Source organism: Dromiciops gliroides, chromosome 6, assembly GCF_019393635.1.
Source record: "Dromiciops gliroides isolate mDroGli1 chromosome 6, mDroGli1.pri, whole genome shotgun sequence".
NCBI lineage: Eukaryota > Metazoa > Chordata > Mammalia > Microbiotheria > Microbiotheriidae > Dromiciops > Dromiciops gliroides.
In genome coordinates this window covers 93,183,378-93,255,466 of record NC_057866.1, presented here as the reverse complement: position 1 = coordinate 93,255,466, position 72,089 = coordinate 93,183,378, and positions in this window count along the sequence as shown.

Sequence of the window (72,089 nt, the reverse complement as noted above, 5' to 3'; positions counted from 1 at the left end):
TTTCCTGTTTTGCTTCTAATCTTGGCTGCCTTGGTTTTGTTGTACAAACCCTTTTAAATTTAATGATGAAAATAATCCATTTTACATACTGTAATGCTATCTCTTATTTGGTCATAAATTCTTCCCTTCTCCATAGATTTGACAGGTAAACTATTCCTTGTTCCCCTAATTTGCTTATGATAGCCTTTATATCTAAATCATATACCCATCTTGACCTTATCTCTGCATATAGAATGAGATGTCTATCTATACCTAGTTTCTTCCAAACTGTTTTCCAGTTTTCCATATTTTTTTTTGTTAAATAGTGCTTTCGTGTCCCCAAATCTTGGATCTTTGGGTTTGTCAAATAGGAGGTTACTATGGTCATTTACTATTAATGTGTAACTAATCTATTCCACTCTATTTCTTAGCCAGTACTAGATTGTTTCGATGATTACAACTTTGTATTGTTTTGATGATTACAACTTTGTAATACAGTTTGATTCCCTTGATATTCTTGACCTCTAAATTGTTGATTTTCTAGGATTTCTTTTGTACCTGAATGTTTAATTAATGGTTTTAAAAACTTATATCTTTTGTTCATATGAGTGGCTAGAGAAAAATTACCTTTAAGGAAATGTTGGTATGGTATCTAATTGTATCATTTTCTTTAATATATTTATCATTTCTATTATATGTTCTTTGACCTTGTTAGTTTCCATTTAAGTCTGTATCATTTGTCATAAATACCACATTGATTAGAATTTTTTGGTATTATGGCTAACAAAGCTCTCAGATGTCCAATATTTCTGGCTTTCTTCATTTATTCATGAGTTCTTTATGGCTTAGTATTTGATGAATTTTTGTAATGGGGTCATATAATATTGAAAAATAAGTATTCTCTTTAAGATGACTATTATCCATTTCTTGTGATTCATCTGTACCCAAATGATAATGCCATAGGGAACACAGAAAGTATTATTATTAGAGGTATAAAATCTAGGCCAAAAATGGAATTTAGCTTTGGGAACAGGTGTTATCTTCATCATGCCCAACATTATTCTGAGGAAAAAAAGAATTGGGAGTGAACAATTGGTTAAGAAGATTGTATCTGAGAATAAGATTTTTATTTCTCAATGTAACTTAAAATATAGGAATGACAAACAGGAAAGGGATTGAGTTCAACTAACAATGGACTAATAAAAATGTATTTGCTATCTTGTAAATCTAATTAAAGTGAAAATGAAGGGAGAGAGACAAAATTGCCACCTCCTCACTCATGCATGTATATGTACACAATCTGTATATGTGTATTAATATACAAACACAATTTATAGGCATACATATATTCCTATAATACACATACATACTTCTATGCATACACATGCATATTCACACACATATATACTTATACATATACAAAACATACACATGTGCATATACTTATATAAGCAACACATATGTGTATATGTATCTGCATATCTACAGAAAAATGGATGCATGAATATACGTATACGTGTGTATGCACACATATTTAGGGTGTCTCAATAATCTTAGGGTAGTTTTAATCTTGTGAAATATTTGTATACCCACCATGCTACACCACATAGAAGTAGCTATCATGTAGGAAGATGAATAGCTTAAATCTTTAGAACGTCACAGTAAACAAAGATCCAAGAAAGGGACCGGTAAAATAAAACAAGAGAAATAAAACAACAACAACCACCACCATCACACTCTTGGCCTCATACTTCTAAATAGGTTGCTATGGTGGCAAGAGTGCTGAACCTGGAATTAGGAAAAAATCTAGCTTTTCCTCTCTCCCAACTACTCTGATGGTTATGGTAGCCATTTTATCTCCTTTCTACTTGTTGCAGAACTATTCTCATTTTGAGTTTTCTCTCGACATTTTCTCTCCATGTACCATTTAGTTGTTGTTCTTGTTGGATTAGGAGTTTTTCTTTACTTGGTTGATTCCTAAATTGCTATACTGGTTTTTCTGTAGAGTTTTTATTTTATTTTTTATTTGCAGGGCAATGAGGATTAAGTGACTTGCCCAGGGTCACACAGCTAGTAAGTGTCAAGTGTCTGAGGCTGGATTTGAACTCAGGTCCTCTTGAATCCAGGGCTAGTGCTTTATCCACTGTGCCACCTTGCTGCCCCCTCTGTAGAGTTTTAACATTTTTTCCTCTTATTTAAATGACTGTTATTTTAGTTTATTTGGAACATTTCTGTTTTGGTGTGATGAGGGAGTACAGATCTTATATATAATTCATTAATAACATCTTGATTGAAGCCACCTTAACTCTGGTTTTCTTAAAATGAATGCTTAGAAGCCACTAATTTTGTTAAAAATATTTTTTTCCTTGTAAGATCTCCTCTGCCCTGACCCCATAATGTTTTCCAGGGAGTGAAAGTCATTTTATTTTCCTTTTTGGTATATCATATTTTAGCCTTTTCTTTCATTTTTTTGTTGATGAGGCACCTGTACTAGATGCTGGAGATTGAGGTGAAAATTATGTCTGATGTCCAAGGAGCTTCTATTCTTTAGTATTTTGCAGTTTACAAAAGGCACACAGCTATCATCACAATCCTGCAATTAGGCAGGGCAGGTATTATATTCCTCTTTCTATAGAGGAAGAAACTGAGTTTGGGCAATTTGTGTTGGTGTCCCTTTGTAAGCAAAACGCTCCTACTCACTTGTGAGATTTTTTTTCTTTGATTTTTTAAGCTTGGGGGGGGGGGGGGGCTTTGTTACTACATATCTAGGTAAGTTAATCCTAGGGTTTCTCTCTCTTGATCTCATATGGTTTCTATGTAATCTGTATTTTGCCTTCTAATCCCAATATTGCTGTACAACATTCTTATATGATTTCTTGAAATGTGATATTCAGGATTTTTAATCTCATTTTGTTTTTGGGCAGAGGCCTTGATTCTTAGATGTTCATGTTGTGGCTTGTACTCAAGGTTAATTACTTTCATTTATAGTGAACCCTCAAGCACTCTAGGAGTTCTTTTCATCATTACCTTCTTATTTTTTGAGATCTAGTCATAATTACTTTAGTATTTTTTTTTATTTTTCTGGATATTTCTTCTTACATGTCCACATCTTATTGTATAAAGGGATCTTCTTCATTGGTTTCTTTAGTGTCTCTGATGATTTTTATGTGAGATTTTCCTTGTGAGCTCTACCCAACCCCCTTTTGGTTGACGTTTTTTATTTTATTTCTTGCATTTATTTTCCTTTGAGACAATAAAAAGGAATTAGACCTCTCATTTAGCCATATTTCTGTAAGTTCTATTTTTGTTTTTCCATAAATTCTTCATTGATTACTTATGAAAATATACAGCAACAACTATTTATAAAGCACTTGCTATGTACCAGCCACTGCACAAAGTATTGAGAATATAAATATTAGGAAAATAGAAATATGCCTTAAATAAGCATACATTCTAATGGAGGAAGATAATACATACAAGGGAACCGAAAAGTGGAAGGTGAGGTAGGTGAGTCAGAAGAAGAGTTACTTAAGTGGGAGTATGGTGGTAAAGTCCAGAAAAATTTAAAATAAATGGCTCATCTGGGCTACTTCTCAAATTGGAGGTTCTGAGAGGAATGCATCAGTGGAGAAGGATCTGCATATATAAAGGAAAAAAAGTAAATTGAATCATAGTGGTAAAGTTTGGAGAGTTAAGTATGACTGTTCTGGGCTCTTCTTCAAAATTGAGGTTCTGAAAGGATTCCATCAATGGGAAAAGGGGGACTTTTGCCTTATTCTTTTAATATTTTCAATATTTTGTAGTAAAAGCTACATTTGAGCTGTCCATCAGTTATTATTCACCTTTAATATATAACTAAGCCACCTCTTTTCTAGTCCTAATAGAGGGATATGGAAAGCATTTTACAGAAAGGGACATGATTCTCAGAGAGGTAAAATTATTTATGTCCTAGGCCAGATGTGTCAAACTCATGGCCATTGATTGCAAGGGGGCAGTAAAATTCCCAAGTTCAGTCTGAATCAATTTAAAATATAATTGGGAAATGTTTAATAAAATAAATAAAAATATAATACAACATAATGTTGATTTGTGGCTTTCTAAGTCAATATGTTCCTTTAGAGATCCAGTTCTCTATGAGTTTGACACCACTATGCCCTTAATAGGTTTGCCATTAAATTAGATAGAGAAACTCCAGCAAAGATAGAAGTTACAAGACTACAAAAGATAATTAATATTCTGGATAAGTGAATTAGCATTAAAATATATACCAACTGGATGAGAGATTGGGCTCATACAGTAACAGAAAATTTATTGCTAAGAAACATAACCTAACATTTCTATAGCACTTTAAGAATTTCTAAAATGTTTTTATAATAGCAATTTTGTAAGTCAAAATCATTACTATCCCTTTTTTATAGATGAGGTAGTTAATCATGAGAGGAATTTAAATGACTTGAGCAAGTGATCCCACCACTAGTATCAGAGCTGAAATATAAACTCAGATTTCTTGACTCTGTATCATCTATCTTTTCTTTACCCATTTAAGCTAAAAAATTCATATCTCAGGCTAAATGAGACTTAGAGTCCTTCCAGAGAACAGATTTGTAGGATAAGAAAAGAGGAACAGGACACCCCCAGAGACCTAAAGGGGTTACAGATGGGGTGCAACTAGGTGAAAAAGACCATGAAATGAAGAATATAGGAAAGGCAATTACTCTTGAATGATTTTGCAATTTTGTGGTCCATGAGCCAGCCATGATAAAAATCAGACCTTGATAGATGCTAGTGGTTTTGTGAAAAGGTAGGATTTGAATTGCAGTAGCCTCATATCAGAAAGAAGAATGGAGACAATTAAATCCAAAAGCAAGGTGGGTGGGCAATAGGAGATTAACAGCTGAACTAATGATATTGAGACATGAGTTATTCAGGAATCCACTGCTTCAGGCTTGCTTTTACATACACCTGCCTTTTTTGTCTAGGCATTACATAGCTGCTTTCATGCCAGCCTGGGTAGTAGCTGTCATCTCTCTCTCTCTGTCCTCTCTCTGTCTCCATACACACAATACATGCATACACACATGTATGTACTATATGTGTATGTATACACACATCCCTGCAGCAATGAGGCATTGGGTAATATACAGTCTATAGATCTGTTATAGGTACAGTTCTGGGATCATAGGGGCTGGCAGTAGAAGGGAACCTAATGCAGATGTGAGAAAGTCTAATCTACCAACTTCAGGTGATCTTTGAAATGACGACAGCTTTGGATAGATAAATGTCCTTCCCTATCTATCAAACCTCTGATGGCCTCTTTGTGTCTGAGACCACTGTAGCACTAGCTTATCTGAATGAGGGGCCAAATACAGCTAGTAATTCACCACCATGCAAAGATGTTGTCTCAGATGAAAACTTGGCAGGAAACAAGCTATCATTCATTAATGCTTTATTCCTGCTCCATTCACAGTGCATTCCTCATCTACTCTATTATATCTGCCCCCATTTTGGGGGGCTAATACTCTGGTCCTTTGTTTCATGTCCTCTAGTAAATTTTTTGGATTTTTTCCTTTTCCCTGGTGAAATCTTTGGCCTGACCCTGGCATGACAATCTGATTAGCTTTTTCCATTGAATACACCTTGTTCCCCATGCCATGCCTTTACCCCTCTGAACCCTAGTAATTGCCTCTCATCAACAGCTTCCTTTAATCCTGTTCCTTAGAGACAATCCTGGGCTATCTCATAGAGGACAAATTAAGATTTTGGTAGTGTTAGTTGGTGTTCTGTAGCATGGCTGTAGGAAAAGTGGCAGAAATAGTACCAGGGAACTGTATTTTGATGTTGTATCTCAGTGGTAATTTGGGACTTGAATTTATATCCACAATTCCCAGTTCCATTCCTTTTCATTTTTCTTTTTCTTTTTGGTGGCTCTTCATATGTTCCATATTTAAGTTGAGGCAGATATGATATAGTGAGAAGCATATTGGATTGGGGTCAGGAAACTGGTGTTTTGGGTCTTGGTTCCTTTTCTTATAAGTAGTTTACATTAACTTTGGGGAAAACACTTCATCTCTATGGGGTTGAATTTTTCCCCATATTAAAACCAAGGAGCAAACTTGGTCCAATTCTCAAATCAATTTCATTCTAACCTTTAGTGAGTCTATGTAGTCTGTAACACTGAGGAAACTGTGTGTGGGGAGAATCACTTAGCTTCTTTTCCATGGGATATAGAGACGAAATGAATGAGCATAGGTGGAGCCCTGAACTTGGAAAAATAAAAGCTGAACCTGAGTCCTAGGTCTGATATGTATTAGCTGTATGATTCCAGACTCATAATTAATTGAATCTTCATTAATCTGTAAATTATAGTGTTAGAGCAGATGACCTCTAAAGTCCCTGTGGTACTAAAATCTGTGGGAAATACCCATATGGGTGATATCATAGAAGTATATTTTAAATGTCACAAAATCCTCTACTCCATGGCCCATAGGGATTGAATCAGGGAGAAATCAAATCAGATACCATGAAGGTTCACACTTGAATGGTTGTGCAGAAAGGACATGATTTTCAAGTTTAGCCTGGGGAAGCCAAATGTCTCACCCCAGTTCCAAGTAGTAATGAAGACAACTCAGTCTCTAACAAAGGGTAGTTAATTAGCTCTTATGAAAAGCACTGAAAAGTAGACCAAACTCAGGTATAAGGGCAATGAAGGGACAACAAGCATTGGGATCAAATTATTGACATTCAAGTGCTTATGATTTCTGTTAACTATGGTAACCTACAACAGTGAGACATGACCCATACTATTGATTGTAATCATGCTATTAAGTAAGCTTGCTTAAGTGTGTTTTAGGGAAAGTACTTTGGGGAGTATGTTGGATATGCTTTCCATGTCAAAATAAAATGTATTCATTAAAAATAATCTGGGGACATGGGAGGAAAAACAAAGTTTCAGAGGATCCAAAAGGTCAGAGATTTGTCAACACTTCATCTCAAATACCCTGGGGTTTTCACACTAGTCATTTTGGGTTATGAAAATGAACATCTTCTTTTGTAATTTTACTGGTGGTTGTAATTTTACTGCAACTGCAGAAAAGTCAGATACCTACAATGCATGGTCCCTCTTTTCCATTGCCATTTCCCTGCCAACAGAAAACAAATTTTAAAACCCAATGAGGATGTGACCAAAGTTGGATCACTGATTTGGGGAAATGAACAGTATTTTAGAGCATCCCAAGCTGCTCCTTGACATAAAAAATCTACTGTAACACCAATAGTCTCTTGGATGATGTTATGTGGCTGTCAATTATAGAACACCATGATTCCTGCAATCAAAATTGCAGGTGATACAAAAGTCAATGGAGAGGTGTAGAGTGGGTAAAAAGTCCACAGAATGTTACTGATGATGACTTGGGAGCCAGAAATTATCTAAAAGTGTCACTTATAAATGTCTAATCAGAAAAAGGACATAGTCAGAATAAAAGATAAAAGGTGGTTGGCCTACTTGCCACAATGATACCCACCAAACTTTTAAAGGTCAACAGAGAGGCTGAAAATGTTTCAGGTAGTTTGAGAAAATACGGACAAGAATTTCACAGAGATCAGAGAGATTGATCATAAGCTTAGAGTTGGAAGGGATCTTAGAAAACACCTAATTGAACCTCTTCATTTTTTCAGATGAGGAAACTGAGACCCAGAGAAATGAAGTGACTTGCTCAATGTCACACATAAGTGAGAGGGCTAGGATTTTAACTCTGGTCCACTGACTAAAGCCACTGATTTTTCCAATGTATCCTGCTGAAGGTGTAGATGGGCTACCATCTACACTGATGGAAGGAGTGTCCATGTTCGTGAGATCATAAGGGATAATGGAATAATGAAAATATCACTCGCTTGTGGAGCATTGTATTCAATCCTGAAGGAAATGTCAAAGTTAGGCAAGACACATACCCTGCCCTTAAGGACTTCACAATTTAGCAGCGAGACAGACCAAAGCACTGCTCTGAGTAGGGGAGAGAGTTATTAAACTGATAAGATGAAAGATCAGAGCTTGAATTTATATGGAGTTTTTATGTTTCCTAAATGATGGGCATAGGTGATCGGGTGAGATTTTTTTAATGTGTGAAGCTTACATTCCTTCCTTCTTTCCCTTCTGTTGCCTCATGATGGCAAGAAATCTACCCTGGATTATCAAACCCTATGCCAGTGAAGTAGAGGCTCTGGCAGTTCTTAATTAGAATGTTGGAGCTGGAATCAGGAGAACAGGAGTTCACATCTTGTCCTAGATAGTTATGAGCTGTGGGATCCAAAGACAAAAGACAGTCATTTCTACACTCAAGGGATTTGTTTCTCTATTCTAAGATCCCTTACAATTTCAACGTCTGATTTTCTCTAGACTTCTTTCCTTATAGCTGACATTCACTCCATCAGTTTCAGAATTAGGAAGGGCCTTGAAGACCATCTAGCCCAATTCATATCTTGATAAGAATGTCTTCTATAATTCCTCTGAAGTCCCTGAGCCTCTGCATAAAGAATTCTAGTGGGTTGGAACCAACTGCCTCTTCATGCAGATGATTCTATTTTTGCATAGCTCCAGTATTAATAATTTTTCTTTTATTGAAGCTAAAATTTGCCTCAGATTTTCACCAATAGTTTCTAGTTTTGCTTTCAGAGGCCAAGTAGAACAAAGTCTATTCCTTTCCAGATCTGACTTTGGTGGCGGTTCTTGTTACACATTCTAAGTTCCCTTTTAGCCTGACATCCTTGTATTCTGTTCTCTGAGTGCCCATGGATGAGTCCAGCACTAGGCTTAGTTGTCTAAAGACCTGAATTGTTCCTATTGACCAAGGATACTTTGAGCTGAAATACTATACTGTGGCTTCCATTCTTTGGGGTGTCTGAATGACACACTACATAATGCATGGCCCAGTTTTTATTGTTGACCCCCAAAAGCTGCTATGTTAAGAAGAGAACAAAGAAACTTCCATGGAGTCTTGGCTTTTGAGGAATAGTCAGATTCATGGGAAGCTTTTTTGTGCTGTTGATAAAGGGCTCAGCCAATACAATTTGGGCCATACTCTGGAGCATCAATTCACTTGTATAGGAAAAAAAGGTGTTAATGGAAATCCTCTTAATGCAGAAAGCCTGTGATGATGGTGGTGGTGTATGATTTACATGGTAGCCATGATTCCTCTTTAGTTGGATGCTCTTTCATGTTTGTCACAGGTGCTCACACCTGACTGCACTGAATAATGATGCCCCTCACTTAGGATCACTATTAAAGGTAGTTAGGTGACATAGTGTATAGAGCACTGGGCCTGGAGTCATGGAGAATTAAGTTTCAATCTGGGACAGGTAGGTAGCACAGTGGCCCTGTAGTCAAGAGGACCTGAGTTCAAATCTTACCTCAGACACTTACTAGCTGTGTGACCCTGGACAAGTCACTTAATCCTGTTTGCCTTAAACATCTAGGGTCATCTCCAGTCATCCTGATGGATATCTTGCTACTGGACCCAGATGACTCTGGAGGAGAGAGTGAGGTTGATGACCTTGCACAGACCTCCCTCACTTTAATCCAATTCATTGCAAGTCATGACATCTGTCATAGTCTTTTTTTTTTTTTTTGCAGGGCAATGGGGGTTAAGTGACTTGCCCAGGGTCACACAGCTAGTAAGTGTCAGGTGTCTGAGGCTGGATTTGAATTCAGGTACTCCTGAATTCAGGGCCGGTGCTTTATCCACTGTGCCACCCAGCTGCCCCCCCCCATAGTCTTCTTTGATATCGAAGGACAGACAACAACAATAATCGAGTTTAAATCTGGTCTCAGACATTTACTAGCTTTGTCCTCCAGTCATCTAACCTCTGTTTGCCTTAGTTGTCTCATCTGCACAATGGGGATAATAATAGCTTCTGCCTCCCAGGGTTATTATGAGCATCAAATGGCATAATTGTAAAGTGCTTAGCACAGTGCTTGGTATATTGCAGTGTTATATAAATGTTAGCTATTAACTATTGGTTAAGGTATCATGGCAGTAGAACATGATTGCACAGGAGTGGATGGAATGGAGGGCACTTCTGGAGTTCTGGGATAAGAATGCACTCCATTCCCCATGGAACTGCTAAACATCCCCTGGTCTCTGGTACAAATGCATTTTAGAGTACAAGTAGTAAGAGTTCAAAGGTGTTAACAAGGAAACTGCAGCTGCTAACCTCATAGCAGGGTATCACCATCACCTAATGGCTTGTTGCTATCTGTTCCCAAGCCCTCAGGCAGCTCCCATTCCCTGCAGGGACACAGATTGTAATGGGACACCGAGACACAGAGAAATCTGCTCAGGGAAACCCATGCTGTCCCTGCTCTACAATACAGACATACCTCTCTCCTGAATATCTTGTTTTCCCTCCTATCAGCAGTGATCCCCAGCCCCAGACTAAGGGGCCAGCCTGAATATCAGGACAGAGCCAGTTTGTGCTCTCCCTAACTTTGTATGCCATGTACAACCAGACCCAGAAGAGAAGAGAGGGTGGTGTCCTGACTAGGGCTGTTGGCAATTGCTGTGACCTTTCTGCCTTACAGATAACTTCCTTTCCTTCTTGGTTGCACTAACACTGCCATTATCTCCCTGGATAACCTTGGGCATTTCCCTTCTCCTCTCCAGGGTTCAGCTTCTTTGTCTGTCTAATGAGGAGGTTGGACTGGAAGTCTCTTAGTTCCCTTCGAGTTCTAACATTCCATGTTATACCTTCTCAGGTCCATCCTAGCTTTAACATCCCATGCTCTGCCTTCTAAGATCCTTTTCTGATATTCCATGTTTAATGCTCTGTTCCATCTCCCTGCTCTGAATTTGCATATTTTACATTCTAAGATCCCTTCTATTTCTAAAATTCTGAGATCCATGTTCTGAGGTTCCTCCTAGTTCTGACATTCTATGGATCTATAAAGAAGATAATAGATTTGAAAATCCTTTGGAATCTATAAGTCCCCTTCCTCCAACACATGTGTAAGGAAAAAAACAGGGGAGGGGATACATTGAGAAGGAGTAAAGCAACACTAAATTTTCCCAAAAGACATTTACATTTCACAAGTGTCCTTGTGACTCCTGGGGCAAACAATCCGGGAGAAGCTGAGTATGAAATCTAAGTTGATATTTTCCCCTTAGATTTAGAGCAAATGAGATCTTGACCAGTCTGAACAGCATTTCATGGCTGTGTTTTATTGACTTAGGTCCACATGGTAAGTAATTTTGATTGCTCCAGTGGGTGGGCCTTAGAGTCTTACAGAGAGCAGAAAATCACAGACAAAGCTAGAGAACTGCATATATACATACACACGCATATATATGTATATATACATATATACATATACATATACATACACACACATATACATATGGTAGCCAGATCTCACATTTCAATCAATCAACAAGCATTTATTAGGCAATTATAGTGCTAAGCACCATGCTAGATGCTGGAGGTACAAAGATGAAAATTAAAGTCTTTGATGTCAAGGAGCATCTGTTATTTAGTATTTTGCATTTCACAAAAGGCACACAGACATCATCACAATCCTGTGAAGAAGGCAGGGCAGGTGTTATATTCATCTTTCTAGAGACGAGGAAACTGAGTCTTAGGAAGATGAACTGACACTCCTGACACCAGAGAGTTAATACCAAACTCAGGTCTCTGGACTCCAGGGCTTTTGTAGTTCTTGAGACTGTTGTCTTTAAAATTTTTATTTATTTATTTTAAAATTATTTTCCCCTGTGGCTTTTTTGGGGTCTTCTCCCTGATTGGTAGGCAGCTGCTTCTAGACATTGGGAAAGAACTTCATCCCAGTAATTTCTACTTTATCTATGGGATGCTTCCTGCCCTTTCTCGGGGTGGGGGAAATCCTTCTCCTCCTGAAAACACACACACACATATACCCCCAAATTTAAAAAAACAACAACCCTCATACTGAGAATGCAGAGCTCCTTAGGGAGTCCCAGGGGACCTATAAAGGAACTGATCATATAGCCTCTCTTGAGGAAAAATTCAAGGGAGAGCTCCTTTCCTGCCTTCTCATCTTCTACTCCTAAACTTCTGTGGGCTTAGAAGTGAAACTTATTTAAAATCTATCAAAAATCACAGTAAGTTGACAGAACAAAGAGAGACTGGAAGGGATTCTCTGTGGGACAAAATGCATCAGTTTTATATAACTTTTTCACTTTGGGCTTTGAGACTATGGACCAAATAGCTGAAATTTCCAGAATTCTGACTCTTGAATAAATGAGTCAAAGCCTTAATTGTAATCAGTACATTGGTTAGTGATTGTGCTTAGAATAGTTAATTCTTTATTATTTCTTGACCTTCATGGTTCATATATGTGAGCTATGATTGTTATCTGTGAGTCTTATTAAGAGACTTAGGTTAAATTCCTGTTTCACAAATCAGACAAATGACCACTTTTCAGAGACTGTTGAGAAACCTTAATTTACTCTAACCACCCCTGAAAAAACCCCCTGGTTTCTCATGAAGCCCCATGGCCTCAGTTCTATCCTATCGAATGACAATGGCTGAGATTCAATTCATTTATTCATTCATATATTCATTCATTCAACAAGCATTTCTTTAAGCATCTATTATGTGTCAGACAAGGCATTAGGGCTACAAAGTTAAAAGGCAAACCATCTTTATTCGACTGCTATTTCCAAAGCACTTTTAAGTTTTTGAAGCACTTTCCTTTCAGCAGCCCTTGAGAGGAGACAGTTTGACAATGATGTTGCCTGACCTCTCTTCATCACTCAGCCAGAAGCCAATCTGTTTGGGGAAAAGATAAATTACCCCAGGGAATTTCCCATAAACAACTTCTATGTCAGCAATCGCTCCTGCTCTGTGTTGCAGGAGGTAACTCGTGGTTAAGGGATGTAGGAGAGTATATTTTTTAATTATAATCCAAGGATATCAAGTTGATAAAAGCATCAGAGGCAGGTCATTTATCTCCTCTTTTGGTGAGCCAGATGTGTCAGGCTCTGAAATGAAACCCATCTGCCTCCCATATAGGATTTGATGCTATTTCTCCTCTCTGTGGGGCCCCAGCACGAGACCTGCAGTGGAATCTAAGCTGGGGATATGCAGGCTGCCTCCCAGCATATGTCTGTTTGGGGACCCAATGCCCTACTAATGTCTGGAGCAGAGAAGCTGATTTAATTGAGAATCTTTGGATTCCATTTTAAAACAATGGAGGAAGAAGAGATTTACTATGTTAGATTCTATAAGCCAGGACAGGGGTAGAGCAGGTATCATCAAATTCCTACCCTCATCCCCTCATCTTCAGGGGAGTCCTAGGCAAATGCTTATAAAAGGTAATTAGAAGGCCATAAATTCCCTCTTCTCTTACACCTGGACAAGCTACCCCAAGATCAGGAATCTGTAAACTTATTCTTTAAAATTTTTTGATAGTTATATTTCAATACAGTTTCCTTGGTGATCTTTTGTATTTTATTTTTATGTGTTTAAAAACTAATTTGGAGAAGTGATCCAAAGGCTTCACCAGATTGTTAAAGTGGTCTTTGACTAAAAAAAGACTAAGAACCTGTGGTCTAGAGATTTAGAGATATTTTTTTTTCAAATTCAGTTCCTCATCCACATTTTAGAATTGGGTAAACTGAGACCTGGAGGGAAGGAAGTAAGCATCCGAGCCAAGGTTTGAACATAGTGTCTCTGGACTCTAAATCCAATTATCTTTCCTGGATTTTGAGCCACTAGATCATCAACAAGAATTGATTAAATCACTTGGTCCTTGACAGGTCTAACATGATGCCCAAGGTAAATGTGATCCCACTCTTTCATCTGTCAAAAGAGGTGGGACTGAAAACAGAAGAAGGAAGGCAGGAGCCTAGTACACAATGGAGTGTGTACAAACCAGGGCTGCCTTTTAATTTTTTCAACTTAAAAACCCCTTTATTTATTTTTAACATTAAATATATTTTTTAAAACTCTGAGTTCCAAATTCTCTCCCTCCCTCCCTCCCACTCTTACCCCACCAAATAAGAAGGAAGGCAAAATTATATCAATTATACATGTGAAATCACATAAACCATGTTCCCATATTAGTTCCATCTCAAAAAAGCAAAAAAAAACCCATAAAGAAAGCAAAAAAAAATATACTTCAATTTGTACTCAGAGTTCACTGTCTCTCTGGAGGGGAAGAGCATTTTTTTTATCATGAGTCCTTTGGAATTATCTTGGATCATTGTATTGATCAGAGTAGCTAAGTCTTTCACAGTTGGTCATCATTACAATATTGCTGTTACTGTGCACAATGATCTCCCAGTTCTTCTCACTTCACTTTGCAGCAGTTCATATAGGTCTTGCCATGATTTCTTTTCTGAAACCACCCCACCCATCATTCCTTATAGCACAATAGTACTTCATTATGATCATATACCACAATTTGTTCAGCAATTTCCCAATTGATGAGCACCCCCTCATTTTCTAATTCTTTACCAACACAAAAAGAACTGCTATAAATATTTTTGTACATATTACTCCTTTTCCTTTTGTATCTTTAGGGTACACACTTAGAAGTAGTATTTCTGGGTCAAAATATATGCAATTTTATAGCTTTTTGATCATCAAAACAATCCTGGGATGTGGGAGGAGGAAGAGAAGGAAGAGAAAAAGGAAGAAGAAAAGGAAGAGAGGTGGGGGAGGGAGAGGAAGATGGGAAGGGAGAGAGGGACATAAGGGGAGGGAGAAGAATCAAACAGGATGGACAGGCATATGGATGGGTTACGAACTTTATCACTGCAGGGAGAGATCAGAGAGCCATTGGAGTATTTTATCATATGTATAGAAAATTCAATTCAATGAGCTTTATTAATTGCCAGTTGTGTGCCAGAGCCAGTGTTAGTCATGGGAATATACAAATAAAATAAGACATTGTCTTATCCTTCTCATCCCCAATTAGACTGTAACCTCCTGGAGGTTAGGGCTTCAGGTAGCACAGTAAGTTTCTCTTCCTTTGAGGCAATTGATCTTTTCTACAAACAGATTGGCCTCTGGCTGAGTGATGAAAGAAGGTAAAGGTTTGTCAAAACTGTCTCCTCTCAGTCACTGCTGGAAAGGAAATGCATTGTAATAATTATGTGTATATGTATATATGGGGGGGCAGGAGTCAGGAATTATTCTATCTTTTGATAACTGCTTGCACAAAGGGCATGGATGTAGTCAAGAACAAGATGGGAACAGAGGGTGGCCAGTAGTCTGGTCTGGTTCTAGACAAGACTGGAAGGGCACACTGGAGTCAGAGCATGGGGGGCTTTGGATACTTTGCTAAAGAATTACCATTGCATCTGGAGTAAGTGGGCTATTTGAGAAGGAAATTTCTATGGCCTCAGTTATGTGTTTCCTGTGTAGGTGCAGGGGGAGGGGAAGGAGGATTCTGTGGCAGGATGATTAGTTAGAACACAATTTCAGCCGTTCACACAAGAATTTATGAGAGCCTGACCTGGGTTGATGAAAGTGGGAATGGAGAGGAAAGGACTAATGCAAGGGATAGTATGAAGGTAGGTTTGACCAGGTTTGAGCCTTGGACTTGCCATATCCTTTTGGCAAAGTTGCTTGACCTTTGTGGGTTTCAATTTCCTCATCTAACAGTGGGAATTGGAATCAATGTCTCTAAGCTCTGATGGTCTATGACACTTATGATGGAGGCATGATTATACCCTTTTTACAGATGAGGATACTGAGGTAGTGAAATAGTCAATGATTCACTCATGGCCACACTGTGGCTTTTAAGAAGGAAAGTACAACTTGGATCACAGAGGGGAGAACCAGTTGAAATGCTTTTGTGATAGTCCCATTGAGAAGTAATAAGACCATGAAGTAGAGGTCAAGTATGTGAATGGAATTGAGCAGTCAGACTTGAAAGTACTTGACAACTATCACCAGCCCTCGAGTCAAAAGGACTCGAGTTCAAATCCAACCTCAAACACTTACTAGCTATGTGACCCTGGGCAACTTACTTAACCCTGCTTGCCTCAAAAAGACAGAAAGGAAGGAAGGAAGGAAGGAAGGAAGGAAGGAAGGAAGGAAGGAAGGAAGGAAGGAAGGAAGGAAGGAAGGAAGGAAGGAAGGAAGAAAGGAAGGAAGGAAGAAAGAAAGAAAGAAAGAAAGAAAGAAAGAAAGAAAGAAAGAAAGAAAGAAAGGAAGGAAGGAAGGAAGAAAGAAAGGAAGAAAGAAAGAAAAGACTAGACTACTCTCTAGATTGGGAGTTGGGGATGGGCAAGCAAGAGGGCAAATGTTTATTCTCTATGCCCTGATCTATCTTGTGATAAATCAAGTGAAAGCTCAAATACTTCCAGGGAGTTGGAGGGGGGTGGGCAATGACCCACCAAGGGTATAATTTCCAAACCTTATTTGGAAAGCATGAATACCATGCCCTATACTAATGACAATAACAGCCCAAACTAATGTAGTGACATAGTTTCCAAATGTATTTACTCAGAGCTATCCTATGAGGAGTTATCCAGTGACAGTATGGCCTAATGTAAAGACTACTGGCTCAAGAGTTAAAGGACCTGAGTTCAAAGCCTTCCTTGACACTTATTATCTATGTGACCTTTGTAAGTCATTTAACTTCCTAGTATCTCAGTTTCCTCACCTATAAAATGAGGTTAGACTAGATGATTTCCTTCTAGCTTTAGATTCATGATTTTACAAATAGAGAAACTGAGGTTCATAAAGATGAAATGTCTTGCCCAAAGTCACTTGTCTTCAAAGTCGGAATGGGAGGGTGAAGAACTGAACTACAGGCTTCAAGTTTGATATTCAGCTCTTTTTCCACTACAGTTCAGCAGCTTCCCTAACAGGGTGGTACCTTAAGTTATTATGGGTCATTTGCAGTTCAATTGGATTGGATTAAAAGCTCTTTTCTGATGACAGAGAGCAATTACAAGAAGGATTCATTGCAGAGGAGCAGATAGGGTTGGAGAGGGAAGTCAAGGCTAGATACTGCCCAGGGAGAGTAGGAGGGGAATTGGAAAGCCAGAGGTTAGCAAGAACACTGGGAACTTGCAGGGAACTCTCCCCGATGGGGATGGGGAATAACAAAAGGGAAGGGGAACTAACTTTCTAGTTTTATAGTGGCTTTGCTCAGAGATATCCTTTTCGGAGGACTTGTTGAAAAGCACACCCAAGTTAAATCCAGTTCAATCAAACATAAATACCTATTAAGTACAAGGCACATTGAAAGCAGGCTGGCACTGTTTTGTTCTTGACAGACAAAACCTCCTTCACCTCACAAGACCAAACCCAAATATCTATTTATTTGGTGTAACGAATTTGGGGGCATTGCTGGGTCTTGGTGTCAGTGCTGTATGTAACTCCTCTCCCCCTAGGCTTATAAGTAAGGTAGCGATCAGAGAAATTCTTTGGTACTTAACAGGCGTCGTTGGGACATAGAATATCAGATCTGGGAAGACTCTTGGGACATTGATTACAGAATAGAAGAGCTCCCAGGGACTTAGATTATGGAACAGAATGTTTATGGAACAGAATGTCAGAGCTGGAAGGAATCTGAAATATTGTGTTTGTCTAAATCTCCCATTTTACAGGGGAAGAAACTGAGACTAAAGAAAGGGACTGATTGAGCCCAGGTCCTGTAGCTAAGAAGTAAAAGCTATAACTTGATCCCAGGTCTCCTAACCCCAAATCCACTGTCAAATTTCTGTCAGTTCCATCACAGCTGTCAAGTTCAACCGTGTCATGCTTGGCTACTTGTTTGCCCTTCCTTGATGGTTAAGACTAAATCTTCTCATTTTTTAATCTTCCACAGAGGAAGGGAAAAAGGAGGGGATTTGTATTTATATGGTGTCTACTATGTGCTAAACATTTTGCTACGTGCTTTGAAATTTTTTTCTATCTCATTTGATCTTCACAACATGAAAGGTAAGTGCTATTATTAACCCCATTTTATAGTTAAGAAAACTGAGGTAAACAGAGGTTATGCTATTTTGCAAAGTTCCTTGGCTTAGTCATAGTTTCTGAGGCCAGATTCAAGCTCTTGGTTTTCCCAACTCAGGGAGTAATTAATGAAGTTGTTGTTGGTGTTCATCCTTCATTTTTGAAGAGAAACAATGGTATCCTGACTTTGCATGAATTGGATTTAAGTGAGGCAGAACTGCACAAAGTCATCAGCCTTACTCTCTTTTTTGAGTCATCAAAGTCCAGTGACAAGACAAAGGTCAAGATGACTTGCTATGGCCCAGGAAGCAGTACATGAGCTTGGTGTCTTCGATGACTAAGTGCTCCACAGTGCCTACTTCGGACACCTTCATGGCCATTGGAACAAATTGTTCTTACCCTCCCATTCTGCTGGGGGAAGTTTTCCCATGTTTGGGGTAGTCATGCTTCCCTCCCAACTCACTGACATGTCTGAGCCCTGTTGGTTACCCTTAACTTGGTTTAGCCTATCTGCCAAGACAGTTTTTTTTGGATTTGGCCACTTTGCATGCTAGCATAGTATTTGACACATAATAGATGCATGATAAATGGTGGTTAATAGATTGACTCTTTGATCTAAGCCCTGACAGTCTGAAGTAAGAAAATAGTCTAATATTCTTTTTCATATTACAGGTTTTCAAAGTATTAAAACAATAGCTACCATACCATTTCTAGGACTTCTTCAGATTATATACCACCAATTTTTAAACCGATTCTTACATGCCATGTTTTCATTTCTTTCCCTCATTTTGGACTCTAGGCTTTCTATTAATTTGTTCTAAGTTTGAAATAACTTTTTGCCATCATATTATACTGTCTCATGCTGAGTAAAGGGCAGCAGTCATGTTATAGTAGAATAAATCATGAATTTAAATACATGGCCAAATGATACTATGTGCCTGCCACCATACTAGGATCAAAGGAGATATTTGTAAAGCTCTTAGAACAGTGTGTGGCCCATAGTAGGCACTTCATAAATGCTTGTTCCCTTCCTCCATTAGGGATAAAAAGAGTGATTACAGGGCTCAGAATTTGGATTCTAGCTCAGACCCTTTCTTGCTGAGTGCCTCAAAGACAGTCCCTTTTCCCTCTCTGAGCCTTAGTTTACTTCTCTGAAAAAAATGGTACCGGTAAATGTGAACTAGTAGCTACTTCATGAGATATTGTGAGAAAAATGTTTTGCAAACCTCCAAGGGGCCACTGAAATTGGAGCTTTTTCTAGGGATCAGAGTAGAGAGGGAGAACCTCCTTCCACATGAAAAATGTTGGAAAATGGATGGCTGAGGGGAGGGAGTGGCATGAGTTTTTCCTATACTCCCCCACAAGAGGGAGGTTAGGTGCAATGACTGGAGGAAATACTCTAATTTTCCTTTTAGGAGCTCTGGAGCATATCCTTCCACATTCTCAGCATAATAATGTTGCTGGGAACCTTTGCTGCTAGAAGAATGATAGTACTATTGTCCTCTAACGCAGTAAGAATGATGGCCTTGTGGATTTCCAAATCATGTATTTTCTGACAGCTTTAGGAAGAGAATGCTAACAATGTCCCTGGATCAGTCCCTAGGAGTCAGCAGCTGTCTCCTGGATTGTTATAGGGATGCAAAATTTGATCTAATAAAACAAATGTTTATTAAACATATTATATACAAACTGCTGCTGAGGTAACAAAGACAAGCAAAAACCCAACAGTAGGGCAGCTAGGTGGTGCAGTGGATAGAGCATCAGCCCTGGAGTCAGGAGGACATGAGTTCAAATCTGGCCTCAGATCCTTGACAATTACTAGCTGTGTGACCCTGGGCAAGCCACTTAACCCCAGTTGCCTCACCAAAGCACGCACGCACACACACACACACACACACACACACACACACACACCCCAAACCCTCAGGTTGCTTATGCTTACTTTCTGCTGGAGGGGGAAGAATGTGTTAACTGAACATGATTACTATCTGTGTAACTTTGTTCAAGAGGAATAATTTAACCTCCCTGGGCCTCAGTTTCTTCATGTCCCAAACAAGGGGTGTTGGCCCAGATGGCTTTTAAGGTTCTTTCCAACTCTAAATTAATGATTGGAGGGGGAGAGAGCAAACCAGGGGAAACAGGAGAGGTTGCTTCCTATAAGAACCTGAAGGAAGTGGGGAATTTTAAGACGCAGAGGTGGTGGTGGTGGGGTAGATTCCAGGCATGAGGGACGTACTGGCTAGTAAGTCACTTGGACTAGAATATAGAATATAGAATATAGGTTCAGTATTAGAATAAGGTAGGCTGGACCATGAAGGGCTTTAAATGCCAAACTAAGGAATTTGAGTTTTATTCTAGAGGCAAACATTAAACCATTTAAGTTGCTAGGGTAGGAGAGTAAAGAGTCAGATTTGTTTTTGAAGGGGCAGCTAATTCCCATTGTCTGTGAGTCAAGGAAGAGGGGAATATCTTTTCCTTCCCTATATGATCCCTACTTCTGTTAAATGCACATGAGAGGTTCAGATAGAGGACTATGCCAATGTAATTAAACCATGGGCTTCATATTTATATCATTTGTGCCTCATTTAAACTTTGTACATCCCCAGTACATAGTAAAGGTTGATGTCATGGATATCAGACTACCTCATTATCCTATGAATCCCTTAGACTCCAATCATATAGTTATCCTGAGTGTGGAAAGGGAACCATGGGATTAGTCCTATGGGACACTGATAATACTCAAGTAATGGTGGAACAGGACAGCTGGGTGGTGTAGAGTGTCAGACCTGGATCAGGAAGATTCATCTTCCTGAGTTAAAATCTGGCTTCAGACACTTACTAGCTGTATGACCCTGGGTTAAGTGACTCTATAAAATGAGCTGGAGAAGGAAATAGCAAGCCCCTTCAGTATCTTTGTCATGAAATCCCAAATGGGGTCATGGAGAGTTGGACATGACTGAAAAACAACTATAAATGGTGGAACAGTAAGTGGCAGTTATTATATTCTCCCAAGTCAAAGTGACTGTCTCTTTTATATTCCTCCTATATAATCCTCCATTTCCAGTTTCCTTGCCATACTCAAGCCTGGAATGCACTCTCCCTTCCCCTATACCTTTTAGAATCTCTCTTTTCTCTCAAGACATAGCTCACATCCTATCTTCTTTATGAAGTCTTTCCTGGTCCCCTCTCCTCCAGTGGCTAGTGCCCTCTTTCCTAAACTTCTTCATATCTACTAATAGATACTTGTTTCCTCCATGAAAATTGTTATTCTTGAGGACTGTTACTATTTCATTTCTTGTATTTATATCCCCATTTCCTGGGCCACAGGATCCTTCATACATGCCTGTTGATTGACTTCTTTCAAGATATGGCATAGCTCTCACCTCCTCCAGGAACCTTCCTGATACGAGTTTCTCCCTTCCCTAATTTCTTTCTTTCTTTTTTTTTTTTTAGTGAGGCAATTGGGGTTAAGTGATTTGCCCAGGGTCACACAGCTAGTAAGTGTTAAGTGTCGGAGGCCAGATTTGAACTCAGGTCCTCCTTACTCCAGAGTGCCACCTAGCTTGCCCCCCTTCCCTAACTTCAACTCCCAATATATCCAGTGTTAAGGGCTAAAATTCTAGCTAAACTGTCTAAAATATCTAATGAGTGGTCGCCAATAAATTATAAGCTTTAGCAAGAGTTAGACTTTTAAGCATTTATTAAGGAGAATAAGAATTTGGTAAAGAGAGAGAAAAAGGCCTAGATTCCTATCTATTAAAGGGAGAGCACATTTCTAGCTCCGCTCTCCACCAGAGTCCAAAGGAAAGAGACCGCGAGACTGAGCGCCAGTCTCTTCCTTCCTCCTCCCACTAGTCCGCGTCACTTCCTGATGCCAAAGAAAAGACTCCTGGTCTTGCCCTCAAAGACCTTCGCTTCATGGGCAGAACTCTTCTACAGTAAGTATCCAGCAGGTGGCATTATTCCAATCGTTACACCAGCTAATCATCATCTCCCCGGAACTCCCCAGAGCTCCTACAGTTTGAAGTACACCATCTGGCCCTTGTTGAAACTGCTTTAAATGTGTATCTTGTTAAACATTCTCTTTTAAATACTATCTATAATCCATAGAAAGAGATAAAATCCTTTGACGAGAATGCAGTTAATGTCCGAACCAACTTGATAAGTGAGAGCATCAGGTTAAGAGAACCAGATGGAAGGCATATCATTTGTGAACCTGGGTCCTGAAGGTTATTAATCAGACCATACCTGAGACATGCTGTTTAGTTCAGGCTACTCCTTTTAGGAGGGACACTGACAAACTCAACTTCTTCAGTTTGTCAAGTTTGCTTCTCTAAAAATGAGGGGATTTGCCATTAGGGCAGAGATTGGTTTTTTAGCTTTCTTTGTATCCCCAGAGCTTAGCATAGTGACTGGCACCTTGTAGGTATTTAATACATGCTTGTTGATTTGATTAGATGATCTTGGAGGCCATTTCCAGTTCTAAATCCTGTGACCCTTGGACCCAAGCTGGAGCAAGTGTAGAGGAGGGGGACCAGGATGGTGAGGGTCTTTTTCATTTGAGCTTGTTCAAATGAAGATTGATTCAAGGGACTGACCATTTCTAGCCTGGATCACAGAAGACTGGCTAGGAAGCTGACCACCATTTTTCAATGTCTAGTGGTCTATTTTGTGGAATTAGACTTGCTCTGTTTGACCCATAGGCTCAATGGTCTGACATTACAGGAGAGCAGATTTAGAAATAAGGAAGAAATTCCCAACAGTCAAAGCTGTTTAATAATAGAATGAGCTGCCTTGTAAGGTCATTAGTTCCCTATCACTGGAGATGTTCAAACTAGGTCTGTCTGATCACTCATTAGGCATATTGTAAAAGAAATTCATATCCCAGCTGGGGGTTATGTCTGAAGTTCATGTAAATCTATAAATCTATATATTAGTTTATGGAAGCTGTAGTTTTCTTGGACACTGCACTATCTTAGAGGCTGGTGCCCATTCATGCCTTCTCATCCCGTGCAGCTCATTATAGTGTACTCCTGTGAATATTCCACAGGGAGTCTTCCCCTAAACCTCCTGATATTGTATACATGCCTGTTGAGCATGTGGTCTATGACTGACTGGTCTTTCCTGATTTGCCACTGATGACAACAGCCTTTGGTCCCTTTGCTGAACTCATTCACAGGAGATATGTTGCAGTCCACTCACATTGGTCACATGTGCCTTTCCATTGCCCTCTGGGGTGACTCACAACTTCAGTTCTTTAGAGGCTGTGTTGTTCTATGACTTGTGACCAGAGAGCATCACTTTCTTGTGTGGAGTGTTAGGCTGACTCTGAATGATGATTGATCTGGTTTAGGAAGCACTGTTCCAGGACTTGCTGTAATCTATTCACTGTGCTCATCTTCAAAGCCTTTCTAGCATTACAGGGCATGCTGGGACTGTGGAACTACTGACATAGCCTTTGGGAAACAAGAGTGGACATCTTGTCCCTTATGTTTCTTTTTTTTAATTTAAAAGAATTAAAATATTTTGGGTTTTTTGTGTCCCTTATGTTTCAAAGATTCTGGGGATGAATGTACACTCACGTAATTCTAAATATAATGCAGTTCCACCTAAGTGCTATGAATATTTTTTCAAGACATATTACATAAAAAAAAACACACCATCTAACAAGCAATGAAAGACATAGGAAAAGATAAGAGGTGTGTAGAGGGAACAGTAGATAATTCAATTGGTTGCAGGATCAACTAATGAGTAATTTTTAAACTTTTTATAAAAAACTACTATTTGCTAGACTCTGTGCTTGGTGGTGTGATATAAAGACTTCCTTTCCCCTGCTCCCCAAAACTAAAGTAAGCTCTGCCCCTTGGAAGCTTGTATTCACTGTATTTGGCAAGATAGTATGTGCCTATGTAGATACAAAAGAAACGCAAGGTAGTTTGGGGTGGAAAGGGGAAGGTACCAGAACTCTTCTCATACAGAAGGTGATGTTTAAACTGACTTTTGAAGGGAACTAGGGAATCTAAGAGCTAAAGGCAGGGAGAGAGTGTATCATAGGATTTGGGGACAGCCTGTGAGATAGTGCAAAGATGTATAGAGCTTATGGAGGGGAACACTATGAAATGGAGCCACTAAAGACATTTGAGCAAAGTAGTTCCCAGTGGAAAAGCCTTTAGAAAATGCAGGATTACCCTCTTGGGGTTTGTAGTCCAGAGGGGTGAAGGATTTTGGCAACATAGCTTCTATCTGGACATGTCATCTTCAATAGACTCAAGTAGCCATTCTCCCAGAATGCCAGGCCATTTCTTCATGGTGGCTGACTGTCTGTGCTTCTTTCCTCCCAAATCCAAGTGGCTTCTTCCAGAGTCCCTTTCTCCCGCTCATGCCTTTTTTATGTTCTTTGAATTTATCTCCTGGGCTCAGGAGATAGATTTTTAAAGGGTCAACCAGAAGTGTGGCCTATTATTCTTCATCCTGTTACATGGCTTCCATTCGAATTTACTTCAGGAATGAATTCATACCTTATAAAAGGCTCCCTTGGTGTGGGAAAATTTTTTCTGTTTGTTTAGTTTGTCTTTATATGATCCCTTTTCTGACATTAGTTAAGTGATAGGCCGACTCCCTTACATTTATATGGCACCAACTTAAGGCCCTTTACCATCCTGACTGTCCTCTCCTGTAAGCCACCTGGTTATCAGGGTCTCTCCTGGAAAGTAGTGGCCAGACCTGATCTGGTACTGTACTATTGATGTGGTCTGTCCCAGGCAGAGAGGAGTGGCATTCTCATTTGTCAAATTCCCATCAGAATAAAGGAGACTGTATCACAAGGTTTTTACAACTCTTGTCACATTTGATCAGGATCAAATGAAAAAAAAAGTCAAGGGCTTTGAAAAATGTAAATGCTAGCTCTTATTATTTGATCAATACATGAGCTCTGCAAGAGTGGTGAGACAGGGGACTATTAGATCATCCCCATATGACAGATAGGAAAATTGAGGCCCAGAGGCAGTAAGTGACATGTTTTATAAAATGTATTCTTTGTCATTAGATATTCCTATTTGTGAAATCTGTATCATATTATTATTGTATGTAGAAATACCATATATAGGAATATGGAATTTACATTCTGAGAGTAGTGCAATTTTCATGCACTAATTAATGATTTAAAAATGTACACATAAGTATAAAGCTTTGGGTCAACTGTGTGATGTCTGTAGGGTCCACTAAAATGCTGAATTATCTTAGAATGTACTCCATATTCACGTATGCCACAGTTTTGACATAAAATACGGCGATTCAGTATTCAATTAAAGGCATAAAAAATAAACACTCCCAATTAAAAAAATGTTCTTTAGAACATTCTTTCTTTAGAAGTATTAAGGTTTCTCTGATGATGAAAATAGGAAAGTAGGCTTGATATAATAGAAATTTATTTTCTATATTTCTCACTGTGATCATAGCACAACAAAAGATGCTACAGATGATTTTTAAATGTTTTGTCTACAGGAAAACTTACAATGGATGAGCAGAATAAGACAATCAGTTAAAATCAGAAATGAAAGGCTTAAATGGCAGCAATAAAATAACCAAGTAAAATAACTTGATTTAATAAAATCATCTTTAAAAAAATGAAGTGTCCTTGAATGAAATCTGGGATGTCTGTGACCTAGCTAGTACTGTCTCTGTTATTAAGTCACTGTATGATTGTAAACAGGTTGCCTAACCTCTCTAAACCTTTATTCTTCCACTCTGTAAGATAAGGGACTGCACCAGATCAGGGTTTCCTAACTTCGTGTGGGTCATTCTTCTTTTTATCCTTCAAGCCAAGTCCAAATCATCCTCAGATACCATTTTTTAAAATTAGCCACTCATTTCCCAACCCTGACTTTCTGTTCTGAAAGCCACCACCTTAAATTGGCACTGGTAAATGAAAGCCCCAACAATGCCCCGAGGGTTGTCAGTTTCTTGACCGAAAGAATTGCCCAGATTACAGAGTAAATCAAAGGCTGGTGGAAAATAAAGATGTATTTTTCCCATCTAAGTTCATGGACCCCCTGAAATTCATCCCTGAATCCTGGAGGTGATGATGGTGTGTGGACTCCAGATTGAGAATCCCTGGTCACGAGATGATCTCTGGGGTCCCACACCTGCTGCTCTGTATTCGATTAGAAGGCAAGCTTCATAGAAGTAGGGATTGTTTCATTTTTTGGTAATTGTATCGCCCAGAAAGGTGCCTGGCACATAGTAGACAAATGTGTATTCACATCTAGAGGTTCTGACCAGGTATTATCATATTCTTAGGTCCCATCCAGATCCATGGCTTTATAATCCATTCAAAGCCACTTGGCTAGTGAGTGATAAAACTGGGTCTGGAATTCTAGCGTTCTAGTTCAGAGTGTTTTCCCCAGTCCCTAACTAGGGCACTCAATGATGGGAAGAGCAATGACAAAAGAACATTAAGAGTGAATGCAAGTGGGGCAGCTAGGTGGCACAGTGGATAGAGCACCGGCCCTGGAGTCAGGAGTACCTGAGTTCAAATCCGGCCTCAGACACTTGACATTTACTAGCTGTGTGACCCTGGGCAAGTCACTTAATCCCCATTGCCTCACTAAAAAAAAAAAAAAAAAAAAAAAAGAGTGAATGCAAGTAAGAATGAGACTCTTGGGGAAAAAAGGGCAACAGGAGGAATCATATATGTCGGTGGCTACTTAGCTGCTACTTATCATTAGCAAAACCTCAGGGGGCAAGGGAGATTGAGGCCAGATGGGGAAGATGAAGAGCCACAGGGATTCCTTGTTCCAGCAGTTGCCAGGAAGCAGAAGATAGCCCTGAATTTGCCACAGGTGTTCCTTATGGCGGCTTCCTCTGAGGAGGAGGTTAAGGGGGCTGCATGATATTGTGGATAAATAAGGAATCTCCATTGGCTTTGAACCTTGATAGGGTGGTGTCAAGAGACTTGTATCCATCTTTTTGGACCTGGAATCAAGAGACTCATCTCTAGTTCTCAAATTCTGGGATTCTGAATTCTAATTCCTCATGCTAATTGCTAGGGTGAACTTGGAAAAGAACACTGGACTTGTAGTCACAAACCCTGGGCTCTGCTATTTAATACCTGTGTAACTTGGTCAAGTCAGTTCTCCATTCTAGGCTTACCTTTTTAAAAATCTATATAATAACAGGCTAGGACTAGATCAGGAGCCCTTACTCTAGGGTCAGTGAATTAAAAAAAATATTTTGTGAATGATAACTCAATAAAATTACTTTTCTTTATAATCCTTTGTCTTTTTTTTGCTGGGCAACGAGGGTTAAGTTATTTGCCCAGGGTCACTCAGTTAGTAAGTGTCAAGTGTCTGAGGCTGGATTTGAACTCAGGTCCTCCTGAATTCAGGGCCGGTGCTTTATCCACTGTGCCATCTAGCTGCCCCCTCCTTAATCCTTTGTCTTTTATGCATTAAAAATGCATGAGGTAGGGGGTGGCTAGGTGATGCAGTGGATAAAGCACCGGCCCTGGATTCAGGAGGACCTGAGTTCAAATCCAGCCTCAGACACTTGACACTTACCAGCTGTGTGACCCTGGGCAAGTCACTTAACCCACATTGCCCTGCAAAAAAAATGCATGAGGTTATTCTGAAAAGGAATCCATAGGCGTCAGCAGACCATAGCCAAAGGGATCCATAGCACAAAAAATTTAAGAACATCTGGAATAGATGATTGTGAAGGCCCCTAATATCACTGAATGCTTTGAGCCTATGCAATTGAGGTTCAGAGAAGTATTATTACACTTGCTACAACTCACACAGTTTACTAAGTTGTCAAGCTGTGATTTGATGACAAGCACTGTGCTCCTCCCATCATGCTTCTTTTCTTAGCCTATCTGGGTTCTACCCCTTACTCCACAAAGTCTTCCCTGACTACTGCAGTCCATAGAGATCACTCTTCTTTGAGTTCCTATGACACCGGGTACTTACACCACCATAGAGTTTCACACCTGATTTCATACCTCATGGAGGGCTCTTCACAAGATCGGCCACATAGTAGGTACTCAATAATAACTTTTTTTGTTAAATAATTGAAAAATATTGTGTCCAACAATAAATTTTTATGAATAGAAGTCTGTTTTCTAGATAGTAGGGAATCCCCTTAAACTGTCCAGGTCCTGTGACCTGTGTGCCTGAGAGAATAAAGTATTGGAAGACATTGGCTAGAACACATCCATGGCTGGCCTTGCGACACAAACCTTTGATGTTCTCTGTGCCCAATGTCTCAGGCAGTGCAGAGCATACATAGCTCAATGCATAAGACTTTCTCCAGGGACACGCAACACATATAGGAAAGACAAGAGTCCTCAGAGCTCAGTAGAACCGGCTCTTTTAATTTTTCTTCTTCCAGTTCACTTAGCCCTAAAACCAGAGGATAAGGGTCAAGGTAGGGAATGCAAATTCAAGGCTTGGAGTCTTGATGCTTGTAGTAATAGTTTATATGTGACCTCAAAATTGGCAATGAGCTGGAATCCTCTCCCTCCTCATCTTTGCTACTTGGCTTCCTTCATGTCACAGATAAAATCTCACCATCAGCAGCACCACCACCAGTACCACCAGCAGTACCACCAGCACCAGCACCAGCACCACCACAACCAACAACAACAACACTCTCCTAATCCCTTTGGATGCTAATCCCTCTGTTGATTGTCTCCAATTTATGGTGTATATATCTTTTTTATCAGAGGCTTTTTCTGGCCTTTCTTTGTAACCCTACCAAACACAGTGGTAAATAAATGCTTATTGAAAAACCACAGGCATCCTTAGGGCTATTGGCTGCTACCTTTCTAGACCTATAGCTCATGTGCCTTCCCTCTCTGATTGTGCTAAGAAAAGCAAAGAACTTGTTTGATCTCCAACCCCCGGTTTGCTTGGTACATTCAGATTTTCACATATAGAATTTTCTGAAACAGGGCCCATCTGCTGCTTTGTGGTCCTGCTGACAAAATAATCTCAAAGCATTTGAGGAAGGAGGGAAAGGTTTCAGTTGTGGGAAAGCCATGTTCAGAGGATTTAAAACCTAAATGGGTCTTGTGTATTCTAAAGACACATATTTGGGGAGATTAGAGGGATTAGAGTAAAAGGTATCTGTTATGAGATTGACACCAAGCCTTTTTTGCTTGATGCTAAATGCAAGTACAATAATAAGCACTAGTTGTATAGCACTTGTGAATTTACAAAGGGCTCTACCCACCTACTCTGTGTGGAACATTAAGCTAGAGTTGGAAGGACCCTTAAGGGGATTATTACCCCCATTTTTGCCATCTATTGTTTTTGTTTGTTTGTTTGTTTTTTCCGGGGGAATGAGGGTTAGGTGACTTGCCCAGGGTCACACAGGTAGTAAGTGGCAAGTGTCTGAGGCCAGACTTGAACTCAGGTCCTTCTGAATCCAGGGCTGGTGCTTTATCCACTATACCACCTAGCTGCCCCCTCCCCTATTTTTGAAATGAGAAAAATTAAGGCTCCAAGATGTGACTCACCTGTGGTCACATAGTAAGTGGTGGAGGTGAGAGATTCAAACCCAAGTCTTGGGACTCCAAGCAACTCGGAACTTCCTACATCTCCTTTCAACTCAGCCCCTTTGACTGAAAATCATAGGTATGATTTCCCTGTCTTTTTCCTGCTCACATTTCTACAGCATTTGAAAAATGCTTTACTCAGCTCTGAGAATTTCAAGACATTGGGATGGTGTTATGGGAGCAACTCCCCAACAGAGTCCTTGATTACAACTGGTGGAGGGGGATGATATTTCAAAGCTCCAGGAAGTCAGCAGATGGCTGGAGCAGAGTGGTGGATGAATAAGGATGGCCTCAGTCAGGAGAGAGTTGAGGGTTTTAGAAAATGGGAAGAAGGTCCAAAGATGTGGGGCCGACATCTGTGACTGTGTAAAACTTGAGGAGTGAAAAGGTGGGATGGGGGCGCAGAGACAGCAGACTGAGGTGGGCTTGTGTGGGTGGTGATTGCCTGGGAGCCCTTCCTGCCTTAGAATCTCTTCCCCCCCTTTCCCCAGGGGTTCTTTGGTGGTGGCCTGTGTTGGGCTCTGTGATTACACCTACCATTAACTTAAGCTCTGTGTACAAGTGACAGTGATGGAGCTGGTATCACTATTTTCTGAACTGTATTTCATGAGCCTGTGACATCTTTTTGTCCTTAGGACGTGGTGGGGGAGCACCAGAATAAGACAGACTTGTATATGAGCAATAGTATTTATTACCCTGATCTTATAGAAGAGAAGTCTTAGGAGACTTGGAGCAGTGCCAAAATTTACTCAGTGTTACTCTGCTAACAAGAACGATAACAAAGACAGCAATAGTGATAACTAGACAGTAATTGAAACACTTAGGCAGCATAGTGGATAGAACACTGGGTCTAGAGTCATAAAGATTTGAGTTCAAAGCTGGCTTCCGATACCTACTGACTGGTGACTTTGGGTAACTCAAAGTCTGTATGCCTCACTTTGCTCAGAAATGTAAAGTGAGAATACTAATACCATCTTCCTCCCAGGGTTGTTAACAAGGATCAAATGAAATAATATCTGTAAGGGTCTTAGCACAGTGCTTGGCACATAATATATATGTGCTATATAATAATATAAAATAATATAATAGGTGCTATACCAGCTATTATTATTAGTTTTAGAGATGTTGTAGGGGGTAGTGAATAAAGAATCAGTCTCAGAGTCAGGAAGATCTCCATTCCAGTCTCAATCGAGATACTTCCAGGCTGTGTGACCTTAGGCAAGTTGCTTCTTAGTACCCTAGACAACTTTCTAGGTTCATAAACTGTGAATAAGTATACATTACTAGAGGGATTGTCTCCATACTGATGAAATCACAGATCAAAGAATGTTTTAGAGCTTACAAAGCTCTTCCTTCACAATGTCCCAATGAGAGAAAAATAACAGGTTTTTAATTGCTATTTTATAGGTGGATAAACTGAGCCTTGGTGAGTTGAAGTGAGTAGTCCACAATGATATGGCTTGTAAAGGGACCTTGATCCAGGTTTTCTGTCTCCTAAATATTCTGTACTTTCCACTGAGTTACACTGCCTCTCAATTATTTTCACTGTCCACTCCACCTTTAAGCTCCTCATAAGTTCTCCTGCATTTCTTTCTTAACTCGAAGAGATTAGAGATGGAAAGTCACACCGAAGTAAGTGTTCAGTTTATTTCAGAATCTTTACATGGTCCATAATTTTTGGATGGAGTTCAGCATGGTGCTGGCTTTCTGAACCACATCACAACATTGAGGTCTGGCTTGGAACCCTAAGAACAACCCTACCCCGATCAAATATCATAGAAACACTAGAAACATAGATTTAGAGTTAAAAGGAAACTTAGGGATTCTAGTTCAACAGGTTCTAGTTCCAACAATCCAAATAATTTGACAGTTGGGGAACTCAGGTTCATGGAGAGAAACTGAGGTGCCAAGACTGAGCCAGGATTCAAACTTAAGTTTTCATTCCAAATCCAGGTCCCTTTATACTCGGTCAGACAAGATTCCTCCCCCTCCTCATATTTTCTTGAGCTGCTTTGCCTCTCCTTTGCCCTCATCATTTTCTTTTTGGTTGCAAGCTTATTTGTGTTGTGAATTTTCCACATAGCAGATTATAAGCCATATAAGATATAAAGAGGAGCAATTGATTCAATTTTATCTTTGTATTTCCCTTACTGATTTTTCATTGAGGAGATGCTAAATAAAAGTATGTTGAATTGATTGGACTTGAAGAGTTTATTGTGCTCTTTTTTCCCCCTAATTTTTTTTCTTCCCCCCCCCTTAATTTTTGAGCAGCTTCTTGAGCCGCATCCATTCCTGATGATTCATCATGGCTTTGAGATGACCTTGAGTTCTCCAAAGTTCTATCCATGTAGAATCCATTTTGGAAAATTCTACCACGTTAAGTCATATTGGGAAGGCTTCCAGGGTTGAGTTTTTGAGAAGTTCCTTGACTTACATCCTTTTCAATGCCTTCATCATGGCATTGAAGTGACCCAGAGTTCTTCAGGCTGTGTCAGTAGAGAGTCCATTCTGAAGATTCTACCACATTGGGAAGGTTTCCAATATTGGCCCAACAACAGGCCATGCATCTATCATATAAAAACCAGTCTCATTCATTACCAAGAAGCTTGTCTTAGAAAGTTTCGACCCTAAGTGATGTTCCCCCCCACCACCCCCAGCCAAAGCAATTCATAAAGTCATGGAAAGGTTGTGATTTTCACTGATGAAAGGAATATCCCCGATGAGGAAAATATAGATTCTTGAAATACTGAATTATTTGAGCTGTTGGATTTTCCTGCCCATACAAAATGCTCTATTCTTATCCCTGTTGGGTTCCATTCTATTGGTTTCTGACCACCCTGCTGGCTTGAGAGAGAGGAGACCAGGAAATCACCAATTCCAGCAGGCAAAGAAAATGATTTCTATTATGTAGAATTAAGGAGCTCCTCTCTTGCTTCATTAGGAACAGCCTGTGGTCTGCACTTAGCATAACACCTGAGCCTGTGATAGCAAAAACAACAATTAAAATGCCTTGTTCTTTGTGAGTGAAATAGTAATATTTTCTTGATAACATCATCTCTAAACATTGTGTGGTAGAATGAGCAGTGGGTTTGCAGCTCCATTACTGGGGTTCAAATCCCAGATCTTGCACCTTATTGTGTGAATTATATAAAGCAATGGCATATTCCAGCATTCCCAAAGAAAGCAAAGTTGAAGAGGAATGTCTGGAAACTATTTACTAAAGTTCCCCCTGTGGATGAGGAAATCGAAGGAAGGTTTAAAATAGTCCTCGTAAGGGAAGGTTAGATTGAAAATGAAGTGAGAAGTCTGCTAGGAAGGAAGACAACACCTGCTTTCACAGCTGGTGTAGGGGGCACACTACATGTCTACCAGTGTAAATATATAGAACACACTACTCAGAGCTAAGAACTTTTTTCAAGGGGTATATTTGATGTCCTCTGGAGGAAGAACTATTCTAGTGCTAGGTAGGACATGCCTCTGATGTAAGATAGCAGTGGCAGGGGAATAATATGGAATAGAAGAGACTGAAAACTTCAGAGTACCCATATTTGGTATGCACCTCTGCATCTGAAAATGCAGAATTCTGAGGTTTCAATGTTGGAATAGGACAATTAGGTGGTGCAGTAAGTAGATTGGTGGTCCTGGAATCAGGAGGATCTGAGTTCAAATTGGCCTCGGACAGATGCTGTGTGACTCTGGCCAAGTCACTTAACCCTTTTTGCCTCAGTTTTATCATTTGTAAAATGAACTGGAGAAGGAAATAGCAAACCACTTAATATCTCTGCCAAGAAAACCTCAAATGGGATGACTGAAAAATCACTGAACAAAGTTGGATTAGCTCTGGAGACTGGATAGAGAATTTGACAAAGCAGAGGACATTTAGCAACACTATGACAAGTTTGCCAATATCTACCAGCAGGAGGGGAAGAAACCCACTGAATGTGTTCTGTATGTTGAAAGATTGCCTCAAAGATTGGGAAAGGACCAGTGAAAATGGAGGATATGAACTGAAGGGCACTGGATAAAAAAGAACTAGGAGCATGCTTATGCATACTTGAACATAAAGGAAATCATTGTATATCACAAATTGCTGCAATTAACAGAACCCTTCAAGGAGAGGTCAGAGGAGAAAGAGAGAGAGAGAGAGAGAGAGAGAGAGAGAGAGAGAGAGAGAGAGAGAGAGAGAGAGAGAGAGAGAGTGAAACAGTCTGTGATCTGTGATGGCTACTTGGATATGAATGATACTTCTAAAAAGACCTTTCCAGTTGATGCAGATCCTAGACCTCTGTGAGTTGGATGAGAAGGACTACCTGTATATTTGGGGTATATCAAAGTGAGCATGAATTTTCTAAAGGAACTTGTGGGCATCTGCAAGATGGTAGACACTGTGGCCCTGGCATGCCTTGGCTTCTCTAACATTTCTGATGTGCCATTATTAAATGGGCCCAAAATATAGCCTGTTCTGGAAATTTTAGGTTCTTCTTTGCTCGGTAACCATTCGCTGCAACAATGCATTGTTGGCTTTGACTCCAACAAGGCGCATAGACCATTAAAGGAATACTGAATCCCCTTTCTCCCCTCCTTCCTTCCTTCCTTCCTTCCTTCCTTCCTTCCTTCCTTCCTTCCTTCCTTCCTTCCTTCCTTCCTTCCTTCCTTCCGGACCACTTAAAAGAGATATTAGTCACAACCTCTCTCTAATCAGTCTGCCCAACCTTATGATATATTAATACCTTTTGAACACTCCATGGGCCAGTAAAACTGGCCTTCTTTCTGTTCTTCACATACAACATTCCATCTTCTATTTATGTTCCTGCATAGAATCTTCCTTATTCTTGGAAGGAATTTCTTTGGCTTTCAGATCTCTAGCTTTCTTCAAAACTTGTATCAAGCACCATTTTTTTTCAGGGCAATGAGGGTTAAGTGACTTGCCCAGGGTCACATAGCTAGTAAGTGTCAAGTGTCTGTGCCCAGATTTGAACTCAGGTCCTCCTGAATCTAGTGCCAGTGCTGCTCCCACACCATTTTCTTTATTATTTTTTCCTTGATCTACATTACCCTTCTCCCCAGATACCAGTGCCTCTACCCACTCCCAATTATCTTGTATTTATTTTGGACATATATCATATGTATCATTTGTTTCTCTTGATAGATTATAAGCTTCTTGAGGGCAAGGGCTGTCCTATGTTTGTCTTCATATCTCCATCACTTCAGAAATAGCACATAGGAAGCACTTAATAAATATTTGTTGACAGAAGTGGCATCATTATGGAGTCTTATGGTCCATATATGTCACCCGTAGTCGCCATAAAAAAGAAGGGTAGGTGACAAGAACTTGAGAGCTAAAACAGAGATTAAGATGCCCCAGACTATTTGCTAGGCAGCCAGTAGTTTTCATTATTAGGCCTTAGGTTTCTATAAGATTTCCATGACTGAGGAAGATAGAAAGAGATTAATTCGTTTGAATATATGTGCCAAGGACTTTTGGGTCCAAAAGCTACTTCTACCTGAGTAACTTATGGAGGTAGTTAGTGACATGAATTACCTTCAGGTATTGGAATGCTGGATGATCTCCTTTTCTTTGGGAAGATGTAGGAAGAAGAAGAGCAGCATCACTAGGAAACAGGCATCTCATCTGTTATGTACAGGCAAACCCAACAAGGGCTTCTGTTGTTGTCAGGGTCTTATGGGAGAACTATTTCTCATGATTTCCCCACCAGGATCCAAGGAAGTGTTAGCTTTGGGAAGAATCAAGAATTTTAAAACTACAATCTACCATCATAAAGAAGCATTTAATTACTTCCTACCGAACACTCTGGGGCTCCTGATTTCTGAGCAGAAGGCTTAGTGGAATAACATGTGGCATTTCTAGAGGGGGTATATAATGCTACTCAGAATAATGCCATAGTTTGTTTTATGCCATACTTTCTCATGTTTGGGCAAAAACAAGCCCCCTACCCCAACGACTTGTGCTTTGGAGTTTCAGAACAGGAAGAAGTAGAGAATCGTAACACATATGCTTTTTCGCTTAGAGATTAGCTAAATACTATTATTGCCTAGTTATGACTTCATCTTAGAAAAGCTCAGGGAAGAACCAGGGAGGGGACAGTGCTCAGGACTTGGGAAAAGAACTCCAGCAAGGGAATACACATCTACTAAGAAATTTGGTGTGCAGAGAAAATACATTACAGTGGACTGATGGATATAAATCCCATTCTAAACACTCAAAAGATTGGACAACCTGACAGACTGGCAAAAAGTCCTAAAGAATGGTCAGAATTCTGCAAGATTAATACATTGCAAAATCAGTGCATTATAATATGAATACATTGCAAAATTAATACATCACCACTATTGCCCATGGAGGATTGGTTGGACTCTCCAGTAATAAGATAGAAAAGACTAATAGAAAGTTAGCCAAGTAGGTCCTTACCCACCATCTGTAGATAAACCATTAAAGCTGGATAACATCAGATCACAGGACCATAGATACCTGGAATCAAAGGATCACAGAAGTCATCTAGTCCAAATCCCTCATTTGGTAGCTCAGTCAACTCTTCTGTTGTTTATTTCTCTCTGTTCCATTTCATGGGCTCTGTATTTTGGACAAAGGTCATTTTATAGATACAAGAGCTGAAGTCTGGCAAGGCCAAATATTTTGTCCAAGGTCACATAGTTAGTAAATGGCAGAGCTGGAATTTGAGCTCAGGTCTGATGACCCTATGTTCAACATGGCAAGTTTGGCACTCTTTTTGCTGAACTCATGCTCCTTATCTGTTTTCTTATCTGTAATATGAAGGAGTTAGACAAAATGATCTCTAAGCTCCCTTCAAGTCCCACTGAAAGCCCAGAGGTAGTAAGTAACTTGTCCCTAGTTACATATGGATAATAAATAGCAACCTGAGATTCAGTTCAGGACCCATGACTCAACGTTCCATACTCTTTCCACTGCACCATCCTCCAGCTCAAAAGGAGAGAAATTGAATGAGAAGGAAACTGCATATTGACATCTGCCAGAGAATCAAAGATAGACAATTCTGTCCCAGTCCCAGGGGACCTCTGCCCATACAAGGTGGGGAAGATGAGTCTGCAGACTATCCTTGTTCCCTGTGGGAAATAAATAACTTATATGGGAGACAGTGATCATCAAGGAGCTCTGGAATGGTACTGCAAAGAAAGTCTGAAGATACCAAGAGAGAAGAGCTGTCATCCATGCCTGGACTATTGGGCCAGGGATCACATGAAATTATAGTGTTCAAGGAGTGATTACTCATGTAGCTTTGTTGAAGTACTTATCATAAATGCTTCAAATGCAACCACAGCCTATGACTGTATGGGTTACATAACACTTTATGTCTTTTATTCATATCTATGCTTGCTCCATTGTATGTTTCTTACCACATGATGCTTTGTTGTATGTGCCAGAGGTAAAAGTGCATGAATTATGTTTCGACATGTGACCTATGTATTTTGTCATTGCATGTGGATATATTGCTATAGTTCATGTATTGCATAAGATCTTTGTATTTGGGAGATAGCATGTACTCATGTTACATGTGCCATGTGTCCTATGTTTGGGAATAATTGCCTGTGACTGTTAACTAATGTATATTTATAATGCATATGTACAGATATCCAAGAAGAGGAAATTTTGTTACCTTGCTAGTACTTCCATTTTTCAACATCATTTTCCTACTCCGTTTCTCTTGAGATTCTTAGAACCCAGAGGTTGTGAAGTCTAAGTGGGCCAATGGGGTTCTACAGAGCAACACAAAGAAAGAGACAAAAAGAAACAAAAGTGCAACAAGGTGGCAGCCATGGGCTCCCAAGTTATGATCTCTTTCTTAGAGCTGGAGAAGGGACAGGAGGAAATTTTTCTCATACCCTTAAGACACAGAGTTGATGAATGAACCTTTGTTCTCATGCTAGAGAATGCCAGTGAAACTGATCAAACTTACTGCCAGCTGTCTGAGCCATTGCTACTTACACTGTTCTTAAATCAGAGTAGAGTCCCGGGGTCAAGCAGCTGTGGCTTCTGATCTTGAAGACTTGGTATTGTTATATGATGAGCAAATTGCTATCACATTTTTCGTTTCTCTAGATTAACTTCAGAGCTGGATCTTGACTCTGAGATGGGAATAGACTGGAAATCGTCCATCCTTGGAACAGTGGGAAGGGATGAAATGGTTTGCTTGGGGCCATAAATGTTAGCAGAGTTTTCCGATGATAGATTTCCTTGCTATCAAAATGCTTGCTAATTTTAAGCAAATTATTCTGGTGCCTAATCTAAATCTAAGCTATTTGCTAATAGCCACCAGATCAAACAATGATAAAGAGGTGAAAGTGGGTGGAGGCAAAGTGAGTCAAGGAGAACATCTCTCTCTTGAAGAATAATAGACAAAGCATATTGCAATGGCTTGGGGGGTGGGCTATACACCTCTCTTAGCCTAGCTATTTGACATTGGACAAGTTACTTCTTCTCTCTGAGAAACCTAGGATCATGGAAGGAAGGATGTGCTGGAGCCAGCTCAAATTGGCTCCCAGGAGCTGATGGTTAAAGTTTCAGTGTGAACATTTGCACCTTGGAAATCAGTAAATGCTACAAATCAAGGTCTCCTTTATTGTTTTGCTGATTGTCTAGACTTAAGAAAGTGATTGGGGAAATGTTAAAAATACAGATTAAACTTCAGAGTATATCATGTTTTTTTTTTTTTTTGAGACCCAGGTATTAAACACTTGCCACTATACCACTGTCTGGAAGGGATTTCAAAGATGGTATTTTATAGTTGAGGGAACCGAGGCCCAGAAAAGTTAAATGTTTTGCCCAAGTTCACAGAGCAAATAGTAGAGATGTGATTTGAATTGAGGTCTTATGACTCAGTGCTCTTTCTTCTGACCCTGTGCTGCTTCCCTGTTTCCTTTTTTGAAAAAAAAAGGAGGGAGTTAGACCAAATTAATCTCTGAGTTTTCCCTTCAAGCTCTAAGTTTATGCATGGTTTCATGGAGAGAGATGTGGAAGAAATGGTTTTCCTGCCTCGAAATCTCCCTCTGAAATCCATCCTATACATTTCTGTGAGTAATCTTTCTAATGCATTGCTCTCATCATATCAATCTTCTACTCATAAATCTTCAGTGACTTTCCATTAACTAGAGAGGCCAGATCATTGTCTGACATTCAAGGCCCTCCATTAGAACTTCTGCAATCTGCCTTTCCAATTTATTCCCCAGTGCTCTGTTCATGTGCTCTACCCGTAGGCCAAATTGGACTAATCGCTGTTCACTAGGTGACTTCTTGCCTGACCCCTTTCTTGCTTCTGTGTTTCTGCTCATGGCATGTGCTGTGCCTTGAATACCCTCTTTCTCATATTTGGGGCTGTTGAAACCCTCCCCGTCTTTTAAGGCCTGACCTAAATGCACTTTCTCCAGAAAGTCTTCTTCAGTACATGCCAATCTTTCTCTCTTTGGACACTACATAGCACTTTGCACATTTTCTACACATCAGTTTTATGTAGTTGGGGCTTTTGACTTGAAATAGCTATCATTCTAAGTACAAGGGTATGTTCTGGTGTTGAAAGCACAATGCTGGGTACCACATCTGTAACTAACACAGGCTGGATGGGTCTTTGTCCCAGGATACCAACATCTGGAGGGAGAAAGACACTTTAAAAATTTATTTTATTTTTCATTTGTGGAATAAAACAAGCATTTCCATAACATAGTATGATTTGAAAAAGATGATTGTACATAAAACGGGCAATCTATTATGTACAACTTGCTATTCTTTTTAAATATATAATAAAGTTATCATGTAAATTGTTTTCTTCCCTCTCCCCTTGTCCAAGAGATGGCTACCATTAGACACTGTTAAGGGCTAAAATTCCAGCTAAACTGTCTAAAATATCTCATGAGTGGTCGCCAATAAATTATAAGCTTTAGCAAGAGTTAGGCTTTTAAGCATTTATTAAGGAGAATAAGAATTTGGTAAAGAGAGAGAGAAAGGCCTAGATTCCTATCTATTAAAGGGAGAGCACATTTCTAGCTCCGCTCTCCACCAGAGTCCAGAGGAAAGAGAGCGAGACCGAGTGCCAGTCTCTTCCTTCCTCCTCCCACTAGCCCGCGTCACTTCCTGACACCAAAGAAAAGACTCCTGGTCTTGCCCTCAAAGACCTTCGTTTCATGGGCGGAACTCTTCTACAGTAAGTCTCCAGCAGGTGGCGTCATTCCAATCGTTACAACACAAATATGTATATATATATAATATATGTGTATATTATATATACATACACACACATATATATACACACACACATAAATATGTATCTATAAAGTCATTCTAGATATACTTCTATTTATCAGTTCTTTCTCTGGATGCAGATAGCATCTTCCTTCACATGTCCTCTGGGTATCTATAATAGTCAAAATAATTTATCTGCTCAAAGCTGTTCTTAATACACTTGATACACTTCTTCCATGCGAGGACCACTATGTTTATATGCAAAATATATATGCAATATTATATACAAAATGAGTTTTGTGATTCTTCATCAGATTGTGTCGCTACAGAGTCATCATCTCCCTTCCCAAGGTTCTCTTGCTGTGTTGCCCCTCCTCCTCATAACTCCATTGGGATTGAAGGCTTTGCCTTCCCTTCCCTCCCTCCTACTCCCTCTTCAACTGTCTTTCCTCCAGGTGAGAGGATTCTCGTTTTGGTTTTGCTCAGAGCAATGTATGTGTCATACTCCCTTGATAGATTGTCCAGTTCAGAAAGACAGGGACCTTTGTAGCTCCCCTTCTTCCTGCCCTGCTCCAGCACAGAAGTTGGCCCTCAGCTACCCCTTTTGCTGAATGCTGTGTGGTCCAGTGCTTTTCCCTCCCCACAAGCCCCAACAGCACAGAGCAGTGCCCAGGACTGCTCCTAGAAAATTCCCCTTTCCTAAGAACACAGAGGAGCTGGATGATAAATGCTGGGGCTTATGTAATCTCTTCAGAAGTGATTTGCTGCTCCTATTGCCACCTGGACTGAGGTATTCCTCCATTGCTACTGATACAAGCTCATTTGTCTTCACGGGTCTTTGCATTCTGCCCCTCCAGGGCAGGATTCCTCTGAGCTTCTCATCTAGCAGAGGCATGGAAGAGTTTCCATGGCAACTGCTACTAAGTACTGCTATCAGGGAGGCTGCCTGAAAAGGCCTCATTTGCCTTGCAGTGTGTTCATTTGATAAACATTTATTAATCTCCCATTGTGTACAGGGTCCAGAGCTTAGCACCTGCTGGGGAGGTCACAATGTTTGGACAAGGCAGAGTCCCTGCCTCCATGGAACTCAGAGTCTACTAAGAGGAAAAGATATAAGGCCAGATAAATGATAATCTGCAGCAGTTTGTAATTAGTGTATTAACAAGATGTATAATACTATGTGAGTCTCAGGGAGGGCAAAAACAGAGAGAAAGATGCCATTTATAACAAAATATAGCAGTTCTTTCTGTAGGAGTAAAGAACTGGAAACAAAGTAGATGCTTATTGATTGAAAGATGCTGAAGCGAGTTAAGGTATATTACCACTCTGTAATAAATGATGAATATGAACAATTCAGAGAAACATGTGTTTGTGTGACATGAATAAGTGAGCAAAACCAGAAAATCAGTACTGTATATACAAGGACTTTACCGATATGAACAAAAGAAGGAAAAAATATAATGCTACATAATGATAATGTCCAAACGTCCTCTAAAAAGAGGAGAAAATGCATCTCCCTTCCTTCTTTGTAGAAGTGGAAGACTATAGGTGACAACACTGTCCTGTCAGACTTGTTTTCCAAGTTGGTTTATTTTGCTGGATTTTTTTCTTTCTCTCTCTTTTTTACTCTTTATTATAAAGGATGGTTTGACAGGGGCAGGGGGAAGTGGGATGGATATATTGAGAAATGAAGGTCATATAAAATAAACAACATCAATAAAAATTTAAAAAATATCATATGGGATATGAAAGGGAAGGTCATTAATGAAAAGGACGGTCAAGGAAGGTTTCATGGAGAAGGTCTCATTTGAGTAATAAATGAACAATGTCTTTTCTCCTCCCTACTAACCTGATCATCCCTTCCCCTCCAACTCCCCGGCCCCTTCTTTGCAGATTGCATGGTTGGTATGGAAGTTAATGAGGATGGTAGCACTAATTGGAGATTTCCAACCAAAGGAGACTTAGGAGAGAATGGAACGTGTGGCCCAGGGCTTCAAAATATGCCTTGACTTGGACAAAGGTAAGTTTGGTAACTGGAACTTTCCTGGTCTAGCTCAACACCACCGAGTACAGAATATTTGATTTCAAAATCTGCCTCTGCTTCCTTGTCCCCTCCCCCAACTCCCGAGCTTGTTTCTGCTCTTGTTTTTAACTCAGCCTCTTCTTTCTCCTCTCTGACCATTTTAGGCTTATTCAACTCTTTGATTACCAACTCCATCCACTGACCTTGGCTCCCACTCCAGGCATCATTAGCACCTGGTCACTTCAGTTCCAAGGCACTGAATTCTACTTGTTCATATTCCCTCCAGTCTTGCCCCTTGATCTGGGTCAGAACATCCTGGCTGAACATCTCCCTCTCTCCCACTGACATAGAACTCAGATGGCTGCTGTCTCTGCATTGTTACTGAATTGGTATGCATCATAGGGAGGAGTAGGGGAGAAGTTTCAGCATGGAAAGGGCAATACTGTTTATTTCACTTGGCTGATTATTTTGGTGCCATTGTAGGGGGAAGGGTGTTTAAGGAGGAGGGAGAGTTGTTGTTGGATTTAACTAGGAGGGAAACTTTTATCCCTTCACATGATTTGGCTCATTCAGTGTGAGAGGGCATCCCAAACAAGCCTGGGACATCAGAGAAATGTTATGACTTTGCCTGGGTTTTCCAAGGAGAAATTTCCCTCATGTGGAGGTGCCTCTTCTTCCTGCACTAATTTGTAGTGAAGTGAGGGAAGAGTGTGTATCCATGTCCCTTCCTTGGGTGCCTTATGTATTGTGGCTGCACTTGATATATTGTACCCATGTGGTTAGGGGAGGAGGGAAGGGATAGTATTCTGGAAAGGTCTGGGTTTATCATGAGAAAGCCTCTCAGAGACTGTTTTGGCTGTGTTTCTGAAAGGACACTTGTTTTGAGAATATACTTTATCACCCCAAGGATTAGATGGAATAGTACAAGTTCCCCTTCTCAGAATTTTTTTTTTCTTATTCAACAGCTGCCTTGCTTGCTTTTATCGGGAACTACTCCAGCATCAGTAACTTCACATCTGTGGAAAATTGTTTTCTAGCATACACGGAATTGAAATGTGCCTGGGTCAGGCGGCATCTGTGGGCTTCCACAATTGAGCCTGATCGGCTTAATCACAGCTGTGTGATTGCCTCTAAATGGCTGATGAGTTGGGTTCTGAGGATCTAACTGGCCCTTCCCTCATTTGTCCATATGAGAGATATCACTAATGTGAGTTTGTAAGCAACTGAAAGACAAGAGGGAGAGAGGCAAATTTAGGTTCAAAATAAAGAAAATTTTGTCAAAAAATAAAAAAGTCCAAAAATGGAATTGGCTACCTCTAGATATGTGAATTCCTTGACCATTAGTGTCTTCCAAGGAAGGCTGGATTAAAATTTGTTTGGGGTGTGGAAGAGAAGATACAGGTTAGACAAGGTATGTCTGATGACCCTTCCAATTCTGAGATTATGTGAACTACAAATGGCAGAGATGGGAGAAATCGAATTCTTAGGGTCTTATGTTCCTCAAAAATTGGAAATTATTAAGAACCAAGTATGCCTGTGTAGTGAGGAAAAAACAATGTAATTGGGTGCCAAGGAGGAAGAGATTAAAGGTGGACGAGTTTAAGAGGGGAGAGGCTGTACCAGAAAATTCCTACTTTGTCATGACTCCTGAGTTCAGCTGTTCTGAAGTTGGTTGATCCTGTTATCAAGATCATTTACTAGACCCAACAATTTGTTATGAACAGAAGTAGCAATGAGTCATGATTGGAGGCCGTATGGAATAATGGTAAGAGTACTGGGTTTGGAATGAGAGGATTCGAGTGAAAATTCCAGCCCTGTGATGTTGATTGAGTGGCTTCATTCTTACGGGACCACATTTCTTTATCTGTAAAATGAAATGAAGGGGTTGGATTAGATGAACTCTAAGGTCCATTCCAATTTTAAATTCATGATCTTATGAGTTATGACTAGAATATGGCAATGGAAGGGACTACTTTATCTGAAAGAAATAGATACCATTTTTAAACAATCATGTAAAGAAATTCAGGTAGCAGATCATGAAAATGACACATAGATATGATGTTATGCTTTGGGTGACTTCAACTATATAAAAAAGAGTTTGGCTTGATCTCTCTGTATCTGTTTCTTTGTTTCTGTTTCTGTCTCTTTCTTTGTCTCTCTCGGTCTCTCCTAAAAGTAGAGTTTCTGAGAAATTCTTGACCTGGCTTAAAGGTCACTTCACTCTTCAATAGGCAGAGAAAGTGATGAGAGGAACTGCTATTTTGGATCTGACTTTGGCCAATAAACAAGATATGGTTGCCAAAGTGGAAAGGACAAAAATCTTGAGAGGAAATGACCATGTCATCCCACTAATAAAACCTCACATTTCCATGGCCATGCATGGTTTATTAAAAGATCTTCTCAAATAGCAGCCTCGCAAGTTAGGGAGGGTAAGCATTATTGTCCTCATTTGACAGAGAAGATCAAAGTAGCTAAGAACCTACCAAAGCTTCACAGCTAATATGTGTTGAAACAAAGGACTTAAAGAAATAGTGCTACTGGATGTACTTGATTCAGAACCAATTTGAGTTTGAGCTAGACAAACCTTATATATTGTCTAATCCAAGGATTCTTAGCTAGGAGACTTTGAACTTGTTTTTTTCTTTAATATTTTAATAAATATTTAAATAGAATTGGTTTCCTTTGGAATCCTATGTATTTTCTTTTATGTATTTACATTCTATCTCCATAGGCTTCACCAGACCGCCAACAGGGTCCAACACACACACACACACACACACACACACACACACACAAACCATGAACCACTCTTTATACAGTTTAACCCTAACCTATGTTAGGAAGTTATAGGGAATAAGAACATAAATAGAAAGGGAAAGCAAAGACTGTAGATCACCTGGAGCTCAGTACTAATTGAGTCTCTTGGTAAGAAGGCTGGAATCCAACCATCATAGGGGGAAAGAAGATTCTTGTACATTGCAGAATGGTGATGAAAATCCACAAGAGTTCTCAAAACAAACTTGATCCAGAAATGGTCAGAGGAAGAAGAAATTAGCAGTAGTTATTCTTGTCTCCCTCATGAGAGGCACTGAGGCAGTTATTTATCAGCCTGATATAATGGAGAATTAGGCTACCCAATCGTCTACGTGGGTTGTTCCAGAAAGCCTCCCCAGACTGGTTAAATATACACACAAATACCCACCCCTACTTATTTGGGAACAAATGAAACAGTCTTGAAAAATATTGTTAGGCATTATGATATTCTGGGAAAGAAACTGAAACGCTTTGGGGCACAGGTGGTGGTTTTATTATTGCTCCCAATTAAAGGTAGGGGCTTTGGAATAGAAAGGCAGCTTTGGGAAATGAAGAGCTGGTTAAGATGGAGTCTGAGGATGTGATTTGGATTTGGCTGGATATACAAGAATGATAGGTTCTTATCTAAGTGTAGAGCACACCTAATTAGGGCTGGTAAATAAGTATTTGCCTCATCTTGCAGATTTAATCAAGAGGGCTTTAAACTAAAAAGGGAAAGTGGAAGACTCAAACTACCTGCCCAGATCTTCACAGCCAGACACAAAAAGGAAGAATAGCGATAGAAACAACCAGGGATATGCAGCAGATATTGTCCAAGAAAAGAACCAGCATTTAAATTCAGAAGCTAAGGCATCTCTATATAAATGTACCAAGTATGAGTTGTAAATGAAGTGAACTTCAGGTCCTAGTGCAAGTAGGCAAATTTAACCTTCTATGCTTTGCAGAGACTTGCTAGAATGGAGATAATGGCTATAATATGACTCTGGACTCTAGAAGGGCATGTTTTATTCAAAAGAGACAGACTAGATATAAGAGTTGAATAACATTATATTAAGACATCCTTAAATAAGAAGATCCAGAATGGTGTAATTATTTGGGTGAGGATCAATAAACAGAGGAAAAGAAGTGATCTTGTAATGGGAGAATAATAACAGAGTTCCTGGACAAAAAGGAAGTAATAGATACAAAGTTTGAAAAAGGTATTACAAGCCTAACCTTGAGATAAGATAAAGTACGAGTGGGTCTTGATTAGATTTGCTCTCCCTTCTCCCCTGTCCCCCTCTCCTCTTCCCACTCTCTCTCCTTCCCCTTTCTGTCTCTATTTCTCAAGCAAAGTAGCTGATAAAATTTTGACTTGTGTTAATGAAAATTTAATTTTCAACACTGGTGACTATGACAAGGATCTTGCTATTCAAGATCAGATTCTGATTAACCAGAAAGAACTGATTGTTGAAGTAGAAAGGAAGGGAAACGTATGAGAGGGTGGGGTGTTGATGTGATTAACTCCTTTTATAATTCATGATCAATTGGGGAGGGGGGAAGCCAGACCTAGTCTTAATACTCATTTTATCTATTCTTAAAAGTATATTTTTATAATATTTCATTGATATGTTTAAAAAAAAGAGGGCAATGAGGGTTAAGTGACTTGCCCAGGGCCACACAGCTAGTAAGTGGCAAGTGTTTGGGGCTGAATTTGAGCTCAGGTCCTCCTGAATCCAGGGTCAGTGCTTTATCTGCTGTGCCACCTATCTGCCCCCTTCATTGATATCTTCTAACTTTAAATTAGTTATTTCTGGGAAAAGAACTCCACTCCTCCACTTCCATTATTATAGATTTTAGGAGATTAGATTTCAAACAGTTCAGAGGAAATTGTGCATACCCTTTGACCCAGAAATACCACTATTTGGTCTATATCCCAAAGAGATCATAAAAAAGGGAAAAGGACTCACAAGTACAAAAATATTTATAGCTGCTCTTTTTGTGGTGGCAAAGAATTTGAAGTTGAGGGGATTCCCATCAACTGGGGAATGGCTAAACAAGTTGTGGTATATGAATGTATTGGAATAGTACTGTGATATAAGAAATGATAAGCAGGCAGATTTCAGAAAAACCTGGAAAAACTTACATGAATTGATGCTGAGTGAAATGAGCAGCACCAGGAGAACATTGTACATAGTATCAACAACATTTTGTGATGATCAACTGTGATAAACAACTCTTCTCAGAAATACAATGATCCAAGATAATTCCAAAGGACTCATGATGGAAAATACTCTCCACATCCAGAAAAAAAAGGACTTTGGAATCTGGATGCAGATTGAACCATACTGTTTTCACTTATTTTTTTCTTTTTTGAGGTTTTCCCCTTTTGTTCTGATTCTTCTTCCACAACATGACTAATGAAGAAATATGCTTAATGTGATTGTACATATATAACCCAAATCAGACTGCTTTATGTCTTGGGGAGGGGGGAGGGAGGAAAATTTGTAACTAGAAATCTTATAAAAACATGTGTTGAAAACTCTCTCTACATGTAACTGGAAAATAATAAAAAACTTTTATGATTAAAAAAAAGATTTCAGAGGAAGCAGAGTCAGGATCCAGCAGGGTCCAGCAGAAAGAGAGCTTGCTCTAGTGTCAGATACCTCTGATGCTTACTACCCTTTTGACCTTGTGTAAGTCACTTGACATTCTTGAGTCTTAGTTTCTTCATCTGTAAAATGGGAGAATGAATTAGTTGGCTCCTGAAGTTCCTTCTAGTTCTAAATCTATCATCCAATGATCCAAAATACAAATTCTTCAGGGGGAAGTCATTACACAAGGACTGAGAAATGCTCAAGAATGAAATTTTAAAGATGCAAACAATTCCTATTAGTAAGATAGAAAAACCTGTTTAAAGAACGGTTTAATGAAAAATGTAATTTCCTAAGCACTGAAAATGTACAAAACATTGAGGTATAGGCTGAGAATACAAAGAGAAAAGCAAGATGGCCCCTGCTCTCAAGTAATTAATATTGTGTCTGACATGAGAGACAACCTATAGAAGAGGATTCAGATCAGCTGTAAACCAGATGCAAAGGCTTGGTTCTTAGAGGATGGGAGAGAAGAAGGCAGGAATGTATCTTCTTGAGTACTATTTTCATTGACAAGATCATGTCCATATCTGATGTTGAACCACTTTGGCTTCAGTGCTTTCCTGTTTGGGGGGGGGGGTGGTCTTCAGGAACTGTGATTGCTGAGGAGATAGGGGCTACAAAAGAAATTGTCAGCTCACATCTCCATAAAGGTCGACTACCTGAAGGATGGCTCTGGGGCCTGGTCTGGAAGCAGAACTGGGCAACTGAGTAGTGGTGGTGTGGAGACCTGCTCTTCCATTGCTTCTTGAACTCAAGATTCTAAGACTGTCTCATATTGGGGAGGTCATGCTCAAGGAGAGGTGGTTTGATTTTCTTGGAACTTACCACCTCCTGTCCCTTCCTCTAGGATCCTTGCTTCTTCAGATAATCTAGCTTACTTGATGGTAGTTGGGATCTTATAATTCATCTATGAACTTGAATTAAAGACACATGCAGAAGATCATTCTAGAAAGGGAAGGTTACAGAGGGTGAATATAAAATAATGAAATTCTTATGAGAATATTCTTGGCTGAATTTTTTGTTATGATGGGTATGAGCCAAAGATCAAATAAGAAATAGAATTATTACTCAGAGCAGATGGGACAATGCTTACAGATGACAAAGAGAAGATAGAATGACTCAACACCTTTTTTTAAACAACAAAAACAACAACAAATGTAACTCCTATCCCAAAGCCCAGTGTTAGGGAACTCTGCTTATTGGTAGAGATAAATGCTGTGCTCTGAATAAGGGGCAAGGTGGAGTTGGCAAGAGATGAGAGAGTTCTAGCCTTCATAAGTCACCTTATGGGGACTCTTCAAACATGATTATCTCTTTGGGATTATCCAAACAAGTCTTTTTCTTTGAGAGTAGCATTGAATTGACTTCCAGTTTTGAGAGAGAAGGAAGAGGTTAACCCCATTTTAGCTTGCTGAAGGAAAAGGCTCTGGGAAGACACGAGAGGAGTGGACAGTCTCTGCCATGTCTTTGTCCAGATTGCTATTCTAGAGACTCAGGGAGATTCCCCTTGGGTAAGATCCATGGCCCTTTCTTGATTGAACTGAGTTTTCTTCCTCCTAGTAGGGGAGCTCCTGTACTCTGTATTGTCTGGTATATATTCTCCCATGTGTACTTTTTCTGATTTCTGTTTTGTTACAATTTGGATTAATGGACTTCTTTGAAATTCAGTATATGTGTACATTGGGGAACTCATATTAGGTAGGGAAGGGGCCAAGCCTTGTATATAGAGTTTGGGGTCTTCCTTCCTCACCCCCCAAAATTGACAAATAAGTCGAAAGTTAGATGGATTCCAATCATCTTCTAGACAAATGCTATGTAAGGGATTGGATAGATATACTTCCAGTCCTGTTCCCCCACCCCCCTCTCTGAGGAGAGCAGAGTGGTGGCCACTGCCTCCAACTTCTGCTTCCTATCCTGGCTGGAATGAAAGTGTTCCTTGTAGAAAGGTGGGTGAAGAGGTTAGCATAGAGATGTCTATTCTGCCTCCCTTTGGGTTATACTCTATGAGAGCCCCATCTACCTACATGTGGAATCCTCATCACACTTGTGGGGCCCACTGCTCATTTCTTTATCTAGGGGAAATGAGAGATGTCCTGGATTAATGCCACTTTTTCTGGCTGTCAGGTCAGAACTAGTGGTTGTTAAAACTGGTCTTAGTTTTGATGCACCAGAGGTGTGTAGTTGTATTCAGTCCCCAAAGGGGAGGCATAGATTTTCTTGGTAAGGAACCTGACACTTGACAAATCTTCTGAGAGCTGTCTCCCTCATTCTGTTTTCTTTCCTTCCCAGCAGGTGGGAACAGCAGCCAGTCCCAGTGTCTCTGTGGAAAGCAGAAGCTGTTTCTGTTTCTTTGTTTTTATCTCCCCTTACTACCTTCTCTCCCACTACAAGCAAACCCCCTTGTCCCTGTAGCATCCCTTTTCCTGCTTTCCTATATTCTCTTCTTCTTGGTTTGAAGCTAGAAAACCTGCATTATCTGGTATCAAGACCCAGGAGGAAGAGTCTAATTTCATGTTCCTTACATGGATATGTGTGTATGTCTTATTTCAAGGTTACTGTAAAGGCTCATTTTTTTCGGGGGGGGGTGAGGCAATTGGGGTTAAGTGACTTGCCCGGGGTCACACAGCTTGTAAGTGTTAAGTGCCTGAGGCCAGATTTGAATTCAGGTCCTCCTGACTCCAGGGCCTGTGCTCTATACACTGCAACACCTAGCTGCCCCTCATTTTTAATTTATAGAAGTAACATTCGATGGATTTTTATGGTTGTTACTGAGCCAGAAATTTCTCCAAAAGTCCATTTACTGGTCCTCATGAAATCCTGCTCTCTATTGAGCAAAACTGCCTGTTTGCTCAGTGATGCTCAGCCCTCCAAGCATCCTATTATCTATTGCCTATAAGAGTCCTAGTTAAGGAGAGTGCTTGTTTCTGAAAGTTCTGATGGAGAAAATCAGGGAGATTTTTGTACTACTTCCAGACAAGAGGGCCACACAGATGTGGAATGGGCTGCCTCAGGAGGGAATAGGTTTTCCATCACTGGACATCTTCAAGTGAAGGCTGAGTGAACACTTCCTAGGGGTATTATACAAAGGATTCACAGCTGGGCTGGCCTTTGAGATTCTGTGATCCTCTGATATTCAACAAGCTTTTGTTGTGTGCTAATTATATGCTTGACACTGTCCTAAGCACTTGGGATACAAAGGATGGAAAAGCATGTGGTCCCTGCTCTCAAGGATCTTGCATTATAGTGGGAAGGACAACATGCAAAAAAACTTTACTTCCAAAGTATATCCGGTGTGAGAAGGTGGGATTTGAACTTATAGCAATTTCCCTTCATGAAGAATAAGGGAGGGCATTCAGTAACTGAGAAGATCATCACAACTTTTCCATAGGATGTGTAAGATGTAGCCCTTGAGAGCTATGAAGGAAACTCTTTCTTCTGTGAGGCAGAGATGATGAAGTGCATTCCAGGCATGACAGATAGCCTATGCAAAATCATGGAGTCAGAGATGGAAGCAGGCAAGTTTGACTAACCCTCAAAATGAATGAAAATTATGTGCAATGTGTGGTAAAATAGGCTGAACCAAACAGTGAACAGTATCAAATGCCAAAAGAGTTTGTATTACATTCTCAATGCGAGAGTACCAGTTGGGTCTCATACTGAAGACTGGCAAGATCTGTCTTTAGGAATATGTTTGGCAGCTTGTGGAGGACAGAGTGAAGAAAGGAAAGGCAGAGACTCTACAAGGCTATCAAAATGGTACAGATGAGAGATAATAATAAACAATAATAATAATAAACAACTTTATAGTGCTTTAAGGTTTGAAGTGATTTACATATATAATCTTATTTGATACAATAACCCTGTGCAGTAGGCTTTATTATTATCTCTATTTTATAGAAGAGGAAACTGAGGTTTAGAGAAGTTAAGTGACTTGCCTAGAGTCACCCAGCTAGTAAGTATCTGAGGGAGGATCTGAACTCATTTTCCTGACTTCAAGTTCAGCATTCTACCTACTATGCCACCTAGCTGCCTCTACAGTAGAACAATGGCTATGTGTGTAGATAAAAGGGGACAGAGACAAGAGATATTTTGGAGGTATAATGGACAACACTTGACAAAAGATTAGATAAAGGGGGAGAGACAGAGAGAGTGAGAGAGAATGAGAGACAGAGACAGAGAGAGAGAGAAGAGAAAAGAGAAGAGAAGAGAAGAGAAGAGAAGAGAAGAGAAGAGAAGAGAAGAGAAGAGAAGAGAAGAGAAGAGAAGAGAAGAGAAGAGAGGAGAGGAGAAGAGAGGAGAAGAGGAGGGGAGAAGAGTTGAGGAAAACTCCAAGGTTATAAACCTGGGTAATTTGATGGATAGTGGTACCCTCTATAGAAATGGACTTGTTAGAAAGAAGCAATAATTTTGGGGGAAATGACATGGTTTGTTTTAGACATGTTGAATTTGAGATACCTATAGGGTATCCAGTTGAAGATGTGCACTAGGTCCTAGCTTCTTAAACTGGGGGTTGCAACCCAATATAGAGTTGCATAACTGAATGTACAGGGTTGTGAAAAAATGGCAATAGTAAAAGGTTATGTATACTTATTTTATGTGCATATATACCTGGAATCATGTAAAAAATTCTCAGATTAAAAGGGGTCACAAATGGAAAAAAGTTTAAGAAGCCCTGCACTAAGCATCTGGTGACCCAGGAATGGGTTTCAGGAGAGACACTAAGGCTGCATATATAAATCTGGAAGTTGTTTGTATACATATGACAATTGGACCTTTGGGAGCTGGTGATTTCACCAAAAGGGAGAGTTCAGAGATCTGAGAGTTTTATAGAGTCCTTCAGCACCCCCCCACACCCCATCCTCCCTAGATCCTACACCCTGATGTAATTCAATCTTCTTAGCAATGATTAAGTGTCTACTGTATGTACCAGACTATGCTGGGTACTTTCTTTCTTTCTTTCTTTCTTTCTTTCTTTTTTTTTAATGTATGAGGTATTTTATGGGTACTTTCAACTGAGCCATTTAAACGTTCTGATCCCAGCTCTCATTGTCCAGCCTTTTCCTTTTTCAGGAACATAGAATCCTTCCTCTTCTTTCAGCAGAACATTTTAAGCTGCCAGATGTTGTGTACTGGGAATGGATTCCAAACAGGAATAAGTACCTTCATGTTGGTAAAGAAGAAACATGTGTCTTTGGCTCCCAGAAAAGAAACCTGTTATTTTTCCTGTGCTCTTAGAAGAGAACAATAACATCTAACATGGTAAAAATAGTTTTGTTTTTCTTCAAGATGACAAAAAATCCCACCACACACACACACACACACACACACACACACACACACACAGAGAAAGCACTAATTGAAAGATCCTGCCTTGGGATACCTAAGGTTCACCCACACCCACGTTATCAAGGAAATTACACAACTTGGGCTAGGTCTAGGAGGCAATGTGGAATAGGGTAGGAAAGCTGTGGAGTTATAATGAATGAGACAGCATTGGATTTGGAATCAGAAGGTCTGGGTTAGCATCCTAACTGTGACACTTTCTAGCTGTATGACTATGGGCTGATTCCATATCAGTTTTCCTCATCTGTAAAATGAGAGTGATGATACCTATACTATCCCCTTCACAAGAATCTGGTAAAGAAAGGGCTCTCTGAAAATCTGAAAGCACTAGAAGCACAAGAGCTATCAATAATAGTTGAGCTGCAGTAGCCCTCAGCACCTAGAAAACTGCCCTGATGGCATTGTTAGAAACAAAATAGTTTATCCATTCACAGGAGAATGGAGAACCATATTTTTGAAGCGGGGGTCCTAGGGGAGGAGTTTGGGCACCTGGAACCCCATGAATTGTAGAAGTTCTGGGGGGGCAAACCCTAGAAAAGGGTTCTTTGCTACAGACAATAAAAATGACATTTGCTAATTTGGAGAGGGAAGGCACCAGGTACCACTGATGAGCCTGAATCCCATTAAAATGCAGTCTCCTACCACAGATAGTAAGATCTATGGGAGGGCAGTCATATCTGGGGATGCTCAGAGAAATTCTCCAGCTCCTTTCCTTAGGCAATGTTGCCTTGTTGTGGGTGTGGCAAATTATTGAATGGGTACTAGTGGCTCAGTCAATAGATTTTTGATGATTTGACTTGACAGAAATCATGGTTACCAACATTCCTGCTGCCCAGCTCAGATATTAACATCAGAAGGCACAGATTCAAGAGGGAGTCCTTTCTGCAGTAATCAAGGGGTGTACTCAAGTAGACACTGGATGGCAAGTTGTTGGGGATAGATGGAGGCAAAGTGTTATAATGCAGAGTTTGGGGACTCTGGCATCAGTTTCAAATTATGTTTTTCTTTTTGCTTACTACCTTGTGTTGTTGTTTAGTCATTATAACTTGTGTCTGAATCTTCATGACCCCCTTTTTAGGTTTTCTTGGCAAAGATACTGGAGTGATTTGTCATTTTCTTTTCCAGCTCATTTTAAAGATGTATAAACTGAGGCAAACGGTTAAATGATTTGCCCAGGGTCACAAAGCTAGTAAGGGTCTAAGGCCAGATTTGAACTCAGGAAAATTCACCTTCCAGACTCCAAGACCAGCACTTTATCCACTGTACCACCTACCCACCCCGGAGGTCCCACACTACCTGCGTGACCTTGAAACAAATTACTTGAATTCCCTGGGCTTCAGTTTCTCCAACTATAAAATAAAAGGGAGTTGGTTGGACTAGATAGCCTTTGAAATGCCTTCCGGTTTTAAACTTATGATCCTGTTTCTAGAAGAGAGACCTGTCTGGACAGAGGTTGGTCTAGAAGTCCTTTGATGTCCTGTCTAATTCTGAAATTCTATGATTCCTAAATGCCTCTCTTTTTGGTCTCTACTCCTCCCTCCCTGTACCACATGCCCAGAAATGTGCTTAGCTATGCTATTATGTGGGAGACAGCAGAAGATTTCCAACCCCTCCATCTACCCTTGGGCAGCTCACAATTTTATTGGAGAGACAAGACACATGTATTAAGAGATTAAATAAAATAGTGACTATGATTAAGTACCCAATGAGTGATATGGACAATAAGGGTCCCAGGACTGTGGTAAGACCACATCTAAAGTATATATTAGGTGATAGACACAACCAATTATCCACCTATCTATCTCTCTATTCCTTAATTTATTTACAAATATTTCCCCCATTTATTTAGAATTTTATTTTCCCCCAGTTACATGTAAAAACAATTTTGATGCCTATTTTAAAAACTTTGTGTTCCAAATTCTCTTCTTCCCTTCCTCCCTGCCCTTCCCCCTTAAAAACACAAGCAATTCAATGTAAGTTATACATGTGTAGTCATGCAAAACATTTGCACATTAGTCAGGTTGTGAAAGAAAACAGACACAAAGCTTAAGAAAAATGAATTAAAAATTATGCTTTAATCTGTATTGAGACACCATCAGTTCTTTCTCTGGAGATGGATCACATTTTTCACAAGTCCTTCACAGTTGTCTTGGATCATTGTATTGCTGAAGATAGCTAAGCCATTCACAGATGATCATGTTACAGCTTTGCTGTTACTTTGTATATAGTATATTTCACTTTGCATCAGCTCATGTAAGTCTTTCCAGGTTTTTCTGAGAGCATCCTGCTCATTATTTTTTATAGCAATATTATTTCATCATAATCTCATACCACAATTTGTTCATCCGTTCCCCAATTGATGGACATCTCCTCAATTTTGAATTCAGCTTTTTGTTTTTTATCTCTTTTTGGAAACTGACCTAACAGTGGTATTACTAGGTCAAAGAGTTTTATAGTCCTTTGTCCATAGTTCCAAATTAATCTACAGAATGTTTTAATCAGTTTACGACTTCACCAAGAGTGCATTAATGTCTCATTTTCCCCATATCCCCTACAAAATTTGTCATTTTCCTCTACTGTCCTATTATCTAATCCAATAGGTATGGGGTAGTACTCCATTTTTGACCTGCATCTCTCCCATCAATAGTGAGTTAGAATATTTTTTTCATATGGCTATAGGTAATTTTGATTATTTCATCTGAAAACTTCATATCTTTTGATCATTTATCAACTGGGGAATGGCTCTTATTTTAACAAATTTGACTCAGTTCTCTATATGTTTGAGAAATGAGGCCTGTCAGACAAATTTCAATTTTTTTCACAGTTACTATTGTTAACTGTATTTTCCTACATCCTATTGCCTCCCCATAACATTTACTCTATTTTCTATATCCTTTCACCTTGTTCTTCCTCAAAAGTGTTTTTCTTTTGACTGCCCCTTCCCCCAGTCTGCCCTCCCTTCTATCACTGCTCCCACCCTATTATCCTCTTCCCTTCCTACTTCCCTGCAGGGTAAGATAGATTACTATACCCAATTGAGTGTGTATGTTATTCCCTCTTCAAGCCAATTCTGATGAGAATAAGGCTCACTAACTCCCCCATACCTCTCCTATCTTCCCCTCCACTCCATAAACTTTTTCTTGCTTCTTTTATGTGAGATACTTTACCCCATTCCACCTCTCCCTTTCCTTTTCTCCCAGTGCATACCTCTTAATTTAATTTAATTTAATTTTTGTTTTTGTTTGTTCGTTTGTTTATTTTTGTGGGTTTTTTTTTTGGCGGGAGAGTGGGGGTTAAGTGAGTTGCCCAGGGTAATTTTATTTTTTAAATATATAATTCCCTCATATTCAACTCACACCTGTGTCCTCTGTCTAAATATAAGCCATCCACCTGCCCTAATAATGAGAAAGTTCTTATGAGTTACAAGTATCATCTTCTCATGTAGGAATGTAAACAGTTTAACCTTTTAATATCCCTTATGATTTCTTTTTCCTGTTTACCTTTTGATGCTTCTCTACGATCTTATATTTGAAAATTAAATTTTCTATTTAGCTCAGGTCTTTTCATCATGAATGCCTGAAAGTGCTCTCTTTCATTGAATTCACATTTTTTCCCTGAAAGGTTATACTTATAGTACAGGAAGTGATTCTTTGGAGCTCTCCCCCAAATCCCTCCAAATTCCTTCAAATAATGCCATAAGACAATTCCTGGAGCAGTAGAACCCACAAAAGGATGGGGTCTGCCCTGGCCTGGCCCAGGCTGTACTCCACTCTCACCCTTGTACAACAGATCTTTCCTGCCTATCTTCTAAGTTGTCTTTGGCTGGAAAATTATTTGATCCTATTTTTTGTGGGTTCTGCTTCTCTTGGAATTGTCTCATGGCATTATTTGAAGGTATTTGGAGGGGTCTTGGGGAGAGCTCAGGCAAGTCACTGCCTTTCCTCCACCATCTTGGCTCCACCCCCCTCCAGTTTCTAGGCACAACCTTTTAGAAGATGCTTTTTTTGGTCCTATAGGGAGGAATAAGGTCTAGACATAGATGAGAATAATAGAAAATACTGGGTGCCCAGACATGAGAACTGCAAAAGACATTAAATTCAGATAATAATACTTTCACTTCCACAGCTCTTTAAGAATTACAATGTTTTTTTTTCTCACAACAGACATAGGCCACTGCAGTGGTAATAAGGATGTTAACTCAGAATGAGCAATTCCATTTTGTTTCTATCCTTTTTATTATTGGTGTCATTTAGTTGTTTCAATCATGTCTGGTTCTCCTGGAAGAGATACTAGAGTGGTTTGCTATTCCCTTCTCCAGCTTCTTTTACAGATGAGGATGAGGAAACTGAGGCAAATAGGGTTAAATGACTTGTCTGGGGTCACACTGCTAGTAAATGTCTGAGGCCAGATTTGAACTCAAGAAGATGAGTCTTCCTGACTTCAGGCCCAGCACTCTATCCACTGTGCCACCTAGTTGCCCCTGTAATCCTCTGCTTTGTGACCAACTAGTTGTTATGTAAACTGTTTTTCTATAAGATAAGCACTTGTGCATAGTTTGGAAATAATAAATGTCTGTATCCCCAAACTGACAAATAACTTCTAAAGATGTGTGTGCCCCCCAAATCTGGTAACAATTGATAAACACTTGGTAATGACATTGGAATACTAAAGCTTTGAGAGTTTCTTCTTATCATAAACTTAGATAATTGGTCACCAGGCAGAACTTAGATATAACTTGTAAATTCATTTATCTAGAACCATATAAAATCATTGAAGCTTTCAACCATTAGCCTGAGTAATTACTCATACAGATTCCTGTGTTTCCCACACTTGAAAATTTGAAAATCCCATATTTGTTTGAGAATAGTGTTGACTGATGAAGACTTGCTATATAATTCTGCTTCAGAGACAGACACACAGTTTCCAGTTGGGCCGAGTGAGGACTTTGTCAAGGTTACTGGAATGAAACATCCTTACACAGCTCTTTAGGAATCCAGTCAGTGGTTTATTCCTAGAGGGGTTGATGTTCCTATTGTTGAATGGTCAATTAAGTTTGATTGCATGCATTGATGGGTGTAAGTTTTACTGGTATTATCACCAACCCTAATAAACAGATGTATTAATAAATCATTTTATACATGCACTATTCATTATAGCCATGCAATTTTTATTACTCTCATCTTATAGATGAGGAAACTGAGGCATAAAGAAACAATTTGGGGGCAGCTAAGTGGCAGTGGATAGAGCACCGGCCCTGGAGTCAGGAGGACCTGAGTTCAAAGCCGGCCTCAGACAGTTGACACTGACTAGCTGTGTGACCCTGGGCAAGTCACTTAACCCCAATTGCCTCACCAAAACCAAAAAGGAAACAAACAAAAGAAACAATCTGACTTAACCAAGGCTACATAGCCATTGGTTTAAACTTAGGTTTTTAGACCTCAAGTTCAGTTTCCTTTCAATCATACCATTATGAATATCTGATAAAGATGAGAGGGGGTGTCCTTTCAACTGGGGTGGCTGGATCAGGAAAAGCCTCATGGACGAATCTGAAATTCACAGAGCATCTAGACAAGGCTTTTGGGGATGGGTAAGAAGGGATTCATTAGGTAGAGATGGGGCTAAAAGTGGAGTGATTTTCAAACAAATAAAAAAAAAAGACAGTGGAGTAATGACCCAGAGACAGAAAACTACAAAATTAGTTTGGGGGAGAGTGAGTAGTTTGATAAAGCGGGGTCAATCTACTGTGAAAAGTAGAGTAGGAGAGAATAAAGAAGGAAATTTTTTCAGACAGATTAAGGGGTATTTGAAAGTCAGGATAAGAGATGCAATGGGCATTCTTCCTTTTTTTTTTTTTTTTTTTTTTTTTTTTTTTTTTGGTGAGGCAATTGGGGTTAAGTGACTTGCCCAGGGTCACACAGCTACCAAGTGTCAAGTGTCTGAGCTTGGATTTGAACTCAGGTCCTCCTGAATCCAGGGCTGGTGCTCTATCCACTGTGCCACCTAACTGCCCCTTCAATGGGTATTCTTACACACACACACACACACACACACACACACACACACACACACACACACACACACACACACGATCTGAGCACAGTTATGCATTAGGAAACTGACCTTGACATCCTAGGAAGGGTAGACTGTAAGAGGATAACTTAGAGACAGGAAGATCTTATTAGGAATCTTTTCTAATGATTCATTTGGATGGTGCTAAGGATCTGTATCAGAGCCTCAGTGGTGAGAATAGAGATGCAGCAATGCATTCAAGGAGGAAGGGCATGCTGATGAATAGGAATTGGCAGGACTGGGTAAATGATTGTATATGAATTGAGGGCTAGAGAAGACTCAAAGATAGCCAAAGTTTGAACATGGGGCACTAGAGAGAGAAATGATGAATGAGAGATAAGGAACAAGTTTAGGTGGGGTGGAGATAAGTTGGAAACTGATCCAAAGCCCAAGGCTCAATTTTGCTGCTCATCTAAGCAAATGTTTACATGACATTTCTCCTTCCCCCAGTGTGACCAATGCCTACTCCAATGTGTTTCATTCTAAGAGCAAGTAGAAGTTGAACTGATAGAACTTGGCGACCAATTGAGGATGAGGCATGAAAGAAGACACCCGATTTGTATGACAAGAAATGAATAGGATTGATAGGATTGTTTTCTCTCATTTATTTAAGGATTTTGTGTTTTTCCCCCTTAAAAATGCAGGTACTGCACACTCAAGTGTGTATAGTAATATATCTTGCCCTCCAGGAAAGTGGGAGGGGAAGGGGATAAGGGGGGGAGGGGTGAAGGAAGGGAAAGCATATTGGAGGAGGGGTAGTTAGAAGCAAAACACTTTTGAGGAGGGAAAGGGTAAAAGAAGATAGAAAATAGAGTAAATATCGTGGGAAGCAAATAAGATAGAGGGAAACACAGCAATAGTAACTGGGAAAAATTTGAAGCAGAGGCAAGAGAAGTGTAAGATGGTGGTGGTGGTGGTACTTACTTTGCTGAGCTATTGTGATGAAAATTCTTTGTCAGGTATAAGGTACTATATAAATGTTAGCTATTATTGTTGTTGCAGTAATCAACCTCATGGGTGTTTTGCAAAGAAATCTCCCTTTAAAGTACTATATAAATGTAGTTTACTATAAAAAAGATGAGCAGGATGCTATCAGAAAAACCTGGAAAGACTTACATGAGTTGATACAAAGTGAAATGTACTGTATACAAAATAACAGAAATATTGTAAGATGATCTGCTGCTAATGACTTAGTTATTTTCAGCAATGTAGTGATCTAAGACAACTCTGAAGGACTTATGAAAAATGCAATCCATCTACAGAGAAAGAACTGATAGTATCTGAATACAGATAGAAGTATATTTTGTTGTTGTTGTTAGTTCCTTTTTCTAAATTTTTTTTTGCCTAAGTTTTGCATGACTGCACATGTATAACATAGTGAATTGCTTGAGTTCTTAAGGGGGGATAGGGAGAAAGGAAGAGAATTTGCAACATAACGTTTTAAAAATTGATGCTACGATTTGTTTTTACATGTAAGGTGGGGAAAAATTCTAAATAAAAAATAAAGATATGCAAAAGAAAGCAGAAGGAAATTCAGAAAGGGCCACAGAACAGCAGCTCAGTATTAGAAAAACAAGTTAAACTTTAAATATACTTTAAAAATACTAAGAAATTGTTCACTATGTGAAAAATAGAGTGAAGGTTCACTACTGCTCCATAAGCAATCTTTTTCTATTCTTTTAAAGGAAACATTCATGTTTCTAAATGTATCAAATTCATAAAAATAAAAAGGAATTAAAAATGCAGGTACTGATCTACCACACCTCTCTCCCTCATTCTACATTGAGGAGAAGTTTTCTATTTTTATTCTTTTCCTTAACTACCAAGAAAAGCATAGTGATATGTATTCTGTAATAGAAAGAGTAGCATAGTTCAGAATCAGATCAGCATTCAAATCCTGACACTATTACTCATGACCTATACAATCATAGGCAAATCAGGATACATTATTCAATTTTTTAATTTATTAAGCAACTACTTGTTATGTTTAAGGCAGCAGAACTACAAAGATAAAGCACAAAACAGAATGTGAGGTGCTTACATTTTGCTATCGGGATATGATATTTAAAGAGATAAATAAATACTATATACATTGAAGAAAGGGCATACTAACTACTAGGGAGAATAGGATAGGCTCCTTGTGGAAGGTGACACCTCAGTTAAGCCTAGAAAGATGCTAAAGATTCTGAGCAGCAAAGATGGAAGCAGAAGGGGATGAATTCAATGAATGTGGGAGCACCTACTCTAAAGAAAAAAGGAAGGAGAAGGCACAAGAAGTTCAAGGAACAGCAAGTAGTCCAGTTGGTTTCATGTAGAATGCATAAAAAGATGAATTGGTAAATAAGTCTGGAATGATAGAGTGGAACCAGATTATTATGGGTTTTAAATACCAAGCTGAAGAATTTGTATTTTATCATAGTGAAAATAGGGAGCCAATGAAAATTTTTGAGTAGAGGAGTGACATAATCAGATTTATACTTTAGTAAGATGTTTGTAAGCTTGGTGAAGGATGGCTTGAGAAGAGAAGAAACAGGAGGGAAGAAGGCATGATAATAGTTCAGGAAAGAGGTGATAAGGACTTGAACTAGAATGTGACCATGTGAACTGAGAGAAGGGAAAGGATATGGGAGATGTGGATATAGAACTGAATGCTAGTTTGAATTGAAGGCAGGCTGAGAAAATGCAGAATTAAGAGCTGAAAGGGACTCTAGAGAATCATTCTGTCTGGTTCTTTTATGAAGAAACTGAAGCCCAGAAAAGGGAAGTGATTTGACCAAAGTCACACATCTAGCAGTGCCATAATCATTACAAAGAAAAGCCAAGGTTCTTCCTTCATCACTACCACCAGACTTTCCAGATAATGTATTGAGATCTGCATAAAGATGCTTTAGTTCCAGTACACTCTCTTATTTGAAATCCTTGAATTACTTAAAGGAACCATGACCCTCTATTGACTGATGCCCTTTATTGCCATCATGAACCAATATCCCATATTAGCTTCAAGCCCTTTCATGCCTCATTAAAGACCTCCAAATGTAGCAGTGAATGCTGATTAACCTTTCCAATTTGATTAAGACTCAAATCTAGCAGAACTGGAAGAGGATTTCATATTTTATACTCTACAACCATCACCACCCATTTATAACTGTTCTTGGAGAATTGTAAGATTTAGAGCTGGAAAGGACAGCCAAGATCATCTAGTGTGGTCCCCTTATTTTCTAAACATGGAAACTGCAGCCCAGTGGAGTGTGGTGGAAAGAGTTGATGTGGCTTTGGTATTGGAAGACTTAGGTTCAAATCTGATTTCTGCTATTTAATAATCATATGAGTTTATGCAAGTTCCTTAACTTCCCTTTGGCCTCCAATGATAATAATAGTGATAAAATTACTGATTACTGCCCTACTTGCCTATGATCTTGTCCTTATACAGCTCTTTAAGGGTGCAAAGTGCTTTACATATGTTATCTCATTTTATCTTCACAATGATGCTGGGAGGTAGGTACCATTATTATCCCCATTTTCTAGATGAGGAAATCGAGGCAGATAAATGTTGAGTGACTTTCTCAGGGTCATACAATTAGTAAATGTTTAAGACGACATTTAAATGTTAAATGTTTCCAGGTCAGTTGTTTTTTCCATGAAATATTTCACATTTTCTTCTATTTTCCCCAGTCCTTTGACTTTGTTTTATTGTTTCCTGATTTATCATGGAATTTTTAGTTTCCAATCAACCAATTCTAATTTTTAAGGAGTTATTTTTCTGTAAGATTTTGTATCTCTTTCACAATTTGGCCAATTTTTATTTTAAGGACTTATTTTCTTCAGCATGTTTGTGCTTCTTTTATCAAACTCTTAGTTATCTTTTTATAATTTTCTTTCATCTCTCTCATTTCTTTTCCCAAATTTTCCTCTACCACTCTGATTTTTAAAATGTTTTTGTTTCTCTTTAAAACAACAACAACAACAACATTTTCTAGTTCTTCTTGTTCTTCTGTCCAATCTGCATTTTTCTATTGAGGCTCTGCTTGTAGATGTTTTCAAGTCATTGGCTTCATCTAAGTTAGTGCTTTGAGTGTCCCTCTCACTACAGCCGATTTTTATGGTTAGCTTCTTTTTTTGTTGTTTGCTCATTTTCCCCTACCCATTTCTTGATTTTGGACTTTATATTAGAATTGAGTTCTGCTCACCTCTGGGGGTGTGGGGAGGGATGTCTAACTTGAGCTTCTGTCTTTTATGTCCTGCTACTTTTACAGCTCAGTGGAGGCTTTTAAGTTTTCTGTGATTTCAAGGTGGTGTGATCTGGGAAGAGTTCTGATTACTGCCCTACTTGTCTATGATCTTGTCCTTATACAAATAGGTCCCTTGCTTCCTTGTGACAGTAACCACTCCTCTCCACCCTGGAACTGCAACCCTGAACTGTGTAATGAGCAACAGAGCTACCAAATGTCACTCAAGCCTGTCCCCAGTGTTAGTATAGAAATCCCATGGGTTCTCTATCTGACCAAATGTTCAATCTTATTATCATCCCTGGGCACTGTTGCTCCTCCACAGCCAGTGGTATTTCTGCTACCACAGCTGGTGATGTCATGACTATTAGTACCACTTTTTCCATGCTGTATACCTAGCTAGCCCCATCCCAACATACCTCTCTTTCTGTCTCCCTAAGTTGCCCTGGGATGGAAAAAAAGCATTCACTATGACTTTTTGTTGCTTTCTCATTCAGATTTCAGTTTGGTGTGCTTTAAAAAGTTGTAGAGTGAATATGTTGGGAGAACTCTGAAAAAATGCCGACTTTACTTTGCTATCTTAGCTCTGTTCCCCTGACTTTTCCCTCTTAAAGCAGTTCAGTGTATGTTCACTCCTCACTCCCCACAATGGAGGTCTTTAAATAATTACTGGTTTATGATTTGTTGGCTTGTTGGCTGTGTTGTAGTGGGGATTCTTGGACATATAGAGGTTAGACAACATGACTTCTGAAGTTCCTACCGCCTTTAAGCTTCTGTGATTTCATAATCTTCATAAAAAACCAGGGAAGTATGTGGTACAAATATTGTTATCCCAGTTTTATAGATAAGGAAACTGAGGCCAAGTGGTTAAGTGATTTGCCTAAATTTATACAGATAGTAAGCCATGGAGCTTGGACTTAAACCCAGGTGTTCTGATTTCAAATCAAGTGCTTGTATCACTGCCCCTAATTTTATAGACTGGGGGAAGCAGCAGAGAAAAGTTGTTTGCACAAGGTCACCCATTTGGAGCTTGTAGAGATCTTAGACAAAGGACATTAGAATCAGAATGGGCATTGGAACACAGAATGATAGTTTTGGAAGAGACCCAGCAATCATTTGTAATAGGGGTCAGATGCATGTACAGATGCCATTCTCTTAGTTGGCTACTGCAACTCCTCCATGTCAAAGATTCTGGGAAACTGCTTTGGGGAAAATTGGAATGATGTTCAAGGGAGATGTCTCAGATACTATGTATAAGGTGTGGATATTCCGGAACTGGTTCTGGTTGGCTGATGATGTAATTGGGAGGGGCCTTTTTGATGAGTTGAATAACTAGAACTGTTGGGGGTCTTTAAAGAGACCTGTTAACTTCAGCTACTTTCTTTTTACTCCATTTGTATCTGGAGGAGTTCTGTGACTCTTTTACCCATATAATTCAGTGAGAAAATGTGTAAAAGGGATATAGGGTCTCCTAAGAAAGGGTCCTTGGTTCTTGGTCCTTGGCCTTTCCCTTCCTTCTTTCCTATTCTAGGTGAAAGTAGCAGAGTTTCCAATTCTGGTGGGAAGTGGAAGCCACAGAAACTTGGCAATCAGAATCTAGGCTGGGTTTGACAATCAATGCAGCACTGATGCTTCAAGGAGTGACTTTTAGAATCCAGCCCAGCAGCAAGAATCATGCCGCACCTGGACGTTAGCTTAGTTGGACCAATGCTATGGAAGAACTGAGCCAAGTCATCATCCTAATCCCTCCCACATATATATATATATATATATATATACACACACATACATACACATATATATATGTATATATATGTATGTATATGTATATATGTATATATACACATACATACACATATATATGTATATATATGTATGTATATGTATATATGTATATATATGTAGCATGCATGTTACACATTTAATTTTTAAAAATCTAACCACTTTCCCATTTTACAGAAGAGGGGAGGGGGCATCAGTGGATAAAACAGGGATCCTGGATTCAGGAGGACCTGAGTTCAAATCCAGCCTCAGACACTTGACACACTAGCTGTGTGACTCTGGGCAAGTCACTTAACCCTCATTGCCCCACCAAAAAAAAAGACGGGAACAAGGCCTGGGGAAGGGCTGGTGGTAGGGGCAGGAAGTGACAGGACTAGAATTACATAACTACAGGGAATCCCCCAAAGTCTGTCTAGTTCTCTTTCTAGTAGACCACATCACTCATCTTAAGACCATCTACTTTGAGTAACAGTCACCAACATTTGAATAATTCATGAAAAGGCTGATTTATTTCTTATGAAGAATAACTTAAAGTTGAAAATGAACATTAGGAAGTGAGGACAATTACAAGAAATCCAAGTGTGTCTTGTTCATGTGCCATAAATGGCTATTTCCTCCTCTACCCCTTCCCCCAGATAATTTAGTGGGTTTAGGCTAGTAGAAAAATTGTGAATCAATGCATTATGAGTCAAGTTTTATTGGCTTTGCTTGTCCAAGCTTAGTAACATTTTTGCCAAATTACACTGCCAGGAGCAGTTGTCAATTTCTGAATCTCTTTTATATTAATCTCTTACTTTCTCTCCTCCAATTCAGCATGGCCTCAAGAAAAAGAGTTAATAATAATTACTCAGCTTTCTCTAGACTGGTACATTAAGGTTTCCAAATACTTTCGTCACAGAAATTTTATGAGGTAGATAGTTATTATTATCCTGATTTTACAGATGAGAAAACCGAGGCTTCTTGTTGTTCAGTGGTTTTGCTATGTCTGACTCCTTGTAACTCCATTTGGTATTTTCCTGGCAAAGATACTGGAGTGGTTTGCCATTTCCTTCTCCAGCTCATTTTCAGATAAGGAAACTGAGGCAAACAGAGTGAAGTAACTTCCCCAGGGTCACACAGATAGTAAATGTGTGATGCCAGATTTGAACTCAGGAAGATGAGCCCTCTGGACTTCAGACCTAGCAGTCTGCACTGCATGTTCTCTATTTACCCATAGCCTTGTAGGTAGTAAGAGGTCAGACCTAGGTCACCAATTTGGTGGAAGCAATATAGGTTCTAATCATTGTGTGACCTTGGAATCCAGCTTTAATATGAAATATAATCATTGTTTTTGACTATTGATCATTTTTGATCCCCCTAGACTAGATTGTGAGATCCTTGAGATCAGAGAGTTTTTTGCATTCTTTGTAACATGGGTGACTTTGGGGGAATCTCAATGGGATGCTCTTCTGGCTTTGAAGCTGGGACTTGCTATTTTCCCATGAAGCTATTGTCATTTGCTGGTCTGATGATGTTCTTTGTTGAGCCACTGTCTCTACTGAGCTATGATCTATAGCTATGTCAGTTGTTTCTTGCATCCCCGCCATTTACTGGTTCTCTTGCTAAATTGCTGCTGTTACCTGCTGATTCTGAATTACAGCTGTTCTCTCAGAGTGTACAATTCTCTTTGTGTGTGATCAGCTCATGATTTCAGTAGTTTTTGAGAATTTTGATTCTGCCTTAGAGTTATATCTACTCAGTAGAGCAAAAAAAAAAATCATTAGTTCAAAATCTATCATTTGAATTCCCTTTGACTTTCCCCATGGACAACTCTTCAAGATGAGTTTTCTATTTGAGTTGGAGTGAGTAAATACCCTTCACCTTCTATTCTAGGATGATGCAAATTAATCTTAAGTTTCACCTTAGCAAAACTAGAAGGGACTGGATAGACTATTATCCTGCCTTACTCCAAATTATTCTTCTATTTACAATTATCACCACCATTTTGAGGATGAGGAAATGGAGACTTATAAAGGCTGTTACTTGTTCACAGTCACAATCTAGTAAGAGAGCAATCTCCCAACAACTGAAGGAAAAATATTTAAAATTATATAACTTAAAATTATTTTAAAATTTGAAATAAATTAATGAAAATAATTTAAGAGCTGCTTCTTGAGGTGGTATGTTGTTTGTCATTGGAGTTATTCAAAACATTCCTATACTGGACAATGGGCTGGACTGCATGATTTACTTTAAAAATCTGGTACTTGGTCATTTAATAGCCATATGATTTCTATGCTTATATTTCCTCATTTGCCAAATAAAGAAGTTGAACTAGATGATCTTTAAGTGCTCCCTCTCTCTGTCTCTGTCTCTCTCTTTATATCTCTCTCCTCTCTATACATTTGTGTATAAACAAATACATGTCTATGTGTACATACACACAATGCACATCTCTCCCCTTTCCTTCTCTCTGTCTCTGTGTCTCTCTCTGTGTGTCTGTTTATGTCTCTCTGCCTGTGTCTCTCTGTGTGTCTCCATCTCTGTCTCTGTCTCTCTCTGTCTCTCTGTCTCTCTCTGCCTCTCTCTCTCTCATATAAATCTTAGAAGTATGATGGTCACTCCAGATCTGACTACTGATAGGTATTGACTATCAAAAGCTTGACCTGTTCTTTTTCTGACCTGGCCTGCTTCACTCCTCCTAAGGCAGCCTAGTGTTTACTGCATTTCTGCTGCACTTAGTGAGGACATTAGATAATTTTAGCCATACTGAAGCCCAGAACTCAAGTCATCTTCTAGCCACAGTAGGTATTATTTGCATGCTCCACTATACCCAGCACCAAAATCTCTTACAGCTCCTATCTTCTCAGTTCTGTGTTACTTGTTGTTCCTTCCTTGGCAAAATGGAATTCATAGATTAACAGTCTACTGCCAAATGACAAGCCAACTCTGTAAGAGGGAATATGGTATATTGGGAAGAACATTTGAGTCACCAAGGCATGTCTTCTAGTTCTGGCAGAGCCCAGTGCCATTTATATGATAGTCACCTCTTTGATCCTCATTTCCATCATCTGAGCAATAAGGATAAATACCTGCTGGTTGACCTGACCTGACAATTGTGAGGGAAAAGAGATAAAATATTTGAGAACATTTTTGGAAAGGATGAATTACTAAACAAAGGATTATTATATAGACTTAGAATGACCTAGTTTAACACACACTACAGAAACCATAGGTATACCAAAACACTCTAGTATAGACAGGCACCATGTTCATAGTCATAGGTAGAAATTCACAAATGGTAGAATCTTTCTTTTTTTTGTAATAGTGCATTCATAAGTAGATAACTTGGTCAGGGAATTTTAATGAAATGGGTTGCTGTCCCTCTCCTATTAATAATTAAACTGAAAATATCACTATTAAAATAATTAAAATTAAAATATCAGAATTTGAAGAGACCTTAGATAAAAGAACATAGAACATTAAAGCTGTAAGGTACCTTTGAACATAGACTATCTGGAAGGGATATTAGATCATATAAAGTGAATTTTTAGAGTCGGGGCAGCTAGGTGGTGCAATGGTTAGAACACTGGGATTAGAATCAGGAAGACTATTTTCATTAGGCTCAAATCTAGCCTCAGACATTTATTAGCTGGGTGACCCTTTTTGCCTTAGTTTTCTCATCTGTAAAATGAGCCGGAGAAGGAAAAGTCAAATTGCTTCAATATTTTGGCCAAGAAAACCCCATTTGTGATCAGGAAGATTAAGACATGACTGAAATGACTGAATAACAGAGCTAGTTGGGACTTTGGAACATAAGAACTGGAAAGGGTGTTAGAATACAGAATGTAGACTGTTAAGCCAAGAAAAGATTTTGAGACATTATACCTCCTGAACATAGAAAACTGAACTTAAAGAAAGGCTGTGAATATTAGTATTTAGACCATCAGGGTAAGGCAAGATCTTGGAAGATACTTTATCAGAGTTGGAAGAGACCCTAGAGATAACATAATCCAATTCTACTATTTTAAACTTCAAGAAACTCAGGTCCAGAGAAGGGGAATCAGTCAATAGCAGAGCTAAGATCAGAGCTAAGGTTTTCCAGCTGCGCCTCTAAGGCCCTGTCCTTTATAATGTACTGTCTCTCTACCTGGTCGATGCCTCTTCTATCCTCATCACTTTCCACTTGGTCACCAGCTTATATGCCTCTATAAGCCCAGACTGGGGAACTGATAGTATTATGTTTTGGTTCTTCCCAACTAGTACAATTCCTCATCCAGGCTAACACTGAATCATTCAGCATCACATCTAATTATACCCCAAGACCAGAGGCAAAACTCCAAGCCACTGATTTTATTTCATTCTAGCTTTGCTGAATTCTGTCCTCATTCCTAATGTTTCTTCTGAATCAATTTCTCAGTCAATCTTTGTGCTTCCTATTTTTTTTTCTTTTCAGCAAACATTTATTTTATTTTCCATTTACTTGTAAGGGTAGTTTTCAACATTCATTTTCATAAGATTTAGGGTTCCAAATTTTTCTCCCTCCCTCCCTCCCTTTCCTGCCCCCTCTACAAGATCGCAATCAGGTTATATATGTACAATCCACAAGTGTTCTTTTTATCAGTTCTTTCTATAGGGATGCATTGTATGCTTCCTCATTAGTTCCTTGGGATTGTCTTGGATCATTGCACTGCTGAGAGTAGTTAAGTCATTCACAATTACTCATTGAACAATACTGCTGTCACTACTCACAATGTCCTCTCAGCTCTGCTCACTTCACAATACATCGATGTTCATTAGTCTTTCAAGGTGTTTTGGGGATCATCCTGTTTGTCATTTCCTGTAGCACAAGACCATTCCACTAAAATCATATAACACAGCTTTTTTCATCATTCCTCAATTGATGGACATTCCCTTGATTCTCAATTCTTAGCCTCCACCAAGAGTTGCTATAAATATTTTTTGTACAATTTTCCCCCTTTTCTCTTTTTCATGATTACTATTGTTAACAGTTTCCCTTCTATCCTATTCCCTTCCCCATGATATTTATTCTATTATCCATCTTCTTTCATCCTATCACTCTTCAAAAGGGATTTGCTTCTGTCTGTCCCCTCCCCCACTCTGCCCTTCCTTCTTTTGCCTCTCTCTCTCTCTCTCTCTCTTTATCCCCTTCCCCTCCTATTTTCCTACTGGGTTAGAGAGATTACTCCACCCAATTGAGTGTGTACATTATTCCCTCCTTGAGCCAATTCTAATGAGATTGAGGTCTTTGAGCCAATTTTGATGAGTGTTAGGCTCATTTGCTTCCCAGATTAAATAGGTTACTCCACCCAGTTGGGTGTGTCTGTTCCTCCCTCCTTGAAGCAGCTCTGATGAGTTTAAGATCTTTGAGCCTTTTCTGATGAGTGTAAAATTCATTTACTGCCCTGCTACTCTCCCATCTCTTCCCCCACTCCATAAGCCTTTTTGTGTTACTTTCATGTAGGATTTCACTTCTGCCCTTCCCCCTCCCCCAATGAATTCTCTTCACCCCTCAATTTAACCCTAAAGATGTTATCATCTAGCTAAGTGACATAGTGGACAAATCATCACCCCTGGACCCAGGGGGATCCCAGCCAAAACCCGGCCTCAGACACAAGACAGTCGCCCACTGTATGTCCCCCAGCTCCAATTTTTTTTATGGTTCTCTAGGGTCTTGTATTTGAAAGTCAAATTTGCCATTCATTTCAGGTCTTTTCATCATGAATTTCTGAAAGTCTTCTTTTTCATTAAAGTCCCATTTTTTCTGCTGAAAGATAATGCTGAGTTTTGCTGGGTAGGTGATTCTTGGTTGTAATCCCATTTCTTTTGCTCTTTGGAATATCATATTCCATGCCCTCTGGTCCTTTAATGTAGAAGCTACTAGATCTTGTGCTATCCTGACTGGGGCTCCACAGTACTTGAATTCTTTCTTTTTGGCAGCTTGCAATATTTTCTCCTTGACCTGAGAGCTCTGGAATTTGGCTATAATATTCCTAGGAGTTTTCCTTTTGGGATCTCTTTCTGGAGGTGATCAGTGGATTCTTTTGATTTTATTTTAGCTTCTTCTTCTAGAATTTCAGGGCAATTTTCCCTGAGAATATCTTGGAAGATGGTGTCTAAGCTCTTTCTTTGATCATGGTTTTCAGGTAGACCAATAATTTTCAAATGATCTCTCCTGGACCTATTTTCCAGGTCAACAGTTTTTCCCAGAAGATATTTCACATTGCCCTCTATTTTTTAATTCATTTGGATTTGCTTTATTGTGTCTTGGTTTCTCATAAAGTCACTGGCTTCCATTTGTTCAATCCTAATTCTTAGGCAATTATTTTCATCAGAGAGCTTTTGTACCTCCTTTTCCATTTGACTTTTCAAGCTGTTGACTTTTTTCTCATGTCTTTCCTGCATCACCCTCATTTCTCTTTCCATTTTTTTCCCCTACCTCTCTAACTTTATCTTCAAAGTCCTTTTTGAGCACCTCTATGGCCTGAGACCAATTCGTATTTTTCTTGGAAGCTTTAGATATAGGGGCCCTGATGTTGACATCTTCCTCTGAGGGTGCCCCTTGATCTTCCTTGTTACTGAAGAAACTGTCTATGGTCCTCACCTTTCTCTGTCAGCTCATCTTGTCTTTCTTTTACTAGACTTTTAACTCCTTAAAGTGGGGCCCTGTTTCCAGGCTGCAGTATCCCAAGCTTAAGAAGTCCCAGGTGGTATGATTTAAGGAGAATCAGGTTCTTCCCTTGCCAGTCCTGTTTCCTGGTCCTAGATGACCCCAGACCAACTTGCTAATCAACCAGCTTTGTGTGTTGTGGTTGTCAGCTCCAACGAGCCTGTGCTCCTCCCCCACCTGGGACACACTGCTACTCAAGCCTACCTCCTGGTTTCCCCAGGGGAGAAAAATAGAAGTTATGCCTTAGCACCAGCATAGACCACTGCAGTCTCTCCCCTGCCCAGGGTTCAGCCCACTCACCAGACTGCGAGCTTAGTTCCAGACAACACTGGTGCTTCAGCTGATTCAGAGGCTCTGGGGGTCTCCTTCTCTGGTGAGGCCTCCCTGGGACTGGATCTGTGTCAGGGTGATTGTGGGGTTGGGATCAACTCCTGTATCAGCACAGCAGCTCCCTTCTTCTGAACTTCCAAGCTGTTCTTGGTTAGAAGATGATTTCAGCACATTCTTCTGTGAGTTTTGCTGCTCTGGGCATTTTCCTATGGCATTATTTGGATGTTTTTTGGAGTGATCGTGTCATGAGTTTGGAAGCTCACTCTTTGCTTCCTTTTCCAAACTGCTGATTCTTTTTTCATAATTTTCTTGTGTTGCTTTCATTTCTCTCCCCATTTTTTTCTTCTACCTCTCTCAATTGATTTTTGTTTTTTGTTTTGTTTTGTTTTGTTTTGTTTTTTGGCGGGGCAATGGGGTTAAGTGACTTGCCCAGGGTCACACAGCTAGTAAGTGTCAAGTGTCTGAGGCTGGATTTGAACTCAGGTACTC